A 72,089-nucleotide genomic window follows, 5' to 3' on the forward strand; every position below is an offset into this window, starting at 1 on the left:
GAACTGTTTACCAGAGGTAAGCCACCATCTGTTGCATAAATTGAGGGCCTGCAGGTGTGTCTTGCAAACCCTTAGGCCTGTCAATGGGTTACAAAGGAAGTCCCCAAGAAGGGAGGGGGGCATGATGAGGCCTGTCTGACCTCCCTCCTCCTGGCAGGCAACTTTGCCCTAGAATATTCCTTTGGCCACGAGAGGGGGTCCATTCAGTCAGCCGGTGGGGAGTGAGCATTTTAGTTCACAGTGCTCACACACGACATGATCTTTATCCCCTCTGAAAGTCTTGCCCACCAATGTCCTTAAATTTCAGCAGCCCTTCTCATCCCAGAGGCTATGTTACTTGCCATTTATCCCGGAGAATTAAGAATCAGGTTAGGGGTGAGAAAAGAAGGAACCAGTTGTGATCCCCCTAGAGACCACTTGGGCCTTACTCTATTTCTTTATGTTATATAAGCATACTGTGGACAAAAAAATACGTCTACCAAGTGCAATATTCGGGCCATCCCAGACTTCTGTAAATTTCCACTGAACAAAACTTAACAATTATTTATAAACTCCTGCCCTTGGATCCTAAATGTTACCAATATTTCAGAGTGTCACAGAACTCTTGGCCCTGATGTGACCACTTTTATATGACCCCTTTGCCTTCCTGCTTTTCTTTCTAAACACTGCTTGCTTGCCTGACTGTTTGAAGACCCGCCCCCCAAGGGCCCTTGCATCTTTAACTCCAGATTCTGATTCTTGGCTCTTAAGAGAATAGACATTTCAGCAGCCCACACTTTCTGGTAGGAAAGCTTTTTTTTTTATTCTTTCTTAAACAACAAAATAACTATTTATAAGGGACCCCATTTAGCAACATTCATTTCCAAAGTCATTTTCTTTGTGTAGGCTATAAATAAATTCGCAGAATCGTGTAACTTCATGGTAATAACATGACCTGGAAATTACAAGGTAATTAAACTCAAAGCCTCTAAGTATAGTACTCCAAGAATAATTTGCTTCTCGGTGCCAGGAGTCAAGATTTTTTTGCTGCTAAGCACTAATGCAAAATGAATTAGCACTGAGAGTGCCAAGCTGCCACACTCCAGGAATTATGGGGGGCTGCCTGCGTAGTTCCTGGGTGTGATTGATGTCCACATACAGTGGAAGCAGTGGTGTTGGGAGAATGTCTGGGGATGACCGGTTTACAAAAGTTCACTGTGATTTTAAAGCAACTTCTAAATTGCTGGTGGAAGGCTAGTATAGGCATCTAAGTGGCATATGTGAGTGGCTATTGGCATAAAAGTTAGGGTTCAGGGCCGGGCGCGGTGGCTCACGCCTGTAATCCCAGCTCTCTGGGAGGCTGAGGCGGGCGGATTGCTCAAGGTCAGGAGTTCAAAACCAGCCTGAGCAAGAGCGAGACCCCGTCTCTACTATAAATAGAAAGAAATTAATTGGCCAACTGATATGTATATAAAAAAAATTAGCCGGGCATGGTGGCACATGCCTGTAGTCCCAGCTACTCGGGAGGCTGAGGCAGAAGGATCTCTGGAGCCCAGGAGTTTGAAGTTGCTGTGAGCTAGGCTGACGCCACGGCACTCACTCTAGCCTGGACAACAAAGCGAGACTCTGTCTCAAAAAAAAAAAAAAAAAAAGTTAGGGTTCAGTCAAACCTGGGTGTATTCTAAGGTTTGAAGATGGCGGTTAGTGTAGCTTGAATTTTGGCGGTACTATAGGAAAGGCCTGGAAGAGATTTTTTTCCTAAGGTGAAAAATGGAAATTGTTCAGCCCATAGTTTGGATTGGCCAATTCCCAGTGGGAAGAATGCAAAGCCAAGCGTTTCCTCTAACCAGGGAGGCAAACTCCCTTCCCCAATGGCAGGGAGAGAGAATAGTTAAGGTCACCTTTGGTATTGTCAAGAAGACAATAAAGACTGCTGGAAAGTTGGTGTTTTCCTGGCGAATTATGGCTTAGTTGTTGAAGTGATTGCAATGGTGCTAGCAATGGAGTCAACGTTGCTGTTGCCTCTTTGGGGTCCCAGGATGGCTGCACCAACTAAGGTCACTTCTTATTTCAGGGTGGGCTTCTCAGATCACTTCTTTCTTCTAAGCTCTGGTTACTTTTTCTGCTCTTACTCACCCCCAGAGAGCCGTACCATTCCTTGAAGTCTGTGCACATCTTTTTTTTTTTTTTTTTTTTTTTTTTTGAGACAGAGTCTCACTTTGTCGCCCAGGCTAGAGTGAGTGCCGTGGCGTCAGCCTCGCTCACAGCAACCTCAAACTCCTGGCTCAAGCGATCCTCCTGCCTCAGCCTCCCCAGTAGCTGGGACTACAGGCATTCGCCACCATGCCCGGCTAATTTTTTGTATATGTATTAGTTGGCCAATTAATTTCTATTTATAGTAGAGACGGGGTTTCGCTCTTGCTCAGGCTGGTTTCGAACTCCTGACCTCGAGCAATCCGCCCGCCTCGGCCTCCCAGAGAGCTAGGATTACAGGCGTGAGCCACCGCGCCCGGCCTGTGCACATCTTTTAAATAGCCCGTTCCTTGAACCCTCCTTGGATTATCCTGATCTGAACGAACCATCTGTTTCCCGTTGGGACACTGGCTAAAATTCTTACTAACGTTTTGGAGAATTTTTCAGTTAAATATCTGTCATCGATATCTACTTTTCACTGTTAAAAGGGTATGTGGTCTGTGGGATATGAATGCTTTGTGGTTTTTAAAATGTTTATTTTTTTTTTTCTGCTTTGGAACCCTAGAATGTGGTCCATTCTTATAAATGATTCATGAATGTTGAAAAAGTCATATTCTTGACACGAGGTGCAAAGTTCTATGTAGATTCATTCTATTAAACTTTTTTTTTTTTTAAAAAAAATGAAGCTCATCAACATTCCTAGGAGACATCTTTAAATGTCTAAATTTGAAGCACTCTTAGAATATATAATTTCCCTCGTGAAATGTGGTCATGTGTGATTGAAAAATGTAAGTCAGCCCCCTGTGCCCCTTAGAAGAGAGAGATGGTAAGTTCTGATGAGTAGAAAATGAGGCCAGTGGACAGATGGGTGCTAGAAAGTCCATAAAGTTTGCTTACAAGCTCAGTGATTGGTTCACCTGGGTCAGACCCTAACAACTCCAGGCTTCAGGAAAATCACACGTAGACATGCCATAGATGTTTGTCACACAAGCAACCAGATTTGCAAGTGTCCAATCCACGAATACCAAGTGACCTGTGGCTTGAGTCTAGTTGGCTGAACCAGCTGGGCTAGGCGCAAGACAGCTGTGATCCAGGCTCAGCTGCCCCGGGACAGAAAGCACGGGTGTGGCTGCACACGTGTGGGGCGTGAAGATGACAAGAGGGCCCGGCGTGCGGACCACAAGGCACACCTGTGCAGTGGCTGCAGCAGCCCTTGAGGACAAAAGAGATGTGCTTATATAAACCAGAGAGAGTGGGATAAGGTGAACTCCCAGGGGTCTGCATTTCTAGTTCTTTGTGAGTCTTCACACTTGAAGGTTGTTTCTATAAGGCTAGTATCTAACTAAAGAATCAAGATAGATTAAACTTGTAATTATGTTCAAATAGTTTTTATATATTTTTAATCATTTTGTCTGCTTGATTTATGAGTGACCAAAAGAGATGTTGATAAAGATTTCTCGTCCGGACTGTGTTTGTCAATTTCTGTCTAGTGCCTCTTGTCTCCATCAATATTACTTACCTACCCTGCATCCCATTTCCTGATCTTGGTTTTGCAAGGTGACAGGCACCCTCTCAGTTAATTTACCCCAATGCATTATTGATTGAAAATGAATTAATGTGTTGTCTGAATGCACAGACTGGCATCTAGAAAGCCCCTCTAGTCTCAGTTCTGAAAGATTCCATCTGCAAAGTGCAAGAGACCACTAATGCCTTCTGTGGCCACATTTAATGTGCTCTTGACCTAGTGTGTGTCTTTGCCCATATTTATAGCAGCCTGCATCGATGAGGGTTCCAACGGTGAGTGTGTAATTAGAGGATATTTTGGTGTAACTAACTCCAATCGCATTATCTGCTCCACGAGGGAGGGACAGGAGGCAGGTTGGGAATCCTGGCAAATGTGCATTCAGATCTCTTTTTAAGAAAAGTGTCATTGGTCAGCTGCAAGATGTGTGGCTAACAGACAGCCTTCAGGGGTCACCTCCTTCCAGCTCTTTCCGGGGTAGCACTGGCCAGTAACTGGACAGCACAGTGACACAAGGGCTTCATGTTTTCTGCCCACTTAAGGGCTCCCCTGAAAGGCACTCTGTGCTCTGGAGGCCCCCACTGGATCCGTGCAGGGTCTGGAGGCTCCTCTCCTTCCCCAACTGTACTTCCTCCCTGTCCCTTTCACAGGTATTACTTTCCAATAAACCTTCTGCGCTCCTAACTCAATCATAGCATCCACTCCCTGGAGGATCCAACCGGCCGAAGTTAACCAGAACTGTCCGTTCCAGTCTGATTCTCTTCCTCTCCGCGCTGCCTCTGTAATCCTGCAGCAGGACTAAAGATGTTGTTCCAGCGTTGGAGTCAACTTTTTATTTCAACCTGTGAAGTGACGCGCCCAACAGATTTGTCAACAGGGGCATGACACCATTGAGGTGACTTGGTGGAGCACCATGAGAGTGGGTAAAGGTTGTGGGAATACTAGAAACCAATAGCACTGAGGCACAAGCATTGTATTTCAGATGCCAGATGCTGCGTGTCTCTTAGAAGGTACTGGAAGGAAATGATCCATCCATTCCACTCAGGGGTGCCAATGTGCATCTCCATGAAGAGACACCGTGCAGGTTTGTTTCTTTTTCTTTCTTTCTTTCTTTCTTTCTTTCTTTCTTTCTTTCTTTCTTTCTTTCTTTCTTTCTTTCTTTCTTTCTTTCTTTCTTTCTTTCTTTCTTCCTTCCTTCCTTCCTTCCTTCCTTCCTTCCTTCCTTCCTTCCTTCCTTCCTTCCTTCCTTCCTTCCTTTTTCTTCCTTTCTTCTTTTCTTTCATTTTTTTGAGACAGAGCCTCACTCTGTTGCCCGGGCTAGAGTGAGTGCCGTGGCGTCAGCCTCGCTCACAGCAACCTCCAACTCCTGGCCTCAAGCGATCCTCCTGCCTCAGCCTCCCGAGTAGCTGGGACTACAGGCATGCGCCACCATGCCCGGCTAATTTTTTCTATATATTTTTAGTTGGCCAATTAATTTCTTTCTATTTATAGTAGAGACGGGGGGGGGGGGTGTCTCGCTCTTGCTCAGGCTGGTTTCGAACTCCTGACCTCGAGCGATCCTCCCGCCTCGGCCTCCCAGAGTGCTAGGAAGAAGCAGGTTTCTAATCAGTTTTGATTCCAATTGAACTGATTCTAATCAGTTCTTTGGTGGTTTTTTTTTTGTTGATGTTGTTTTTTGTTTGTTTTTGAAAGTTTGGACTCCATCTATTCCTTTATTGTTGTTATGATTATGAGGGGCAATGAGCAGCAGAGTGGAGTGAGGTTAATTCCCAGGCAAGAAACACCTGGATTGCTAAGACACTTGAAGGAAGAAATGAGGATAACAACAGCAAAATCTGCTTCTAGATGACTTGCATCCTTCGGAGGAATGATGTCATGTGGCCAAATGCATGGAGGGATGTTCTCACCATGCATTTCATTTGAATTGAAGGCTTCTAGAACTTTCGGCTCCCTCCAGTCGTCATGCCTTGCCTTAGCAGGGAATACCCCATGACTACACAGGACCGGCACATACTGGGAGATGGAGTTGGGTGACAGTGCCAGGCTGGTGCTGATGGCTCAGCGGGCCACGTCCCACGTGGCCTGCAAGGCCTCAGAGGGTTTCTGAAAAGTGGATCGGACATGCGACTCCCCACGACCTTTCCCTTTGATGATGCCCAGAGACGCTGCCCAGATTCAAGCCCTTGAGCTATTTTAGTCTCTGTGTCAAGCTAGGGACAGCTGGACTGTGACTGCCCCCTGACTGGGAGAAGGGTACGTGTGCTGGGAGGAGGCGTGGGGGTGATGGCACAGTGGCATTAGGAGACGAAAGAGGGGCGTTCAGGAAGCAGGGCTTCCTTTACCTGGAGGTCTCCATTTAGGTGATCGTGACACTGAGTGATTTGGGACCAGATGCCGTCCCCTCTCTCTGCACGCCCTAGAGGCAAGTCCACATGCCCAGGTAGCAAAGTGCCTGGCAAGGGTCAGCGGGTCATGCTGCTGTCGTTAATCACTGGTGGACGCTGGTTCCCGGGGCTCCCTCAGTCCTGCCCTGGCGTGGTCTATAGCACCTCACAGCAGCAAGGGGTGCACACGCCCCGTTTCTCCCGGTACGTATTTCTCCTCCAAAATGTCAGCCTCGGAGAACCATCCTAGGGAGCAAAGAAACATGTCTCTTAGAGTTTCTTTAAAACAAAAGCATCCTTTATAGGTGTATTTTATTTTAGCATTTTTTTTTATTTCGGCATATTATGGGGGTTCAGATTTTAAGGTTTCAATAAATGCCCATTTCCCCCCTCCCCCAACAAGTCTGAGTCTCCAGCATGCCCATCCCCCAGATGGTGCACATCTCACTCATTATGTATGTCTATACCCGCCCCCGCCCCCCTTCCCCCTGCCCAATACCCTATTACTGTAGTACCTATGTGTCCACTTAGGTGCTGCTCAGTTAATACCAGTTTGCTGGTGAGTATATCTGGTGCTTGTTTTTCCATTCTTGGGATACTCCACTTAGTAGGATGGGTTCCAGCTCTAACCAGGAAAATATAAGATGTGCTAGATCACCGTTGTTCCTTAGAGCTGAATAGTGCTCCATGGTATACATATACCACATGTTATTAACCCATTCTTGGATTGATGGGCACTTGGGCTGTTTCCACAGCCTTGCAATTATGAATTGTGCTGCTATAAACATTCGAGTGCAGGTGTCTTTCTTGTAGAGTGTCATTGGATCTTTCGGGTAGATGCCCAGCAATGGGATTGCTGGATCAAATGGTAGATTCACTTGTATCGCTTTAAGGTATCTCCATATTGCTTTCCACAGAGGTTGAACTAGTTTGCAGTCCCACCAGCAGTGTAGGAGTGTTCCTCTCTCTCCGTATCCACGCCAGCATTTGTTATTTGGAGATTTTTTGATAAAGGCCATTCTCACTGGGGTTAAGTGATATCTCATTGTGGTTTTGATTTGCATTTCCCTGATGATTAGAGATGTTGAGCATTTCTTCATATGTTTGTTGGCCATTCTTCTGTCTTCTTTAGAAAAATTTCTGTTCAAGTCCTTTGCCCAATTTTTAATAGGGTTATTTGATTTTTTTCTTGCTGATTTGATATGTGCAGTGCGCATAGGAATTTGTTCATAGCTTTTTTTTAAACTATAGTCCGGCCCTCCAATGGTGTGAGGGACAGTGAACTGGCCCCCTGTTTAAAAAGTTTGAGGAACCCTGTGTAACTAGTCCTTTTGAGAAGCTGGTTTCTTCCAAACCTGAGAAAACAGGTTTGGTTCATTTGGTCTTGGGATTGCTCCCCACCATGGTTCATTTGTTAAAGGATCTGAGAAGTCCTGTAGTCAAGAACCCTGTGTGGGCCGGGCACGGTGGCTCACGCCTGTAATCCTAGCTCTCTGGGAGGCCGAGGCGGGAGGATTGCTCGAGGTCAGGAGTTCGAAACCAGCCTGAGCAAGAGCGAGACCCCGTCTCTACTATAAATAGAAAGAAATTAATTGGCCAACTAATATATATAGAAAAAATTAGCCGGGCATGGTGGTGCATGCCTGTAGTCCCAGCTACTTGGGAGGCTGAGGCAGAAGGATTGTTTGAACCCAGGAGTTTGAGGCTGCTGTGAGCGAGGCTGACGCCACGGCATTCACTCTAGCCTGGGCGACAAAGCGAGACTCTGTCTCAAAAAAAAAAAAAAAAAAAAGAACCCTGTGTAGCTTTGATGAATGTAGTGTCTCTTACACTTACTCAATGATGGAATCCTTTGTGTGTGTGTGTGTGTCACATTTATTGATAACCCCAATACTTACTGGGGCTGTGAGCTGAGGACATGCAGTAGAGGGCTAAGAGCCTGTGCACGAACACTTGGGATTGAGTCTTAGTTTTGTCGTTAATCGGCTGCGTGACCTTGGACAAGTTTATTTTCCTCTCCATGCTGCTCGTCTGAAAAATGAGAATAATAACAATAATATTGCCTTAGGGTTGCCGTGGGGTTCAAATAAGTTCAAATATTCAAAGCGCTTAAAATACCTGCCACCTAGTAAGCATTCCATGATGTTTCCTATTATTGTTGTGGCTTTCTGTGTTCATCTTCAGAGAACAACTTTGGCCTAATAATAACAGTCAATAAGTGAATATAATTTTACAGTAGACAAATTCTCTCGTATACTCATAACTTAATCGGCAAATGGATCTTAAGAGGTATGTGCTATTGTTGTCATGCCCATATTACAAATTAGGAAGAAAAACTAAGAAATCTGGAATTGATTTCACATAGACAGTGAAGGAGAGGAGCCAGGAACCAAACGTGGATCTTTTGACATCAGCTGTTGTACCTTTTCTATCCAACGTATGTGGTTTTCCTGGGATTCCAAATTAAAATGTGAAAGTTGTTCATTTAGGATAGTTGAGAAGGTCTGTCTTTTGCAAGACGTATAGCTTAACCCACTTTAACTAAACCGGATTATGTACAGAAGTTGGAAATTAAAGGCATTAGAGTGGATGCAGTGTGAAGAAAGCAAATGAGACAAGGACCTCCTGAGTTATAAAGCTCCTGGCCGGTATTGCAGAAGAATAAAGAACACTTACACGGGATATAAATACATTTGCCAGGTCATAAACTAAAAATCAGCACATATGATTGGACCAAGGATCATTATACTTCTTTCACATGCAAGAGATCATTCTAGATGTTGAAATACTGAATTTCTGTGACAGTTCGATAGTTACGGGGGCAATGAATATGAATATTTGAAATCTAGATTTGAGTTTAAAAGAACTGATTGGTTCTTATTTTAGCAAAATTTATGGTCTCCTTTAGCCATGCGGACTCTGACATTCAGAAAAATCAAGCTCCAGGCACTTAAAGTTACCTAGAAAATTCAAACTTTGGGCCCGTAGCTCCTTAGACTGGTGTGGCGCTGTCATTGTTGACTCATCTTTGGGTCTCTGATTGTTGCAGGAATAACCAGATGATCTTTGGAGTATTTTTTTTAGAGGGTGGTTTCAAGGATGCTTTGCCAAACTAGCCAAGATATTTGTGTGACACTTTCTGTTTAAAGGTGGAAGTGATGGAGGGCGGGAGTAGAGCCATAATTCCACCAATGTGCATTTGGCCATTTTGCTATAACTAAGACAATCTCATTAAAGGTTTGATCTCTGTTCAGAAAAGTTAGCAAAATCAAGTAAAATGCCTGGAAGGAGGTGTGGGCAGGAAGAGAGAGGAAAATACTCCCTTCTTCCAGTATCACAGCGGTCTGATGACGTGACACCAGATTGGTCCAGCTCCATAAATGAAGTGACATCTTCCTTTCCTTTAGGTGACCTCCTAGAGTTCAGTGTCCCTCTCCCTTTAGCCCCCCTCCCCACCAAAAAAGTTTGTCTTTCCTTGTGAACTGCTTTGCTTCTTTCGATTAAAAAATAGGATTCCTTTCTCCTTTTTCTTTGCCTGCAAGAGCTCTCAGAGCTAGACTTGGTGCCAAAATCATCGTCGTCATTGCACGTATCTGAAACCTGTTGCAGCTGTCATCATCTTCGAAGACATGAGTGCTTATATTAACTTCTCTTTATATAAATGTGGATATTTGTGTGCTGGTACTTAACATGCCTTTTGTTGCCTCTGAAAATAGTAGAAATGAGAGTGAAAAGAAGGAGGGAAGGAAAGACGAAAAGACATTTAGAGAAAGATTTTCAACCATGAGCATCGAAATATTAAAGATTTTCTTCTCTTTTTTTAGCACTCAATTTAATGAGGTCCCTCCCTACCCCCAAATATTTTATTTAGTGGGACTGTTACTACAATAATTACACTTAAACATGGGCATTGTGAGGAAAATGAAACTGATGTTCAGATGCTAACAAAGGAGAATGGGAAGACTGAACCCAATCAGTACCTGTGACTCTTATGAAAGATTCAGAGCGAACAGTGACCCAAATTAAGATAACCATTTTGCAGAGTGGAGAGACCTTGGCACTTTCATGTCTTGGGAGAGTAGTCAGAAAGACAAAGAGGGCCAGGCTTGGTGGCTCACGCCTGTAATCCCAGCACTCTGGGAGGCCGAGGCAGGTGGATTGCTCGAGGTCAGGAGTTCGAGACCAGCCTGAGCAAAAGCAAGACCCCTGTCTCTACTATAAATAGAGATAAATTAATTAGCCACCTAATATATATAGAAAAAATTAGCCAGGCATGGTGGTGCATGCCTGTAGTCCCAGCTACTCGGGAGGCTGAGGCAGGAGGATCACTTGAGCCCAGGAGTCTGAGGTTGCTGTGAGCTGGGCTGACGCCACGGCACTCACTCTAGCCTGGGCGACAGAGTGAGACTCTGTCTCAAAAAAAAGACAAAGAGAATAGAAGAGTGCATTCAGGGGACAAGACACCTCCCTTCTGTAGGTTGCTGCAGGAGGCACTTTCCTAATTACAACATTCTGAGACATTTCAATGTCACTCCCAGGTGTTTGCATTTCCAGTTGCTGTTTAAATGTTCCTTTTTTTCTCCTGGGCACCAGAAAGGAAATGTCTGGGATACTTGGGGGGACATTTCAGAGGAGAAAGGGGGTCCACCTCCAAGCAGTTTGGAAAGGAAGCAAGTCTGGCCTGGGAGTCCCTCCAAAATTCTCCCTTCCAGCAGCACGGGGCGGTTAACGGCTTAGGAGACTGTCAGCGACAGAAAAGAGCAAAAAGAGAAAATGAGCCACGGACCTGGGCACTCCCCCTCTTCCCAGGAAATGCTGGAACATTCCCTCCTGGTACGTCTTCAGGTATCTCCTTAGTGCCTGTGGGTATTTCGATATGGCTATTTTGTCGTTTGTTGGTTTTTTATCTCAGATCACATCACGGTTTGCAAACTTGCATCTTTCTGAAAAGCAGTAACTATTTATAAGCCTCAAATAGCCATTAAGGGTGTATGCAGGGGCAAGTGGAACTGCTGCTGAATGCATAAAGTAAATTGATTTGCACCTATAATTTACATTTATTTTCTGGGTGTATTTGACACTAATGTTGTCACTGAGCCGCCATGATGAAGATTAATTGTGTAAACATTTTTTGCTGACTTCGTGAGCGGCCGAGTTGATTGTTTTGCTCGATTTTCCAAGCTTGGTGCCTAAATAGTATGATGGGAAACATCTCCTGTTTCTGCCCAGCACCTCCGTAGATTAAATGCCCCACACCAGTCTTACCTAATAAACATCTGGGACAAGGTTTTTAGTGGCCACAGTGTTCTAGCTTACTTGATTGCAAAGGAAAGAGTAGAAGACAACTACTCGGTTCTTGAAATTTTGCAAACATTTGAATTTTGGCAGGATTCCCTACCCTACAAAAAGACTCGTGTTTCTAATGTGGTGTGAATCGTGGCTTCGCACACAGACACGATCAGTTTGTTCAGTTTTCCCTACGTGACCCATATTGGCCTGCCCTCCACCCCCAAAGCCTTGAGCTGGGGGAGTTTAGGCTCTCAGAGGCTCGGTTTTCTCCTCTGTAAAATGGGGGTGATTACAGTGTCTGCCCCACGGGGATCAAAGGACCCCTTGCTTCGGCATTGCTGGAGTGCACGCTAAAAATGCAGTGTAGGGGTCCAACTTGAGTCACACCGAGTCACAGTCACTGGGGTGAAGCGGGGTGAAGCAGGCCATCCATGGCTTGGCAGGGATGGGGGGGTGCTTCTGCTCTCCTTGGGTTTATAAGAATTCCTGGGGGGCTTACAGGCTCCCTACAAGACTACCTAGAAAGCCTCCGGCTGTCAGCGTATCATGGTTAGCTACTTTGCATGAAATCTTCTTCTTAGAAGCGGAGGTGACCTCTCAAAACCAGATGACTTCCGGCGCCCAGCCCGCATCTACTTCCAGATAAAGCCAGTGTTTAGGCCGGGCGCGGTGGCTCACGCCTGTAATCCCAGCACTCTGGGAGGCCGAGGGGGGTGGATCGCTCGAGGTCAGGAGTTCGAAACCAGCCTGAGCAAGAATGAGACTCCCCGTCTCTACTATAAATAGAAAGAAATTAGCTGGACAACTAAAAATGTATAGAAAAAATTAGCCGGGCGTGGTGGCGCATGCCTGTAGTCCCAGCTACTCGGGAGGCTGAGGCAGGAGGATCGCTTGAGCCCAGGAGATTGAGGTTGCTGTGAGCTAGGCTGACGCATGGCACTCACTCTAGCCTGGGCGACAGAGTGAGACAGAAAGAAAGAAAGAAAGAAAGAAAGAAAGAAAGAAAGAAAGAAAGAAAGAAAGAAAGAAAGAAAGAAAGAAAGAAAGAAAGAAAGAAAGAAAGAAAGAGGGAGGGAGGGAGGGAGGGAGGGAGGGAGGGAGGGAGGGAGGGAAGGAAGGAAGGAAGGAAGGAAGGAAGGAAGGAAGGAAGGAAGGAAGGAGAGAAAGAGAGAGGGAAGGAAGGAAGGAAAGAGAGAAAGAGAGAAAGAAGGAAAGAAGGAGGGAGGGAGGGAAGGAAGGAAGAACAAAGAAAGAAGAGAGAGGAAGGAAGGAGGGAAGGAAAGAAGGAAAGAAAGAAGGAAGGAAGGAAGGAAGGAGAAAGAAAGAGAGAGAGAGAGAAAGAAAGAGAGAGAGAGAGAAAGAAAAGAAAGAAAGAAAAAGAAAGAAAGAAAGAAGGAAGGAAGGAAGGAAGGAAGGAAGGAAGGAAGGAAGGAAGGAAGGAAGGAAGGAGAGAAAGAGAGAGGGAAGGAAGGAAGGAAAGAGAGAAAGAGAGAAAGAAGGAAAGAAGGAGGGAGGGAGGGAAGGAAGGAAGAACAAAGAAAGAAGAGAGAGGAAGGAAGGAGGGAAGGAAAGAAGGAAAGAAAGAAGGAAGGAAGGAAGGAAGGAGAAAGAAAGAGAGAGAGAGAGAAAGAAAGAGAGAGAGAGAGAAAGAAAAGAAAGAAAGAAAAAGAAAGAAAGAAAGAAGGAAGGAAGGAAGGAAGGAAGGAAGGAAGGAAGGAAGGAAGGAAGGAAGGAAGGAAGGAAGGAAGGAAAGAAAGAAAGAAAGAAAGAAAGAAAGAAAGAAAGAAAGAAAGAAAGAAAGAAAGAAAGAAAGAAAGAAAGAAAGAAAGAAAGAAAGAAAGAAAGAAAGAAAGAAATTAGCCGGGCATGGTGTCACATGCCTGTAGTCCCAGCTACTCGGGAGGCTGAGGCAGGAGGATCACTTGAGCCCAGGAGTTGGAGGTTGCTGTGAGTGAGGCTGACGCCACGGCGCTCACTCTAGCCTGGGCAACAAAGTGAGACTCTGTCTCAAAAAAATAAATAAAATAAAGCCAGTGTTTCCAGGTCTGCTGGTGACAGCTGTTTTCATTCGAGAAATACAAAACCGAGGCTGAATGGACTCCTGAAGCAAGAAAGCCCAGATTTAGCAAACAAAGCCTTCTAACCTTCGTGGGCTGGGCCTGGAGAAAAATAACCCCTTGTTTTTGCAAGTCCCATATGTGAGCCAAAACAAAGCATAACGTATATTTTCGGAAATTTTCCTGCCTTGCTCATAGTTGAATTAATTCACTTTCCTGGTGTATGTTTGGTGCATTAGAGTCCCGGGAACAGAGGGAGAAGGTGTGGGCACAGTGTAGGAAAACCAGAGGAATATTCCGGTTCCCCAAGCTTGTTGACAGCAGGGAGCAGTTGCACCCACCAACCCAGAAGAGCAAAGGGATGGGGCATTTATGAGGACTGGAAGACAGAGCTGCTCCCTGTCCACGTTGCTGCTCGCAGGGAAAAACGTCCCTGGTCTCATTCTGGAAGTCGGAAGAGGCAAGGACGCACGTTGACGTTGTCCATGCTGGCTAACGTCGGGGCAGGCAGGGAGCAGAATAGAGAAGAAGGGTGGAGTGAGGCCACTACGGGCTTCTTCTCATTCTATTAGCTGCCATTTCTTGGGGGCTATTCGTGGGCATTAAATAACCGCCAGGCACTGTTTATGTACTTCTATATCTTAACATATGTGTTAGATAAATATATAAATATATTAGATAAAACATATTAGAAAAATATATTGGATAAAATATATTAGACAAGTATATTAGATAAAATATATCAGACAAATATATTAGATAAAATATATCAGACAAATATATTAGATAAAATATATCAGACAAATATATTAGATAAAATATATCAGACAAATATATTAGATAAAATATATTATATAAATATATTAGATAAAACATATCAGAAAAATATATTAGATAAAATATATTAGACAAATATATTAGATAAAATATATCAGACAAATATATTAGATAAAATATATCAGACAAATATATTAGATAAAATATATCAGACAAATATATTAGATAAAATATATCAGACAAATATATTAGATAAAATATATCAGACAAATATTTTAGATAAAACATATCAGACAAATATTTTAGATAAAACATATCAGACAAATATATTAGATAAAACATATCAGACAAATATATTAGATAAAATATATCAGACAAATATATTAGATAAAATATATCAGACAAATATATTAGATAAAATATATCAGACAAATATATTGGATAAAATATATCAGACAAATATATTGGATAAAATATATCAGACAAATATATTAGATAAAATATATCAGACAAATATATTAGATAAAATATATTAGACAAATATATTGGATAAATATATTATCTAATTTAACCCTCACAACAGAATGGTGGGGCAGACATGATTATTTCAAGGACAAGAAAATAAAGTCTCAGAGAGGTTAAAGAATCCAGGTCTTCTGGGTTCAAAGGTCATCCCGTAATCAGATCGCTAACGTTGTCTATGGGATTAACAGACCAAAAACCCCACATTTCCACTCAAGTTGGCCAGTAGGTGACGAAGCTGATCCTCTCTCTAGATCTATACTGGTGTCGACGGAAAAAAGCCAAACTCTGTAAAATAATTTTAAAAAGATTTACTCTGAGCCAAATTTGAGGACCATGACCCGGAGCCACTGCCAAGAGGCCTTGGGCAGGTGGACTGGCTGTGGCTGGGTCACAGTTCAGTTTTATACATTTTCAGAGAGACAGGGGCTACAGGCAAAGTCACAAATCAATACATGAGAGGCATACACCTTGGTTTGACCCAAAAAGGTGGGACATCTCGAAGCGGAGGGGCTTCCAGGTTACAGGTGGGTTTAGAGATTCTTTGGCTGGCAATTGGCTGAGAGAGTTAGACTTCATCTAGAAGACCAGAAAGGATCTGCTTACTTTAAGATAAAGGTGTGAGCACTCTGGGAGGTCCAGACAGGAGGACGTTTTAAATTTACAATAGGCGCCTGCTAGGATGCTTTAAGATGCTTTAAATTTAAGAATAGGCACCTGCTAGGATGCTTGAATTAAGATATTTTAAATTTAAGAATAGGCACCTGCTAGGATGCTTGAGTTAAGATATTTTAAATTTATGATAGGCATCTGCTAGGATGCTTGAGTTAAGACAGGGGCTTCCTATCTTTTAGGTGATGTTAAAGCCACACCAGAATCAGGTTGGGAAGTAAACCACCGCTTTATTTGGTTAACAAGAGCCGCTTAGTAGGAATTTACCGTTTGTCAGCCTGACCCAGCTGGCCTCCTTAGGAAAGAGTTTTTAGCAAAAGAAAAAGATCAGAGTTCAGTCCTCAGTGACAACCAGTTGAGGGACTTTTTGTTGTTGTTAGCTCCGTGAAGGAAGGTCCAACCTAGCAGGCGGTGATGCCCTGCTGTCTCAGAGAGTCCACCCGCCTTGGGATGACGCAGGCTTTGTCCCATCCGGACAGGAGCTGCATGGAATAGAATGGAGTGTGTAGGTGAGCAGGTACAGAAGACCACGGGGGCAGCACTGTGCAGAGTTGCCCTTGGGCATTATTGCAGGTGCAATAATGCTTCCTAACAGGATGTCACCCTGCCTGTTCACCTTTAAACTGGAGGCCAGAGCAGGCGTCCTGTCTTTCATTGCCCAGCAGCCTCTCCTGTTTGCAGCCCGTGGCTGTGGCATGTGTGATTCTGATGGGAGACAGAAGGAAGCCTTGGCCTGGGCCGGCAGGTGCATGCTCCAAGGGCAGCAGGTTTACGCGAACATTTGGGCTTGCCTGTGCAGGAGGAGACTTGCACTGTCTTTCTAGCCTGGCCTGGTCCTGAATTGCAGAGATCGGAAGGCTCCTGGGGAACAAAGGCAGGGAAGTGACGTGGGCAGAGTGGCTGCCACAGAGCTCCAGCCTGCAGGCCTGCCAGGGGCCGGCTCTTGGGTTTCCTGGTGTGATTTGTTGGAATGGTTTTCTTTTCTTTCATTCTTTCTTTTTTTTTTTTTTTAATTTTCTTTTTACTTAATATGCTTTAGCAAGTAATCTTTCATTCTTTCTTGATAATTTTTTTTTTTTGAGACAGAGTCTCGCTCTGTTGCCCAGGCTAGAGTGAGTGCCCTGGCGTCAGCCTCGCTCACAGCAACCTCCAACTCCTGGGCTCAAGCGATCCTCCTGCCTCAGCCTCCCGAGAAGCTGGGACTACAGGCATGCTGCGCCACCATGCCCGGCTCATTTTTTCTATGCATTTTTAGTTGGCCAATTAATTCCTTTCTATTTTTCGTAGAGACGAGGGTCTTACTCTTGCTCAGGCTGGTCTCGAACTCCTGACCTTGAGCGATCTTCCCTCCTCGGCCTCCCGGAGAGCTGGGATGACAGGCGTGAGCCACAGTGCCCGGCCTTCTTTTTAGATATTTTATGGAGGACAAATGTATCCTCACTGGTCAGGCACTTCAGTCCCTTAAGTTGGGTTTGTAGCTCCGAGCGGGTCCTCTGTATGGCTGGTTATGGGAACAAATACCCGAAACCGCCCCCTGATCCCCAGCGAGCAGCCCTGGAGCTTTGTGTGTGCTCGGCACACCTGCAGCAGCAGAGCCTGACTTGGCCTTCCTGACCTGTCTGCTGAATGGAAAAAAAACCCGATATGATTTTGTTCTCTCCCTGAACAAGGAGTCTCAGAAAGACTGAGAACATGGACAAGAGAGGCAGAAATAACACTCACTTTACAGAACCAGGGATTCCTTTAAACCAGAACGGCCAAACCTCCAGGGAAATTTTTTTTTTCTTTTTTTTTTTTTTGAGACAGAGTCTCACTGTGTTGCCCAGGCTAGAGTGAGTGCCGTGGCGTCAGCCTCGCTCACAGCAACCTCCAACTCCTGGGCTCAAGCGATCCTCCTGCCTCAGCCTCCCGAGTAGCTGGGACTACAGGCATGCGCCACCACGCCCGGCTAATTTTTTGTATATATATTTTTAGTTGGTCAATTAATTTCTTTCTATTTTTGGTAGAGACGGGGTCTCGCTCAGGCTGGTTTTGAACTCCTGACCTTGAGCAATCCGCCCGCCTCGGCCTCCCAGAGTGCTAGGATTACAGGCGTGATTTTGATGCGCATAATTCCAGCCCAGGTAGACAACAACAATCAGTCACTGTGCTACTTTCTGCTAAGCCCGGACGAGCCTCAGAATCATTCTTTTTTTTTTCTTTTTAGTATTTTATTTTATTTATTTTTTTTTTATTTCGGCATATTATGGGGGTACAGATTTTAAGGTTTCAATTAATCCCCTTTCCCCCCCAACCCCCACAAGTCTGGGTTTCCAGCATGACCATCCCCCAGATGGTGCACATCTCACTCATTGTGTATGTATATACCCGCCCCCCTCCCCCTCCCCCCTGCCCAATACCCTATTACTGTAGTACCTGTGTGTCCACTTAGGTGCTGCTCAGTTAGTACCAGTTTGCTGGTGAGTCCATGTGGTGCTTGTTTTTCCATTCTTGGGAAACTTCACTTAGTAGGATGGGTTCCAGCTCTAACCAGGAAAATATAAGATGTGCTATATCACCGTTGTTTCTTAGAGCTGAATAGTACTCCATGGTGTACATACACCACATTTTATTAATCCATTCTTGGATTGATGGGCACTTGTGCTGTTTCCACAGCCTTGCAATTATGAATTGTGCTGCTATAAACATTCGAGTGCAGGTGTCTTTTTTGTAGAGTATCATTGGATCTTTTGGGTAGATGCCCAGTAATGGGATTGCTGGATCAAATGGTAGATTCACTTGTATCGCTTTAAGGTATCTCCATATTGCTTTCCACAGAGGTTGAACTAGTTTGCAGTCCCACCAGCAGTGTAGGAGTGTTCCTCTCTCTCCGCAACCACGCCAGCATTTATTGTTTGGAGATTTATTGATAAAGGCCATTCTCACCGGGGTTAAGTGATATCTCATTGTGGTTTTGATTTGCATTTCCCTGATGATTAGAGATGATGAGCAGAATCATTCTTAACACTGTTTTTCTGGTAGCTGCTATTGGGAAATAAAATGTGAGTTTAAACAGATTTCCCATTCCTGACTTAAGTGATCACTTTTGAGTAGACAGTATATTAGAAACGATAACAACATAATAGCTAACACGTACTGAGTGTTTATTACGTGCCAGATCTTGTTCTACGTGCTTACTGTGGATTCACTCACATAATGTACAGTGCAAACCACATGAGTGCAGACGTTGGGTTATTGCTGCGTCACTAATGCCTAGAAGAATCTGTGGTACATGGTGCTTAAACATTAGTTACCTAAATGAATTCTAAAAATAACTATTATTGTTCCCATATTCTAGATGAGGAAACTGAGGCCCAGAGAGCTTATATGGCTCTCCTAAGCTAGCAATGGCTGGAGCTATGATTTGTTACTGCGTTAGGATTTTGCTTATACTTTTAACCACTTGACTGTTTCTCATGGCAACTCTTTGATATCTTTTTATTTCTTAATGTCCAGTATGTAGGTTATTCAGTCTCCTGGCTTCTCTTTATTACTCCTCCTTCCATCCTGTTTGATATTTTAGAGAAGTCTCACCTATGAAACAAAAAAGGGAAGAGGAGGAATTGAAATCCAAGCACCTCTGGGCTTTAGCCAGAGACAGGCCGGGTGGGCAGCTGGGGTGGGGCGGTCGCCGGGGACTTACCCTTTGGGGAGCTGCTCTCGGCCTCAGCAGCAATTGCAGCCACGGGGAATGCAAACCAGTGCTGCCCGTTTACCCTGTGTTTTAAAGAGTACTAGGAAAGCTAGATTTCGATATGAAAATAGCACATGGAAATATCAGCATGAAATACATACAAAATGTGGACAAGGAAGACAATTTAAGAAACAGAAACAAAACATTACAAGTCAAATAAAACATCTGCGTGTGCTCAGTCTAGCCCGTGGGTCTGTAGTTAGCAACCTAGAGGACAGAGTGCAGGAATTGAAACAGAAGTAGAAGTGGCTTTGGATAACCGAATCTGTAGTTCCAATGGAAAAAAAAGAAGAAGAAGAAGAAGAAAGAAAAGAACATGCTGGGAGACAGGTTGTAACTATTTGTTAAGATCTTAGAGTAGGGGTTTCTGGGAAATGGAACTGCTGTGATGATAGTATTTCAATACTTGCGCATGGTGGTCCATATTTTTCAACTCCCTTCTATGTAGGCATTTGAATCTTCCTGCAAATCATTTTGATGGTTCAATTACTTGGTCAATATGAAGCAGTAGAATTCAGACTCGACTCTCCCAATTCGCAACCTGGTTTCCTTTGAGCTGCACAAACCCTGAGCAGTAATAAGTGACCATCTATATTTATAATTCTTACAGGCCTATGCTTTTTTTTTTTTTCTTATCACATATAATCAAGGGGTAAAATACTAGGATAAGAGGCAGAGCTCATGCCCAATTACTGATGACTGTCCAGCTAGGAGAGAACCAGGACGTGCATTTGAGGATACACGTGTAATCGCTAGAGCTTGTTATTCCTGGCAGATCCAGCTTGTTGATTTCCATTTGGTCCTCCCCAAATCATCTCTGATTACAAAAACACACGGCTGCCAAAGGCCAAATAAATAATGTAATTGCGACCTAATCATTGTGTACATTCCTAAACCCTCACCTAATGACTAGTAGTTTGGGGTTTGGTATTCCAAGTGCAGCTTGCTGCCAGCCAGAGCTGAAATGTAGCATGTTTTTTTGCAGGCTCCACGAAAGCCATTTTAAATTAAGCGGATTTGAAAAATCATTACACGGAGGGAGATTTTTCTGATGGCCGGGTCTGTGCGGGCCTCCCGGACGTCAGTTCTGTGCAGGCGGGAAGGGCTCTTGCCATTTGCAGGCTCCCTGCCTGGTTGTGTGTCTGACAGCTGTTCTGGGGCGTCTGTCCCCAGCCGCTGGCCTGGCCACTGTCGCAAAGCCAATTAGAGTTGCAGGCAATTAATGTTATTTTCCTCGAGTGCTCCCGGAACTGGGTATAGTGTAGCATGCGGCACTTCAGCACGAAATCTGTGACCTTCAGAATTGCAGGCGCAGGAAGGGCAGACAAGCTGGGCCGTGCATGTGCCGTGTGCCATCACGTTTCCAAGGATATGCAAAAAAAAAAAAAAACAAATTGTAGCTGCTGGGTGCAGCGGTGTCTGCAGAGCACTTTATGTCTTAGGACTCTTCGAAATGAAGATATGTCTGCACACCAAGCCCGGACGAGCCACAGGAGCGTGGTTCGTGCACACAACAGCAGAGCGCTTGCCTAACGTTCAGCCAATTTAACAAAACGTAGGAATGGAAACATTCAGAAGGGGCTCCATAACTGGCAGTGTATACTTGTTTTACAACATTTACAGAAGGATATCAACAAACTGGCAATACGAAGAGAGACCCTGGCTTTTTAAGAAAGGTTGGAAAGAGTGGGTCTGTTTAATCCAGGAAGATTAGACTTTGGGGTAAGGACAGGGGCGTTATCCTACAACAGGTAAAACGAACTCTCCATGAGGAGGTTTATTCCCTGGGGTTCCTTGCAACCTTTGGTTGAGAAGAGGGCCTAGAGCACAGCAGGTGCTTAATAAAAATGTATTGAATGAGTGGGGGGGGGGAAGAATGGGAGCAATAATGCAAGACACTTGAGAAGAGATGAACATATGAAAAGAGCTACTGAATGCAAGGAGTGGCTTTGTGAGGTCTACACCCCACCACCTGCGGGAGCCAGGGCTGCAAGCTGGTGGCCTATAACTGCCACGTATGGGTGGGTACTGTTTGCCCATTCAGTGTTTTCGTAAAGCCACCTGCGGGGGCCAGGGCTGCAAGCTGGTGGCCTGTAACTGTCACATACGAGTGGGCGCTGTTCGCCCATTCAGTGTTTCCTTAAATTTTGGTGTTTAGAAAGCCATTTCAGTTGGGATGATGGCTCTCTCTTTTACACACACACACACACACACACACACACACACACGCATGCACAGTCCTATTCTGCATTTCAGCAATTGACCAGAGCTGCCCGGCGAGAGCATTTGCTCTCTGGTTTTCATCAGAACCCCGCTGCTCCCTGTTGGTTTAAACTGAGCTCCATTCCACTCATTCATCTCGCCCTCCTTGCCCCCCTGAAGGCAGCTGAGCTTCCACTCCTTGGGTTAGGCAGAGGCAGGAGGCAGCCACCTGTCACGGGAGTGGCAGAGGTGGCTCCATGTCTAGGAGAATGGACCAGACAAGCTCTCCAGGCTCGGGGCTTTGAGACGCCTTGCGTCGTGGTGCCTTGCTCACCCGAGTGAAAACAGCCCTGGTCCCTGGTGTCAGCCAGCTCACAGGCATGCCCCTCAACCCAGTCGATCCGTCAGAAGTTGCCGGCCTCAGTCACAACACTCCCAGGGCCAGGTAGCAGGCACTCAGTGTCCTCAGAGTCTCCCCTGTCCCCAAGACGAATAGTCAAGGCGACATCTTCATCCCTCTCGTTGCCCGCTCCCTCCCGGTCACACAGCTGCACATCGGTGGTGCACCCCTCCAGGAGCAAATCGTTGCAGGCTTGCAGGCAATGGGGGCCAGGGGACTCATGGAAGCGGGTTGTCACCGATTAGTGACATCAGCGTGGAGAAGAGCCGGAACTGAGCGAGTTTGCAAGGAGCCGGGATCAGGGGGGCTTGTTCGAATGTAAAGGCTGCCATGGTCATGCCAGATGCTAATCACTTTTCGTGACATTGCCTAGTGGGTGTGCAATATTTGGTTCCAGCCCTCTTTAGCTGTTCCAGGCTGGCTCCCGGGAGAGCTGCAGGGTTCCGGCTCCAGCTGTGCCCCTTCCTCTCTGCGCCCTTTACAGAGCGTGAATTATTCTCACGTGCAGGTCCCTACAATTTAGACGATGACTCACAGGAGAGCAGGGGAGGCAGCCGGAGCAAAACACAAGCCACCTGCTTAGGACTCGCGGTCCAATCACTGGCAGCACGCCTAATCGGGTCGAACGGGCACTAACACGCGGCGTGGACGTGCCTTCACTGTCCTACAGGTGCTGCACAACCATATTGGAAAAGGCCAGATTGTCAGATTGCTCGTCGGAGAGTGGGAGAGAGTGCAAAAAAAAAAAAAAAAATTTTTTTTTAGGGGAATCTAATCTACGTGCACGTAGCAAACGCTGAATAAATTCCAGCAATACCAGAGAGGCCGTCCGCGTGGATCCGCCGTGTGTGGTTCAGCCGGGTTGAGACCCGAGTGTCCATTGTCCCTCAGCCCCCTAAGCAGGTGGCAGGATGGTGTCCCTGGGCCACACGGGTTTGGGTCCCCAAGTCCGTGTCCAGCATGTCCGCCCATCAAGGCAGATGGTGAGCAGGACGATGTTTCGGGACTTTGGAAAATGACACCACTTTAGAGCCCAGCCAGGGAAACGCCTGAGATTGGAAAATAATGTAATAGAAGATTTGATTCGCCACCAAAGACCTTAACTGGGAAGATTGCCACATCGAAATGAGCGGACAGCTTGGCTGACTTCGGTCTTTCGGCTCTGCTTAGTAACCTCCTATCTGTGGGCCGGGTCCTGGACCCCCAGTGGACCCCCAAAGTACCTTTCTACCTCTCCCTTCCCCAAATGCTACGTATCTACAAGCACATACCCCACAAAAGTTCTGGGGTGACACCTGCAAAGTTGCAACGTTAGCCTAAGAGCAAAGGCCTGGGCCAGTGGTCCCCAGAGGGACTGTAGGTGGCTATCGGGATGGACAGCAAGGTACATGAAATGTCATTTCCATTTAATTCGGTTTGCCTTTTCTCCCTGCTGCCAGCTTCTGATTTGGCCTCTTGGAAGCAAAGCAGTTTTTTCTGTGATCCGCCAGGAACTTTCTGGACCAGAATACCTCAGTCCTCGTAGGTTAGCCTCAGTGGGCCGCTAAGTGCTGTCCCCTGTCCATTCAGGTAAACCATCTGCCACTTCTGCCCCCGCCCATATTGCCTGAACTTCTCAGAGAACGTTCCTTCGGCTCGCGGCCTGTGGGCGGCCACTTATTTTAAACACCTGCAAGTTCTCTGTTCCTTACCTCACCACCCCCCTCTTCCCCAGCGAAGGAATCACTGGGCAACCCTAAAATGCTGGAGGGTTAATGGTTCCAGAAGCAGTTACTGGTCTTCAGCCAGTAGCAGATAGGAAGCCAGCAGAAAATCCTCCGGCTTCTTTCTTTGCCTCTCATTGAGACAACTGGATTTCTACGCAGTCTCCCCGTGGTTTTCTAGTGGGGCCGAGCTCTGCCTGTCCACAGTGGGACCCGGCGGCTTCACAACACGTTATTTTTTTCCCCAAATTCTATGGGTACAAATATTGTTAGGGTCACATATCTTGGCCCTGCCCCCCTCCCCATCCCACTATGCCAAAGCTTCAAGCGTGTCCAGTCTCCAAGTGGTGTGCCCTGCACCCACCATGAAAGTGGGTACCCTTCCCCTCCTCCCTCCTTCCACCTGTCCACCTCCCATTCACAAAAAAATTTTTTTTTCTAGACATTTTGGTCACAGTGTGTTTCTTTGCCTCTCCCTAAGAAGGGATAGAGGTAGTCCTTTCCCCGCCCCCCTGCAATGCTCATCACATCCTTAAGATGTGGGTCTCCCCCCAAACACCCAGATCCCTGTTGAACACTACAATTATTTGAACACCATAGTTTTAGGCTGTCAGTCCCCAATTTGATGGCGAGTAGATGCGTAGCCCATTTTTCAGGTCTTGCGTTGTCTCGCTTTGCATTACACGCTTAAGCTTGACAACACTTTTTTTTATTTGCACGGTTTCCTTTCTGGCTCACTTACCGACGCCCCTAGCAGTGTTTCCTGGGCCTTTGCAAGTGAACTGTCTACACTAGACTGTCCCCTCTCTGCATCTGCTTTGGGAGAATCCAGACTACGAGAGTCGGCTTCCATGAAGCAGGGAGGCCGTGGGGTTAGATGGTGAGGTCGTGCAGCAAGGCCTCACCCAGGTCTGGCAGGGCCAGGAAGCATTGGTTCTCCCCGGGAAGCGTACAAAAAGCAAAGAAAACTACAGAAAAAAAAACGTGGTGGATGAACATTCGAACGGAGGAGGTTGGCGTTGGTTAAAACGCACGGATGTCCAACATTTTTATTCTTGGTTAATAATCTGTTTTCCACAGAGAATAGTGAGTCCCAAAGAGGACAGAGGTTGTGATGGTTTTTGTTTACCTGCGTGGCCCATAAGGTAGACAGGCCATACTATTAAGCAGATCTCTTATGATGGTGCAATCTCGAGTTGGATGCTTTCTGAGCACTAACTCGTTCATTGGAGCCAAAGAGCTCCAGCCCTTTGGGTGGCCCAGCCCCACTGGTCAGTGGTGCCCATGCAGTGTTGGAAGGAAGAGGCCTGGTGGTCCTTGTCCTGTTGTGATGGGTGAACGGAGAATGGCAGGTCGCAAAAAGGGGGAACCTGCCTCTGCCCTGGGAACCAGTGAAGGGGACTTTTTTTCTTTGGGGACAGAGTCTCCCTCTGTCACCCAGGCTAGAGTGAGTGCCGTGGCGTCAGCCTAGCTCACAGCAACCTCAAACTCCTGGGCTCAAGCAATCCTCCTGCCTCAGCCTCCCGAGTAGCTGGGACTACAGGCACGCGCCACCATGCCCGGCTAGTTTTTTTCTGTTTTTAGTAGAGACGGGGGTCTCGCTCTTGCTCAGGCTGGTCTCGAACTCCTGAGCTCAAAGGATCCTCCCGCCTCGGCCTCCTAGAATGCTAGGATTACAGGCGTGAGCCACCGCGCCCTGCCCCAGGGAAGGGTAGTTTTTGCCTAGGTCTTGAATATTAATAGAAATTCAACAGTTAGAAAAGGGGAATGGGCGGGGGGGGGGAGGTTGATGACTAGTTATTTATTCAACAAATGTGCACTTTAGTGCTGTTATATTGGAGATTCACAAGGCTGCAGGACAGAGAGACAGAGTCACCGAGGCTGTCATTATCAAAAGGAGTTTTATTGTCTAGCTCGAGCTAGGGCCCGAGCCCCCAGAGTGCCAGGGCAGTGCCTCTTCTCTGGGCAGGGACCCTCTTTAGTGTGTTAGTCCCCTTTTTATAACTCAGTTGTTTACACACTGGTCATGCATCTGCCCCCACAGTGATTCTTACTTTATCTTGGCCCCTGATAGGCTCCAACCTGTTCTGGGTCTTAGCTGGGAGACTCTGGTTTCCACATTCTTTGCCTTTTTCTTCTGCATCCCATGATGTACTCGTAGTGCCTTGCGGTTAGCAAACAAGCAAGCAGCAAACAGAAGCTGGAAGGTGTCTGCTGTCCTTGTAGCCCAGTGTCTTACAGTGCCAGCTCTGCGGCAGGGGTTCTGCCAGGCGTGAAGAAGTTCTGAGCTAGCCCCATCCTGTTCACGGAGGCCTGAGCCGTGCCCCGTGGGGAGGGGACTTCTGTCCCTCGTTGCTGATGGCCACTCTTGCTGGGCACAGAGGGAGCACTTGCCCTTGCTCCCTCGTGCCTGGGTCCCTCGGACTCTCATCTCCCGAGTTTGCTGGTCTACAGTCCTCTGTTTTACAGTTTTCCCATCCGTGAGCCAGTGAGGCTCCTGTCTTCTGACCGGACCTGAGCATAGCCCAGAATTAGGAAAACAGCCCCGCTTCACCTGGCTTCCAGCAGCCATGCACGTTGGGTGGCTCCTCCAAAGTGGTGGGAAGGAATAAAAACGAGGAAAGATTTGTCTCACATTTGGAACCTCTGGGCTAATGTCACAGCCCCGGGTCATGCAAGGAGCCCGTGACCCAGCGACCTTTCCCGGGGCTTTGCAGCTGTCACGCTCAGCGACAGTGACAGTTAAATACTGATGCTGCCATCCCAGAGGGCTGGTGTCATTTCCCTCCCAGCTCAGGTCTGCTTCAAGGTGGAGTGGCTCGTTGGGGGCGGATAGAAGCAGCTCCAAAGCAGGATCTGACCCCCTGGGATCTGTAGATAGAGAAAGCTGTTCACGACAGAGTTAGCAAGGTGGTGCCTCCTGGCCCTGGCCTCTGTCTTCGAGCCGGTGTGGTGCGCAGGACCGGCGCGGGGTGTCTGGGCCTTTTAAAGGTGTGCGCCCTCCCCCTCCTGCCTGTCTGCCAAGGATGCAACGCCCGAACCGTGGTTGAGCACGCAGAATCCCGGAGCCCGCTGCCAGGCTCGGATCCTGGCTTAGGCACGATCCCGACCAAATCACTTGGCATGCCTCAGTTTTCCTCATCTGTAAAATGGGCGCGCTGATGCTGCCTATGGTGTGAAGTTATGAGGATTAAATGAGCTAATATATATATATATATATATATATATATATATATATACACAATACTTAGGTGAGTGCCTGGTTCATATTATGGCCTGTAAGTGTTCACTGCTGTGACGATAGTGATCGTGATGAAGGAGAAATACACACACACACACACACACACACGCGCACACGCACACACACATATATGCAAGGAGAATAACAACACATGCAATATAAACGTATTAAATATTATGCTCCATGTATTTACCTGCCACATCTCATTCAGTCCTCTACTATAAATATTATTTCTATTTTGCAGATGAGGAAGCTGAAGTTTACACTAGTTAAGCCCCAGATCACCGTTAGCTCAGCATGTTCAGCATGTCTGCCTGGTACCATGCAGTCTAAGTGTTTCCATTCCACAGATTCTCTTCCCATCCCTGCTTACATCTCCAGCCTTAGCCCACACCAAGCCCTTCCGAGTTCTCCGTGCCTGGGCTCCAGTGGCCCTGCTTTAGTTCCCTGTGCTCACCGTGCTCATTCCAACCACAGGACCTTGGTACGTGCTGATGCCTGGGAAGTTCCTTCCCCACCTCTTTCCTTAATTGCTGCCTTATCAAATTATTTCCCAGCAAGGCCGCCGTTCCTTCCTAGTCCAAGTGGAGCTGGGTCCACTTGGCGGAAGGCATGCCATTTCCCAAATCCTAGGAGTTGACTTGGGGACCTGTGAGTCCATAGGACTTCGGACCCTGGAGCCAGAGCTTTTTGCTTATTCACCACTAAGGTTCCAAATGCCCTGGCGGTGACTCTACCTCCCTGCCTAAGTCACATCCCCTGTTAGGAGGCCTCATTGCACCATGGCGTTTGGAACCTTGACCACTGTTGTAATTTTCCCAACTTTTCATTACTAAGATTTTTAAACATATAGAAAAAATTGACAGACTAACACCAGGTATACACTTACATTTACTACCTAGGTTGAACAATCGTTGGCGTTTACAACTTGCTTTATATCTCTGCCTATTTATCTTTCTTCTAAATTCTACCAAAGTAGAACACTATACAGAAACATGCACAGCTTATGAGCATGTGTATAGCCCAATGGCTGTTCACAGAGTGAATGCACCTGTCTCCTCTGGCTGCACCCTCTGCTCAGGAAGGGAACCTGCAGGGCAGAGGGACATGCGTGTCCAGTACCCATGCCACCTCTAGGTACCTGGACTTACAGGTTTTCTGCCCAAATAGCCGTAAGCCCACTGCCAGGCCCTGCTCGGCCCCCTCCTCCGGGTCTGCTTTGCAAGACCACCTAACCCTAGGCCAGGCTGGTGGCCTCATGGTTGCCCTTCCGTGGGCATGAGCACAGAGCTTGGACTTAGGGGCCAGAGCACCCATGCTTATTTATGCACGGTCCCCCGGGACGCAGCCCCGGCTGGGGACCTTCAATGACACTTCTGTCCCAGACCCCACAAAAGTGAGAGGTAGGACCGCTCCTTGGACGTTCAGCATTTAGGGGATGCCATATTGCACCTCCCTCCTTCCTTCCTTCATCCTATTATTTCTTTCATTCACTCAGTAAATATTTCCTTAACATTACGTGTGCCAGACTCTGGGACCTAGATATTAATACGTTATGCAATGCACGATCAGCATGAAGCTCTAAAGCCAGGGCCCTCAAACTTTTTAAACAGGGGGCCAGTTCACTGTCCCTCAGAGCATTGGAGGGCCAGACTATAGTTTTAAAAAAAAACTATGAACGAATTCCTGTGCACACTGCACGTATCTTATTTTGAAGTCAAAAAAACAAACCGGGCAAAAAACACCCGCATGTGGCCCTCGGGCCGTAGTTTGAGGACTCCTGGTGTAAAGCATTATAGACAGCTGAGATTCGAATCCAGATGCTCCGACTTCAGCCCCATGGCCGGCCACCGTGCTACATTGCAGAACACTGAACCATACATAGACAGTGGAAAACATGGGGAAAATAATGCATTGTTTTATACCCTGCACTTGCATTTCTGCTTGCCTGCATCCTTACCACAAACTAACTGTTAATCAGTAAAATGACGAGGCATTCCCCCATGGCAGTGCTATGTGGACACACAGAGAAAGAACCACAGGAGATCAGAAGTCAGTGAGGGCTGGCAGAGGGTGAAGGGAGGCTTAGGGGGGCTGAAAGGATGGGATTTTACTGGAGTTTGAAAGGACTTAGTGACATGCACCAGCAGAGAAAGGCAGGGCGTGAACTTGACAGAGAGCAGCATTGCTGCCTGCAGTTGGCCCAGCACCCACTGCCCGGCGGCCCTTCCCAAGCCTGACCTAACTAAGCTCAGACAAAATCCACATCAGCCTGTATTTCCTGTCTCAAGGATAATTTCGGAGCCCTCCCTGCCCCCTTCTCCTCTTCTTGTTTGGCCTCTGTAAGCTCCGAGTAAAGCATCGCTTCCAATGTTTCCTTAAGGGGGTAGTTAGAAAGAAACATTGCCATTCCTTAGGCAACCTCTGGCTCCTGCCACGAGCCCTGTAAACCCTATACCACCCGGTGCGTGCACAAAGCATGCCAAGATTCGCAGCCTTCTCTGTACCCCTTTTGAATGAAAACCTCGCCACTCTGTGGGTGTGTGGGGGGTGGTTCTTCAGCTGGTCACCTTTCCTCCAGCTATGATCCTCGAAAGGGACACCAAACACGGGGGCATCCTCGGAGTTACTGTCCCCAGCTCCAGCTGTGAGTCAACCGTGTATGTATCAAGGCCCATGTAAATGGGCCAGAGGACCCCACAGCCTACATTTCTTGTCCAGTCCTGCTTCTTGCTGGAAAAAGAACTCCCTGAGATCGAAGAATTGGGTGAGAAACAAAATAACTGAAAACTGCACCACATTTCAGCCACCCTTGCTCACTTCTAGAAAGTAGGGCTAGAATAAACTTCTTGTTGGACATATACTTTAAAGGTTTTCCTACCTGTGTTATTTTTCTCCACGCCCCAGCGGCAGATGTTGTGTGTGTCCCCACTCATGTGCCATGTACACCACTTCTCTGCACACCTCCGGGACTTCCAATTCCCTGTACTGCTTTCCTTTCCCTGCGGGTTTTCTCTGGCTGCCAGAGCGTTGCTGGGTGTAAATGCACCTGCCCTCCTACCGGCCCTCAACCAGTTTCTGAACACAGCGGTGTATAAATACCCGAGCTTCTGAGCCCCTTGGGTGGGCTCACTGTTAGACATGTGGTCTACACTGACTCCCAGAGTTCCCCAGAGGGATTCAGGGCTTCCTTCTCTTCCCCGATTCACTTTTTCCCCTCCCCTCCTGGTGCTCCCTGAAATCATCCTCCGAGTAAAATTACTTACACTCCCATCCTTGTCTCAGACTCTAGTTCTGAAGACCCCAAACCCGGGACCTTGTCTCGCCTTTTTTACTACAAAGAACAAGGCACCCCAATTCCGAAAAGATTCTTTTAAGACCTTCAGTGGGAGACAAAGCAATGAAACTGTTTTCTCTTGAGCACATTTTGGGGGGCATTCTGCTTGCTTTAAATCACAACTAATTGCCCGTGAATTTGTGTAGATTGTGTGCTAGACAAGGCTCTTTTAGTTTGAAATAATACAGACCTACTTAAAGTAGATTAAGTCTTTGGAAAAAGAGGGGTGAGGGATTTTACCATAAGTGCACTGAGGTACTTACTTAGGAGGCCAGAAATGCAGGAATTGGAACTAGAAAGTGGACAGCCATCTTTCTCTTTGGGGGGCTGCCCATTCTCTTATTAATACTTCATTTTGTACGTTTGCTTCTTCTCTTCCTGTAAGCTGGTTGTCCCCCACCTGTTTGTACAGATGGGCAAACGCAGTTAATGTGATAACCTTTGAATTTTCCTATTTTTTTGTTCTATCAGGCAGTGAATTCAAAATTTCAGGAAGAGAGCTCTCTGGCCCACTGTGCATCAGAAGTTATCTCTGATCAAATCAGAAGTGCCCATGGGTGGGGGGGGGGCTGGTTAACACCCACTGACTGGGGTGTCTGCCTTTGGGGAGCTCAGAGAAGGGGTGAGGCCTGGGGACACCCCCTTTGGGCAGAGCCCTATTTGGACATTTGAAAAGCGCTGCCTACTTCTAGAAGGGCAAGTTTCCACCTGTAGAAGGCTAAAGCAGGACCCACACCTTTCACCTCTCACAAAAATCAACTCACGCTGGATAACAGGCTTAAACCTAAGCTATGAAACTGTTAGAACTCTAGAGGAAAAAGTTGGAAACACTCTCCTAGACATCAGCCTAGGCACAGAGTTTAGGAAGAAGCCCCCAAAGGCAATCGCAGCAGCAACAAAAATAAATAAATGGGACATGATGAAACCACAAAGCTTCTGCACAGCCAAAGAAATAGTCATGAAAGTAAACAGACAACCTACAGAATGGGAGAAAATTTTTGCATCCTACGCATCCGATAAGGGACTGATAACTAGAATATACTTAGAACTCACGAAAATCAGCAAGAAAAAAAATCAAATAACCCCATTAAAAAGTGGGCAAAGGACTTGAACAGAAACTTTTCTCAAGAAGACAGAAGAATGGCCAACAAACATATGAAAAAATGCTCAACATCTCTAATCATCAGGGAAATGAAATCAAAACCACAATGAGATATCACTTAACTCCAGTGAGAATGGCCTTTATCAAAAAGTCTCCCAAGAATGGAAAAACAAGCACCAGATATATTCTCCAGCAAACTGGTATTAACTGAGCAGCACCTAAGTGGACACATAGGTACTACAGTAATAGGGTACTGGGCAGGCGGGAGGGGGGAGGGGGGCGGGTATAGACATACATAATGAGTGAGATGTGCACCATCTGGGGGATGGTCATGATGGAGACTCAGACTTTTGGGGGGAGGGGGGGAAATGGGCATTTATTGAAACCTTAAAATCTGTACCCCCATAATATGCCAAAAAAAAAAAAAAGTCTCCAAACAATAAATACTGCCGTGGATGCGGAGAGAGAGGAACACTCCTACACTGCTGGTGGGACTGCAAACTAGTGCAACCTCTGTGGAAAGCAATATGGAGATACCTTAAAGCGATACAAGTGAATCTACCATTGGATCCAGCAATCCCATTGCTGGGCATCTACCCAAAAGACCCAATGACACTCTACAAAAAAGACACCTGCACTCGAATGTTTATAGCAGCACAATTCATAATCACAAGGCGGTGGAAACAGCCCAAGTGTCCATCAATCCAAGAATGGATTAATAAAATATGGTATATGTATACCATGGAGTACTATTCAGCTCTAAGAAACAATGGTGATATAGCACATCTTATATTTTCCTGGTTAGAGCTGGAACCCATACTACTAAGTGAAGTTTCCCAAGAATGGAAAAACAAGCACCACATGTACTCACCAGCAAACTGGTATTAACTGAGCAGCACCTAAGTGGACACATAGGTACTACAGTGATAGGGTATTGGGCAGGTGGGAGGGGGAGGGGGGCGGGTATAGACATACATAATGAGTGAGATGTGCACCATCTGGGGGATGGGCATGCTGGAGACTCAGACTTGTGGGGGGAGGGGGGGAAATGGGCATTTATTGAAACCTTAAAACCTGTACCCCCATAATATGCCGAAATAAAAAGAAAAAGAAAAAAAAAAAAAGGGCAAGTTTCTGCATGTAACTCACAATGCAAAAACGCCCCTGCTCACTAATACCATGCCAAGGCCACTCAACTAACCAGTGGTCTTCAGAGCCGCAAAGCTGGGGGTGGGCGAGTTTCTAAAGGGCTTTGACCTAGGGGAAGGGCAAAAATGTGGGTTTTATCCTTTTCCCGACATCGGCCTTCCAACACTGTTCCATTTCCAAAAATAATGCTTCTACCACGAGGGCAGGAAGGCTGTCCCACTTTGGGTGACCTGGGAAGTTATACCTCCAGGAGGGATTATTTTTTACTTCAGGCAGATCTGGGTTAGAGTGACAGCTCTACCTCTTTCCTGTTTAACCTCTGAAAACCTTAGATTCCTCCTCTATAAAACGGGGATATTAATATTGATGAACTATTAATTGAGAACCTGCCTGGCACAGTGGCAGGGGCATAGTAAGGGCACAATAAATTTTAACTGTTGTTGTTGTTGTTGTTGTTAGTCCACTAACTATGTGTCATTTCTCACTGAGATGTAACCAAGAGGGCAGTGAAAAAAAAAAAAAAAAAAACCAGATAGGAGCCAGGGAAGTAGTTAAAATCATGAGTTTTAGAGTCTTTCAGCCTCTGAATCAAATTCTAGTTCCAACGCTTAGTAGCGGTGTGTCAACTCTCCGCCTCGATTTCATAATCTGTGAAATGGGGATAGATCATCACAATCACTAGCTTCTTATGGTTATGGTTAGGAGTAGATATAAAGGAGATATATAGGCCGGGCGCGGTGGCTCACGCCTGTCATCCTAGCACTCTGGGGGGCCGAGGAGGGCTGATCGCTCGAGGTCAGGAGTTCGAAACCAGCCTGAGCAAGAGCGAGACCCCGTCTCTACTATAAATAGAAAGAAATTAATTGGCCAACTAATATATATAGAAAAAATTAGCCGGGCGTGGTGGCGCATGCCTGTAGTCCCAGCTACTCGGGAGGCTGAGGCAGGAGGATCGCTTGAGCCCAGGAGTTGGAGGTTGCTGTGAGCGAGGCTGACGCCATGGCACTCACTCTAGCCCGGGCAACAAAGTGAGCCTCTGTCTCAAAAAATAAATAAATAAAAATAAAATAAAATAAAGGAGAGATATAAAGAGCTCATGACAGTGCCTGGCTCACGGAGCGAGCACTCAATACCTGAGAGGCCGGGACTAATGTTAGTGTGATTAGTGTTCACAGCGGTGGGAAGTGTTCTGCTTGGAATTCTGCTCTGGAAGCTACAGGTGAGATGGGGTGAGAGGGTGGTCTTTTATTTTTTTTTTTTTTTTTTTTTTTTTTTTATTTTTTTTTGCCAGGGTCCAAGCCCCAGAGCACCAACACAGTGGCCACTCTCACAGGCAAGGACCGAGGGTGGTCTTTTAAAAAATGCATGTAAATGCCCATGATTCACACATGCTATGTCACTAGCCCTGCCTCATTTTAAAAGATATCTGGCTAGCATGCAGTTAATATCCCAGTTATTAGTGGTGAAGCTCAGTGTCAAAAATCATATTTCTTCCTGAAGGCAAAAATAAACCTGCTCTGCATATGAGGCCACTGGGCATGGGCCAGATTTGCTAGTTCAATATGAAATAGTCCAGACCAACAGATTCATGAATATGTATTTCATCCAGAGTTTGCTGGTAAAATAGAGTATGAAAAAGAACTCCTTTAGGTCTATTTTTTTGTGCATTGGCTAAGCACAGCTTTAAATCCTGGCTCGTCTGCCTTTTGAATTGAATTCACGTTTGTCTCTGTGATTCTGATAAACTGTTGCTTTTAGTTATAAGCTGTTAACGTTTATTGCCATCGTCACATACTCAGCCAGGACCTTGGATCGGGTCAGTGCCCAGTGACCGGGCCATCAGCCCTCCAGGTGGTTCTGATAACACACTTTGGCCGGAGAGCCCCAGTGGCGACAGACACAGGCTACCCGTTGGATTCCACCCTGGTTTTAGATTTGTCCTTCATGGACTGCCGTGGCATTCGAATGCAAGGCCCTTAGAACAGTGTAAAAGGCAGTGCAAGACAAGCACTTAGAAGACGCCTGTCCCACTCAAAAAGTATCTGATCTAGTGACGATAACAATGACCCCACTGCACAGGTGAGAACATTGAAGGAAAGAGGATGAGTGTGGAGTGAAGGTTCCACTGACTGAAGCAAGGACCCCAAAGTCCCCATTGGCGTTCTGCAGATGGGCCAGGCTGAGTCCGGGACGATTGAGGCTGGGGGCCCTACCTCCAAATAGGATCGACTAAATACAGCTTTTAAGTGATGTTTTCTAAGTGATTCAACGGAATAAAAACTACTGTTGGTCTGAGCACCCTCCAAAAGATGAGTCCTGCTGCAAACAAACGTTGGTTCTTCCAAGCTCACCCTCCCCATCAGCCCGTGCTCAGCAAACACCTCTCAAGAGTGACAGGCCATCGGGCAGGCTGAGCGCAGTAGGGGGTCCATGTGCTCGGCTCACCCCAGCAATATAGCTTTCGGGGTTTTCTCTATAAGCTGTGAGAAATCCTAGAAAAACAGGGAAGGGGCCCCAAACGCAGGTCAGTGTGGAAGGAGAAAGGTAATCTGCTTCGTAGGGCTGTCTCGAGAATGGACTGAGACAATGTATGCAGGGTGTTCCCAAGTCCCCCGGCTGCTGGTGAGCAAGCCACGAACGGAAGTGCAGTCCAGATCAGCTTGTCTAACTTGGGCATCTCGGCAGACAGAGGTGAGCCACGGTCAACTCAGGTGCGTGGAGGTATTAAAACTGCCAGCCCGCCCCCTCGATGGTGGGATTTCTCAGATTTGGGTGGATATCGATGGATTTAATGAAACAAAACAAAGTGGCCCAAGGGTTGCAAGCAAAAGCAGCACCTTTCAATCTTTTTGGGTAACTAAAATCTGCATGCGGTGCGAAGTCTATGGTGGGGTTCTGCCCTTCACAGTTTGGGGAAGGAGTTTTGCCCGAGAGCCGCCCTGCCCTAGGCAAGCAAATGTCCGGTTTTAACAGACTGGGTGTCCCTGGCCCCCGTGGCAAAGGCCTTTCTGCAAACGTGCTAGCTGATGCATAACCTTTCTTGCCGGTCATTTTCTGGTCTGAAAAGCGAAGATGATGGTAATGACGCCTTTTCATAGGGTCATTGGGGCTAAAGAAACAATGCAAACGAGAGACTTCTCACAGTGCCTCGCTCATGGCCAACACTCAGTAAAAGGTGACCATGGTTGTTATTTTAATTGGTATTGTTATTTCCGCCACTGATGCTGTGTGATCATTTCTGTTTCTCGTGCAGATGAGTTAATCTGGGGATAAGGGAATCTGTGGTTTGGGGCTATGGTAAGAAATGATCTAGGTGGGCACCCCGTTGAGGTTCTCAGATGAACAGACACCTCGTAGTAAGTGGTTATAAACCATAGCTCACACTAGCTTTTTATTGTTACCATTGCCTTTTTATGTTTGCCCAGGAAGTGAGAACTGGCTCTGTTCCCAGTTTGGAAGACAACGATCAGATGGAAAGCTCTCATAGAACATAAAGTTTTTCAGGGCATAGACTTAACGTTGTCTTCTAGCCCGGTTTGATGGATTGTTTTAAAGGGGCTGTTATCGTCTCGCTGCCAGAAAAAAAAAAAAAAAAAAAGTCATTCCAAGTGTGCTAAGAAAAGGCTATTTGGGGCAGGTCAGAGCACTAACAACTTTCAGCCCCCCCCCCCCGAAAGAAGGTCTGTGTGCACCCACCCCTAATCAGTCCGGGAGCAGCATGAATCACCTCCAACTTGGCTATTATGTCATCATCGGGCATTGGGATGACAGATAATCTGGGGCCATCTCATGGATTCTAAGGAGACAGTTTTCTTGCTTGCGTCAACTCAAACCGAAGTCCTTAGGAGCGGTGCTGGGAATTTATGCCCTGCCTCTTGAAATCCCACCCATAATGTTTTTGATGCAGTAAACGGAGAGTCAGAGGAAGGTAGTTTCTGCTTCCTGACATGACGGCGGTGGATGAAAAGGTGGTCGATTCTGAAATGGTGTCACTGTTTCCGACTCTCTCTGGAGCTACGTGCAGGAGGGAAGAACTTTATCTGCCGGAGAATCTATACTTTTACGGGTAGGTGATGGAGATAACCAAGGAGTGAGGGGCTGAGTAGCTGCTGGTCCTTCCAGGCCATAGAGGGTGACACTGCCAGATTCCAAGCGTGATCGTGTGGCGTTCGCTCAGTCCAGCTAATCCTCTGAGCAGGTAGGGAGTGAAAAGTTATTCAAGGGTGGTGCTATGTGGCCTTTATGAATTATCCATCGTGCACAAACGTGCACAAGCCAGAGCACCCAAGCGGAATCCTTTTAGCTAGAGGCAGGTCACCGAGAAGCTTCGAGGTAGGTCTCCACGATGGTTTTTAATGATCCGATCCATCCCCAGTCATCAGTCCGGGCTCCGACTCGGTTATTAGTTGCCATCCATTCTGGTTCCCACAGGGATGGCCCATCTTACAGTTTTTTTTGTGTTTTTTTTCCATCTTGAAGCTTTCAAAATGCTGCACTCCTGGAAATGAGAATTTGAAGGGTGGCCGATTTCTTGTTTTAGGGGCTCTGAGCAGCGCCGTGGGGACTCCTGGATGCCAGTGGTTCCCGGAGGTACGGACTCCAGGGATGAGACAGTGAAAGCATGCAACGTCCAACATTGTTCACGGAGAGGACAGCGGTGGGGAGAGACAGCAGGAGGGAAGAAGTGTTTTTGGAAGCCAGTAGATGCCACCCTGAGATACCTAAGGTGTTAATGTCATGAGCTGCTCTCCACAGCCCAAGACTTTGGGTTTTAGTGACAGAAAAATTAGAGTGTAATGAGGAACACACAGGACTAGGACTCAACCTGTGTGGACCTAGGACGCTGTCAGTCACTGGGCACTCCAAAATCAGTGGCCGAAAGAAGTTAGATTGCATAGAATTGAAGCGAAATGATTCATTTGACCCCGCACTTACTATCAGCTGATTGGGGACAATTCTAGTGTCTGAAATGTGCTGAGTAAATAGTGTCAGATAGGAGTTTTCAGCATTGTCACATTTAACCCGAAGCCACACAACGAGGGAAGCACGATAGTATTTCCGTTTTGCAAGTGCGGAAACTGGGAGGCTCAGAAGAGGCTAAGCAATTCTTTTAGGGTCAAATAGCCAGGATGTGATAGGACTATAGTTTGAACCCAAACAAGTGATTTATTTTGCTAGTCCTTCTTTTGGTAAAAAAACCATGCTGCACTGTCTAGCACAAGTCCCCTAACTTGCCAAAGAGTAACCATAATCCATGCTTTGCCCACCTCACATGGGTACTTCAGGGTCCTCTAAGTGCTGTCAAAATGAAGAGCGTGTTTAATAAATCCTTTCTCAACCAAAAAAAAAAAAAAAAAATGAAGAGCGTTATTATTATCTGCTAAGACCGGTCTAGCATTGTAATTAAAGAGGATAGGCCTCAGGGGATGGGTAGCTGGCCACGGATTCAAGTATTTTTTTTGCTACTTCTGAGCTATGTCACCTTGGGCAAATGACTTAACTTCCCTGAGCCACAGTTGCCCCGTCTGTATTGAGACTTAAGTGAGATGGATGATGCCTCTGATATGCTAAGCACAGTGCTTTGGACGTGGGGAACATTCAGGAAAGAGTACCTTGTGTTGGTGTTGGACAACTTAGTTCTCTCCGGGGACTGGCTAGGCTCTGGCTTAAAATCCAGTAGCAAGAGGTTCCCACGCTGTTCCCTGTGCAAACTGATGGACCCTGGTCGCTCTGACGACAGTCTGAAGCAGTGGGGACAGCCGGCCGGGTGCAGGAGGCCTCCTAGACCATCTTGATGGCCAATCCGGCAGGAGCCAGGATTGTTTAGCTTCTGATCAGCTTTGACAGCCATGCTTCAATTTCACATCCAAATCACTGGCCCATGAGCTGTAGGACTGTCTTTCTTTTCCTAAGTAAAGCCGGTTGCCTCTTTTCTTGCTGGAAGAAATTTTGTGTCTCCTCCCACACACTATATTTTAAGGGAGTGCTGCTTATATGCTTTATTAGAAAAAAAAATACCTTTTGTTTTCATGTTGCATCTTGTTTATTATTCCCTTGTGATTTTTTTTTTTATTCAAATCAGAAGTGAAGTTTATGATGTCTCAAACAAGAAGTAGTACAGTTAAGCAAAGTATGCGGCTAAACTGTGGCCACAGTTCTACCCTCTCTTTTATGTTTATTTACTTATTCATTGTTTTTTAAATTTTATTATTTCAGAATATTACGGGGGTCCTTGTGATTAAAAATCTGATTTATAGTTAAAAAGAGAAGCTGGAGTTTTCAGCCTCTGTGACATAATTAAGGAATGTCTTCCTTCTAGACAGTCATTCCAAATAGAGAGTTTTGCTCATTTGTTCGATGAACTGTCTAGTGGGCACCTACTCCATGCCACATGTTTGGTGTGTTGAGTGTGACATGGGCCCTGGCCTGAAGGCATTTTTTTTTTTTTTTAGACAGAGTCTCGCTTTGTTGCCCAGGCTAGAGTGAGTGCCGTGGCGTCAGCCTCGCTCACAGCAACCTCAAACTCCTGGGCTCAAGCGATCCTCCTGCCTCAGCCTCCCGAGTAGCTGGGACTACAGGCATGTGCCACCATGCCCGGCTAATTTTTTCTATATATATATTAGTTGGCCAATTAATTTCTTTCTATTTATAGTAGAGACGGGGTCTCGCTCTTGCTCAGGCTGGTTTTGAACTCCTGACCTCGAGCAATCCTCCCGCCTCGGCCTCCCAGAGTGCTAGGATTACAGGCGTGAGCCACCGCGCCCGGCCCTGAAGGCATTTTTTAAATCTTGTTGGAGAGGCAGATCTTAGCAAGATAGTTGGCCTGAGTTTTTTGTTTTTCGTGGGTTTTTTTGGTCTATGTGTCCCTGTCTTCCTAGATTGGAACGTCCACGAAGCTGCCATGTGAGTTTTCTAGGGTCATGCTACTTCCTGATGAATCGGTCCAGTGGCTTCTTATTGACTACTAAAAAAGAGAAAAAGGCTAATTTAGTGGCATGCTACATGAGACCCTGCACCATCTGGTCCCTCCTACTCTACCAGGCTTAATACTTATCCCCTCCTTCCCTGGACCCTCTCATGGTCGGTGTGAACAGGGGGTACAAGTCCCCAGCAAGACAGGATATGCCTGTCATGTTCTCCATGACCACCGGGTACGGGTGCTCTTAGGCTTTGTAGCCCTAATCTGCCTGTCTGCCCTCAATCATCATCCATTTCCTACCATCTGGTTACCTTCCCACGAATCCTCCATGCTATAAATCCTGGCCATTAGGGACATTTGCTCTTTGAACCCTCCCCCCTGGTCTGTAACGTCTTCTCTCCCTCGATAATCTTTTTTTTTTTTTTTTTTTTGAGACAGAGTCTCACTCTGTTGCCCAGGCTAGAGTGAGTGCTGTGGCGTCAGCCTCGCTCACAGCAACCTCAAACTCCTGGGCTCAAGCGATCCTCCTGCCTCAGCCTCCCGAGTAGCTGGGACTACAGGCGTGCGCCACCATGCCCGGCTAATTTTTTCTATATATGTATTAGTTGGCCAATTAATTTCTTTCTATTTATAGTAGAGACGGGGGTCTCGCTCTTGCTCAGGCTGGTTTCGAACTCCTGACCTCGAGCAATCCGCCCGCCTCGGCCTCCCAGAGTGCCAGGATGACAGGCGTGAGCCACCGCGCCCGGCCTATAATCATTTTTTTATTGCATACTTGCATGCACATGTACCTTCCCGACTGCATCCCATGCTAGGTATACAGTAAGAGCTGAATGAATGGATGAACGAATGGGCCAAATAAAATACAAAACTCATAGTCTCAATGCACAGAGGAATGGCCCTCATGCTCTGACAGTGATGCTAATGGTAAAAGAACCTGACACTGTCCCAGGACTCAAAGCTCACTGATGTGTGATTTGATTCAGATGAGGTCAGGCATTTAAAGTGGACGAGCTGGGGCTTGGGGCTCAAGAATCTGTGCTCCCAATCTGCAGAGCTTCGGGTCCTCATCACCTGGCGTTGATTCTGGAAAGCTAGGGTGTGGTACAAAAACCAAAATCTGCTGCCCACAGTGAAGGGAAGAATCGATCTGAGTATTTAAGCATTTGGTGACGTTTTCGAATTCTCATGACTGTGAAGTGCAAAGCACTGAAGGAGCCCTAAGCGTGGTGTTAGAAAACATGCCTTCAAATTTTCTTTTTTCTTCTATCCACGTGTTTGATGTTGCACAAATTTGTGTGTGTGTGTGTGTGTGTGTGCATTGTTTAGCTTCTCTGGCCCTCCATTTAGTTTTCTATTTCTGCAAAATGTGGGGAATTAGACCAAGTTATTCTTATCCAATATTCCTTTCAGCTTCCTTGTAAATATATTACATGAATGTCCGTGTGCACATATGAGCGTGTTCGCTCAGTGTGAGCACATGCTCCACGCCTGTGGGACTGGCACTTGTATCTACTGACAGCCTGTGATTTAAATCTACCCGAAAGCCGAGTTTGGAAGGTTAAGAGAGAATTACCCTTTCTGCTCACTTAGGCAAATACATATTTAATTGCTAATGTATACTGCAACAAGAAATGCCCGAATTGGGTGATTTTTTTTTAAAGTAAAAAGAACACAGGACGTCAGTTTGACCTTTGCAAGTCCCCCTTAATCATTCCTTTGATCAGAATTTTCCCAGAGGGACTCTGTCAACTTCGGGGAATGTCTTCTTCGGCTCGTACCTGCTCCCGTGCTCATGGTGCCTGCAGCCTGTCAGAGGCTCAGCTTTGGAGAGCATGCTTAAATTCTTTAATTATTAATTATTCCTGTGCCAGCCTGCCCTTCCCCAACCCTGCTTTTTTTTTCTCCTTAAAGCTGTATCTTTCTCTTCTTTTGGTTCTTTGGGGGAGAGGACATTGAGATGTACCAAATCAGAGCTTGCCAACTGCTAACAAATTAAGTGACTTCTAGTTTCTGGGCCACCCTGCATTTCAGTGAGTGCAGGGAAGACAAAATTATTAAGAAACGGCCTTTTGTGTCTTCACAAAGAATGGCAGTAGACTCACGTATAAGCTTCCCACCCTAGACTGTGTTATCTCTGCAGGATGTTGTAATTTTGCCTTTTCTCCAGAAACCAGGGCATGTGTTTTGGTTATTTATCATAAAGCGTCTCAACCGCAAAAGAGGTGTCTCTGATTTAAGCCAATGTTGAGTAACTTATCTATCAAATTGCTAACCTTGCGTTGGTGCTAATGTTGTGATTAGCTGCTTCTGTGTATGCATCCGTGCCCCAGAGGAGAGTGGTCCAAGATACAGAGTTGAATGAACGTGGCGGTTTAGAGTCACATGGAGCATCTGGGGCATGCAGTAGACCATGGTGTGATTGTGTGGTTCTTTGAAAGTTTCAGCCAAATGCAAAATCAGCAAATGGCAGGTTATATCAGCCTGGGGGCGGGGGGGGGGGGGGGAGGACTTCTTGTTTTCTAATTCTTTAGCCCATTTTTGATAAGGAATAAGAAATTGGAAAAAATGCTCTGATCAGTTGCAAAATTAGATGAAAAGCCTAGGAATTGAATTAATTTCTTCTGGTTAAGGAAACAACTCCTTATGGAAAAGAAAAATCATAGACCACCATGTTATGTCTTACCAGCACTGTTTTTTTCCTACCAGATTTATCCAGGCAGCAAGTAAATTTTTGAACCGTTGATGAGGGTAAAAAAACAAAGTAGAGAACAGTGCGATGATTGTTTGGCGTGAACCACTGGTTACACTTTGCTTATCTTGCCATGCCAGTTCCCACCGCTGCTGTTCATGATTCTTCCTTAATAATGACTTTACTTGCCTAAATTATCTGGACAGGTGCTTACCTACTCCAGTTTGTTTCATCTGTAGACTTGAACTCTTTCTTTAAAAAAAAAAATATAGGCCGGGCGCAGTGGCTCACGCCTGTCATCCCAGCACTCTGGGAGGCCGAGGCGGGAGGATCGCTCGAGGTCAGGAGTTTGAAACCAGCCTGAGCAAGAGCGAGACTCCGTCTCTACTATAAATAGAAAGAAATTAATTGGCCAACTAATATATATATATAAAAAATTAGCCGGGCATGGTGGCGCATGCCTGTAGTCCCAGCTACTCGGGAGGCTGAGGCAGGAGGATTGCTTGAGCCCAGGAGTTGGAGGTTGCTGTGAGCGAGGCTGATGCCATGGCATTCACTCTAGCCTGGGCAACACAGTGAGACTCTGTCTCAAAAAAAAAAAAATATATATATATATATATAATAAATATACTCACAAAACTTCGTATAATATACTTTCTTTATCTTTAATGATTTTCAATTGGAAATGTGCTAGTGCCCCATAACCTTAAGAGTGTTGGGTTAAATATCATTTTAAAAACTCTTTTTCTATATAATATCAGGGTTTGTTTTTTTTTTCACATAGATTATCTAAATCTTGGACTGCTCGTTTGGAATTCTCATTTCATTGACATTCTGTGTAAGTGTCTTAAATTCATTTTGAGAATTTAAAGTCACGAGATGGAACTATCCTTGAACAGTGTAAAACTCAAATAAATCACTGTGTATTTGTTGTCAGTCATGCAAATGACTTCCCTTCCCTGCAAGCCTCTTCCAGTCGTTGGGGTAGATGGTCCGTTTATCCATCCACCTATACCTTACAGCAAGTAATTACTGAGAGAATGGCCATACAATGAAGGCAATTTGCTGGATTCTGAGGGTACAGCTTTAAAGGATTGTCCCTGCCTTCTAAGAGCATAGAGATGAGACATTGCCATTAACAACCTGCAGTGATGTTTGTTAAGTGGTAAGTGACTCTCGACAAGAGCAAATACTTCAGGAATTTATCAGAGGGAATAATCACTTTGGGATGGGGTCATTTATGAAGATCTCTTGGAAGGAGCATTTGAGTTGGAATTGAAAGATGCTTAGTTAGGCTTTAAACTGAAGGAATGTTGAACTTCTTAAAATTAAATGATATGAGGCAACCAATCCATATTAACCCTTTGCACTCGGATGTTGAGTGTGACTCGACGTGGTTAGCAAAAATTATAGAGATTAAAATGACTCTTTGAATGTATCAATAATTTGAAATATAAAAGCATCCAAATAAATAAGTTTGTATGAAAAGAAACTCCAGTTTTTTATTCCACTGCCGTGCTCTGTAAAATCTGGGGTATTTAAAAAATTGAATCCCGGCCGGGCGCGGTGGCTCACGCCTGTCATCCTAGCTCTCTGGGAGGCCGAGACAGGAGGATTGCTCAAGGTCAGGAGTTCGAAACCAGCCTGAGCAAGAGCGAGACCCCGTCTCTACTATAAATAGAAAGAAATTAATTGGCCAACTAATATATATAGAAAAAATTAGCCGGGCATGGTGGCGCATGCCTGTAGTCCCAGCTACTCGGGAGGCTGAGACAGGAGGATCGCTTGAGCCCAGGAGTTTGAGGTTGCTGTGAGTGAGGCTGATGCCACGGCACTCACTCTAGCCTGGGCAACAAAGCGAGACTCTGTCTCAAAAAAAAAATAAATAAATAAATAAAAAAATAAAAATAAAAAATTGAATCCCAAGTAGAATAAAGGAATCGAGGAAAAAAGCAAGCAAGTGCAAAAGGGTTAATGAAATAGAATGAGCACTGCAGCTCAATTCTTCTGTCATATAGGTTTAAATTTACACATTATGAATACGAAATGGTTATTTCATTTGTCTCAGCCAAAATTTGGAATTTCAACCAAGTGTATCAACGGATTTCAGCACACAAACACAGAAATCAAGCACAACCTAAGAAAGAACAATGGTGGAGACAGAGGGAATCTGAACTTGAAGATAATATGTTTAAAAGCTGTAAATCTGCACTGAATTTTTTATAAGGTTAAAATATTTAACATGTTGAGACTTAAAAAGTTTAAGTGATTTCACTTTTTTGACTAATTTGGCTCAACAGCCAATATTCAGTTAATTCAGTCCAACAGTTAAAATATGAGTGTATGTCAACACAGACTAAAGAGCCTCACCAAAAGCACTACATGTTTTTCTTTCTGGGAGATTATTATCTTTTAATTAATTGAGACCACAAATTTTATGTGTTTTTCTCTTCACAAATGATAAGTAACGATGTTAAAAATAAACCTATTTAAGAGCTGTCCTCCTCCAAATTCACCAGCGTGAATTTTCAAACGTTCCCAATTTCAATCAGAAAAACAACCTTAATTTGATTTCGTCTGGCCTAAATTAGTGTACGTGCACCCTTGTTCCTCATCGTCATTTGGGGTGTTTTGGTTTCCTTCTTCTTTTGGAGGGAATGGCAGAACAGATGCACTATTATTCCACAGCTAATGGAGTAGACTTGATTAAGAAATCTCGCTTTCTCTCTCAACATCAAAAACATGCATATCCCACAAATCTCATGCCCAAAAACAAGTTCTCGATGTCTCCCCTCGGTGGATTAGCTGGGTTTGACAAGCCTCGGTCCCTGGGCCAGGTCAGACCCTCTGTTTTCAGGAATAAAATAGCCAGCCGGTGCAAAGCACAACCACACTCTTTGCTTTGTGTGTGGTGCACGACAGTCCTCGTGCAACCGTGACAGAGCTGAATGGTTGTGATGGACACGACACGGTCACGAAGCCTGAGCTGTTTGTTCACCACCCTGCTTTCTACGGGAAGACTTTTCTGACTCTGGATGAGTTGATAACATGTCATCAGTGTGGCCACTGGTCACCAAGCGGTATTGTTGCCTTATGTTGTTACACTCCAGATTTCCAAAGCACCCTCAGGGGCATTTCATTTGAACCCCCTCTCAAGATGGCATCTGCAGGAAAGTTGCTTAAGATATAGTATCTGCTTTCCGTTACTGTATAAAGCTACAAATGAGGAGGCTGAGGCTGCAATCGCTGCTTCCCAAGACTAGGTGACACCAAAGTAGAGCTCAAGTGTCCTCACTCAGGTCAGGATTCCCAAACTATGCCCCACTGAGCCATCCATGGCTTTAAGAAAGGGAGCAAGAGAAAAAGCTTCCATAATCAAAAAATTATTTTTCCCCTTGAAACTTCCCATAAATATTAATAGATTTCAGGGTTCGGAGAAATTCTGCAATGAAGAAACCCATTTTAACTATTTTCCCCCTACTTTTTCCAATATCATTTTAGCACAGACAGACTCCTTTCCCCCTCCGATGCCAAATCCACGTCTTAACATCCATGGAACAGTGTCTCATGGGGCACCAGTTTGGGAAACCCTCCAGTGTACTGTTTTTCATTAAAATATGTATATTCCCCGCAACATGCAAGTGTGTGCTTTTCCTAAAGTACATAAGGAGTGCATTAATTAGAAAATTGGATAAGCAGAGGAGAATAGAGAACACAGAAAAGTACTGCCCCCTGGTAGTACCTATTGCTTTTTAGTGTAAATTTGTTTCAGAATTTTCCATGTGAAAATATGCCTTTTTTTTACAGAAATAGAATTTTAGTATGCACATTGCTGTTTAGCCTACGTTTTTCACATGTGTAGACTCCTCACAGAGCCAGATAGCTCAATAACTTCATACACAGTCCCTCCCAAAAGGGGACTCGACAGCCCTAGGATCTCGTGGGCCTTGTCCTACTCCTGTGTCCCTTCCCAGGTGGTGGCCTCGGGTGGCCTGGTCAGGAGATGGCTTAACGACCACAGTTGGAACACTTTCTGGGGGCCAGCCCTAGGCTAGGCGAAGGAAGTCAAGGGCAAGAAAGGCTCCCGGTATGGAGAGGGAGCTAGGCAAATAAGTAGGTGTTATAATGCAGACATACCGTGTTTCCCCGAAAATAAGATCTCCCCATAAAATCAGCCCTAGCAGGATGTCTAAGCATGTGCACAATAGAAGCCCCACCCCGAAAATAAGCCCTAGTGGTGGGCGTGGCTATGAAAATAAGCCCTAGTGGTGGGCGTGGCCATGGAAATAAGCCCTAGTGGTGGGCGTGGCTATGAAAATAAGCCCTGGTGCTGGGCGTGGCTATGAAAATAAGCCCTAGTGGTGGGCGTGGCTATGAAAATAAGCCCTGGTGCTGGGCGTGGCTATGAAAATAAGCCCTAGTGCTGGGCGTGGCTGTGAAAATCAGCCCTAGTGATGGGCGTGGCCATGAAAATCAGCCCTAGTGCTGGGCATGGCTATGAAAATAAGCCCCAGTGGTGGGCGTGGCTACGAAAATAAGCCCTAGTGGTGGGCGTGGCTACGAAAATAAGCGTTAGTGGTGGGTGTGGCTATGAAAATCAGCCGTAGTGATGGGCGTGGCTACACAGCGCATCTGCACAACCCATGCATGTATCGCGGAGCGGGAAAGAACACGAGCAGCCCTTCTCATCTGCCCCGTGACAGCTCTATGGCTCCACATGAGAGATTGGGGCCGATGGTTCTAGAGGAAATAGAGTCGCAAGACATTCAGGATGGGATTCGGGGTTTGGAGAGTGAGGATGATGTTCCAGAAGAAGACGACTTCACTCTATTTGAATCAATGTAATTGGTTGTACCGTCCTTAAAAAAAATAACACATGCCCTGAAAATAAGCCCTAGGGTGTCTTCTTGAGATAAAATAAATACAAGACCCTGTCTTATTTTGGGGGAAACACGGTACTATGAGAGAAATTATGGACAGAGTTTAGATTGCTCAGAAAGGGTGATCGAGTGGCTGTGCAGTTTCACAAGCAAATCACATTTGTTGAAAAGAACAGCCTGGTGCCCTTGGACTAGTTGCTTTTCCTCATATTAGCAGTAATAACACTCCCTCATAAGCAGCGTTTTTGGCACCAGGGTCTGGTTTACAGAAGACAGTTTTCCCCAGAAGGGGGTCCGGGGCGTGCAGCTCAGGGGGTGACGTGAGCCGGAGCTTTGCTTGCTTCCCTGCCACTCACTTCCTGCTGTGTGGCCCCAGGTTCTAAGTTTCACGGAAAGACAATTTTTTCATGCACTAGGAGTGTTTTTTTGGGGGGGTGGTGGAGCCCAGGCAGTGATGCACAGTGGGTTCCCAGCAGGCCAGGGGGGGTGGGGGTTGCAGTTTTAAAGGATTATTAAATGGGGTGTCTGTAAGGTACTCCCCACAGTTTCTGACACACGGGACGTGCTTGAGGAAGAACAGCTATCATTATCAGTGGAATGGAATGGAATCTAGGCATGCCCTCCTTTGATCAATTTAGTAGTTCTGTCAAAATCAGGAGTGTGGTTGGTTGGGGATGACCTTGTTCTTGGCAAATACCTCTTGGTCCCTAGTGATCCCCGCATTACTTTGTCAGAAGGCTTATTTAATAATGTATACTAGCATTTTGTTTGCCCTTCCAAAGATGAGACATTTGCACATCTCTGATCTCCAGACGTGTCTTTGCTGGTTGGTACAGCCAACGTACATTAGTCAAGTATTTACATTCCTGATACAATCTTCCCAAGACACCCTCAGAACTTTTGGTTAGTTCATACATAAATAAATAACTCTTAGGTCACTTTGTTTTTTTTTTGTTTTGTTTTTTTTGAAGCATTCCAGCAACTCCTTGTCGGTTGAGATATAACATCACCATTTTAAAAGATGCTTAAGATCTCGGATTCTAATTGAAGTGAACTCTTTCTTCATATGCAAAAAAAATAGTGAACTGACTGGCTCAGAAAAATATAAAAATCAATGAGAAAGATTTAAGGAAGCAATTAATGAGATAATGTCTAGAATGCAGTTTGAGCCCCTGGGAGAAATGTTTTTTTTTTTTTTTTACATCACAAAGCATTTTTACCATTATGTTTGTTCATGAGCCATAAATACAACTGAGTTCTTTTGTAACTTCAGTGCCTGGAGCTAGGGAAAAAAGAAGAGTCAATATTTTGTCTTTATGTCTCAGGGAATTGTTTGCTCATATCCATTTGAATATTTATTTACAAGTACTGATAGAGTACAAACCCTTTTTAAAAAGGCATTTGACTAATCTTAGGTTAAAGAAAAGTAGATACAGCAGTCACCTTCATTTTTACCCCTGAAACTCAGAAGTTTTCTTTTTGTTCTAAAATTGGACTGTAATATTTTAGGTTGGCTTTAAGTCATTTCAGAAAGATTCTGAAGAGTTCTTTATTTGTACCTTCACCTATTTCTTTATCGACTTTGTAATTTATTTAACAGACACTAGATTCCTTCACATCATCCATCCCCTATGTAGGGCACTGTCTCCAAGTTACAGATAGAGTCAGAAAAACTAAAATAGAGACACTTCGAAATTCAAAATGATCTTAGCTGGTTGTCATTATTCTTCATTTTCCTACCATGGAGACCATAAGGAATTTTACAATAGCGCTGGTTCAAACTATGGAAAATTTCAGTCTTTTCGTCTCTTCAAACAAATAGAAATAATTGAAAGATTTAAGTCATTTAATCCTGAGAACCCATGTTGTAGCGCTGTGCTCCTCAAATTTTAAGAAGCATAACAGTCATCTGGAGATCTCATTAAAAAGCAAATTGTGATTCAGTATGTTAAGTAGGTGGGGCCTGGAATTCTGCATTTTTAACAAACTCTGGGTGACACCAAAGCTTTTGATTCATAGACCAAAGTCTGAAATGCAAGGCTGTAGAACGTTTTGAAATTTTAAGATGAAAGACATCATTATTTGAATTGAGTTACATACACACTTGGAATATATAACAGTGTACATAATATACAAAAGTTTAGGTCAGAAGTTAGAACATATTCAAAAGCAAGTTTTCAATGTCTGGAAATTATAGCAGATTTATTTGTCAAATTATGCCTTTGAAAATGTAATGCATCTATGGAGTTTCTGTAGACACTGGAAAGAGATTGATACTGCAGAAATGCAGTATGAAGATTGCAATCCACCATGCAGTTCTTGGAGCACATCGTGTACTTATTTTTTTTTTTTTTTTTTTTGAGACAGAGTCTCGCTTGTTGCCCAGGCTAGAGTGAGTGCCGTGGCGTCAGCCTAGCTCACAGCAACCTCCAACTCCTGGGCTCAAGCGATCCTCCTGCCTCAGCCTCCCCAGTAGCTGGGACTACAGGCATGCGTCACCACGCCCGGCTAATTTTATATATATATTAGCTGGCCAATTAATTTCTTTCTATTTATAGTAGAGACGGGGTCTCGCTCTTGCTCAGGCTGGTTTCGAACTCCTGACCTCAAGCAATCCGCCCGCCTCAGCCTCCCAGAGTGCTAGGATTACAGGCGTGAGCCACCGCGCCCGGCTATATTTTTGTAGTAAAAATAACTGCTGATCATGCAAATATTTATAGAAAAATCTTTACCAAATTTTTTCTTTTCTTTTTTTTTTTTTTTTTTTTTTTGAGACAGAGTCTCGCTTTGTTGCCCAGGCTAGAGTGAGTGCCGTGGCGTCAGCCTCGCTCACAGCAACCTCAAACTCCTGGGCTCAAGCGATCCTCCTGCCTCAGCCTCCTCCCGAGTAGCTGGGACTACAGGCATGCACCACCATGCCTGGCTCTTTTTTTCTATATATTTTTAGTTGGCCAATTAATTTCTTTCTATTTATAGTAGAGACGGGGTCTCGCTCTTGCTCAGGCTGGTTTTGAACTCCTGACCTCGAGTGATCCGCCCTCCTCGGCCTCCCAGAGTGCTAGGATGACAGGCGTGAGCCACCGCGCCCGGCCCCTTTTCTTTTTTTTAAAGATATCAATTCCTCCTTTGAACTGACTTTTCGCTCAATTTGTTTTTCAGCTTGTTTAAAATTCTGTAGATACCATGTCCTTAGATTGGTTAAGGGGGAAAAAAAATCAGAAAATGTGGCCAACATTTACTGAATAGCCACTATGCGTTGGGAGCTATAAAAGACATTGGAGTTAGATACAAAGGTAAGCAGAGCAGGGCCTAGTGCTCAGTAGGCAAATTATCCAGTGGGACAAAAAAAAAAAAATGAGCATACTGCAAACTGTAATTCTATCAGAACTACAAAAGAAGGATGTACTAGTTTATTAGGACTGCTAGAACAAAATGCCACAGACTGGGTGGCTTAAACCACAGAAATTTAATTTTTTTATGGTTTTGAAGGCTGGAAGTTCAACATCAAGGTGTTGGCAGGTTTGGTTTCTCCTGAGGCCCTTTTTCTGGCTCTCAGCCCTCCCTGTGGCTTCCCCCTGTGCCTGTGCACAACCTTGGTGTCTCTTCATGTGTCCCAAATTTCCTCTTTTTATGCGGACACTAGTCAGATCGGATTAGGCCTTATCTGAAGGGCCTCATTTTAACTTAATCTTACTCTCTTTAAAAGCCCCGTTTCCAAATACAGTGACTTTCTGAGCTACTGGGAGTTAGGGCTTCAAACATATGAGTTTGGGGGGGACACAATTCAACGCATATCGGGGGACAGAATGTTTCGGGGCCGGTGGGCAGAAAGCAATAAATGACAAAGGGGGCCAGGGCAGTCAGGTAGGCTGCTGGGATGCTCAGCATTTGAGCTGAGCCTCAAAACGGGAGTCAGATTTGGATTGCATAGGTGAAAATTCAAGCAAAGAGCATGCTCAAAAGCCTGAAGCATTATTTTAATAATTTGCCTAAGGAGTTAGTCAGAAAACTCGGAGAAGAAAAAAGAACACTTGGTTAAAAGGCATCGGCTGCACGATCATTGTTACAGTTTTGGTGAATTTTCTCTTAGTTTTCCTACATAATCAAGTTCCACATATAATCCATGTGTAGACAAATTCGCAACCTGCTCATTTTTCTTTGGATTATATCTTTAAGCATCCTACACACTATATAGCTTTTGAACATTTTGTCTTAGGCATTCTTCACATTTTAGCTGATGTATCAGAGTTTGTCTGTCTCCTTTTGTTGACAATTCAGCCAGCTGTAGTTTTATAAAATGTTGTGAAGCTTTTGCTGTGTTGGGATATATTTTACCGTGTTTTGGTAATTTTCCACGGTGTACTGCCCCAGCAAGTGGTATCGGTGGGCTGTATTTTTTAGAGATGTCCCATGTTTGTTAAATGGTCAGATAAAATAAACAGATTACTTTCCGAGAAGACTGAACCAATTCTCATGTTAGCAGCTGTGAGTGACTGTATCTCTCTTATATGCAGATGTCACTTGTATGGTGTGCTGGAATGCTCCAAAATAGCCCACTGATGTCCCATATTCTGTACCTGACGTCACTTCTTTTGTCCCATTAGTGGCACTACGACCATCTGAAATTGTCTTATTTGATGTGTAAGCTTGCATGGCGTGTGTCTCTCCCCTTCTAGACTATGCTCTGCCAACCGGAAACCATCTTGTCTGTGTTGCCTACTGCCTGGAACGGTGTAGACACGCATGGGTGGGATAGTGAATGAGTAAATCCAGTCTGCCAGTGTCTTAAAAAAAAAAAAAATGTGCTTGCTTCTTGTACTTTGCTTTTAAAAAATTATTGCCTTCATTAGTAATTTATTATTACTTGTCCATTCCCTTTGGTGAGCTATTTCTTTAAGCCGGTGCAAGGGCAGGTTTGGCCCATGAGCAAGTAATAGAACACGAACAGGCTAGCCTTGACATGTGGACTTGGGGACCTTCCTGAATACACCGTGCCTGTGTATGTTGAAGTTACCCATCTCGTCCAAAGAGGCCAGGGAGAAGAAGGGCACGGATGGGTGCATTGGAGATGAATATAAGGACTGAGCATTACAATGAGCTTGCAGACATGTAATAAAATGACCAGACACCTCCTCCAGGGCAGGAAGGGCAGGCAGGTTTGTTTCCCAGGGTCCGTTTGGCAATGCCCAAAGACATTCTCGCTGGGGACGGGAGGGTTTGAGGCCATCTGTCGGGCCAGGGACCAGGGACAGAGCCCACGGCACGGAGCCCCTGGTCTGCAGTGGGGCGCGGGCATCACTGTGGTTTAAAGGCTTTGCAGGTAGCTCAGATCACGTGCAGCCATGGTTGAGGACCGCTGGCATTTTGGAGCAATGGTTCTCAAATGAATGTTAGCTGGAGGATCCTAGCAAAATACTGTGGGAGCATTTAACAAAATATAGATTCTTATTCCCTGATTGCCACCCACCATCCCCAACCTATCTATCAGTCAGTCTGAAGAGGGACAGGGGACTCTGGCATTGAGAAGCTCCCCAGCTGCCCCTGCTGAGCTGCTGGAGTTGGAACCCCAGGTGAGAGTCTGAGTGAGTCTAGCTTGGGTGGGAGGCAGACCGTTTTTTCCAGCACATGTGCTTTCAAGGAGAGTTCTAACTGATCCTGCTAAGCACCTTCCCCCCGGAGACTTAAAGCCCCGGAGCTGTGCGACAGCTATAGAGAGACCCGTAGGTACCAGAAGGGGGAAGAATGTTCCCAGCAGGCAGGCCTGCTTGCCCGGGGGTGGCATTGCAGTCTCGAGGCAGGAGGAAGCGAGGCCCCATTTGTGAGGGTCACAAAACCGGTCTGCAAAAACTCACTTAGCTTTGCCATTAAGCAGCGGGACCCCGGGTTCCCTTTCGTCGCCTGTGCCCGATACAATGGAACCCAGAGCCTCCAAGAGTGGGTGAATTACGAGACCCCCCCTGGCTGATGGCAACTTATCCCCGGTTGCTTGAAATAGAGTCGCAGCCCAGGGTCTACTCTTTTGCATGGCCTTTGCCCCCCACTGCGGCTCTCCCCTCTTCTGGCCCTGGTGTAGACTGTGTTTACAGTCTACACAGTCTTTCAAACAGGACTTCAGGTTTCCAGACTCCCCGGGGTCCTCAGTGTGCCGTGTTTGGCACATTCTCTGGGTCATCAAAGTGCAGGAGATGGTTCATAATTTACAAGCAAAGGTGCCTTCGTTTGCCCTCCCAGTCACCAGAGGCGGGCGGGTCTCAGCCTTCGCCCGGGCTAGGGTGAAGGAGTGATGCTCTGATACGATGTTCGTTGTGGTTTATTGATCCTATTAACATTATCTCTTAGGGAAAATCAATGCTTCAGTCTTGCAGGAGATGTATAAATAAAGTGGTAAAAAATAAATAAATCAAGGCCAATCATTTCCTGGTGGAAAAAGGAGAGGTGGATTAAGGCAATTTGTGATCAGCAGCAGAGAGGTATTTGTGAGCTCATGAAGGTTTAGAAGGGTTGAAAACTGGGCCTCTGTCTGATGGCTCATCGGTGCTGGCTGGCTGTTCGGCTTGCTTGGGGGCCATCCTTCCCCCAAATGTTTGATTTCTCAGTCGTTAATGGCGTTGCGTGTAGACTTTGTGCTCTGACCTGCTTGGAACCAACGTGGTCTGCTCAATTTTACCATCAGTTTTATCTTATCCAATAAAGCTCCGTCCCAACTGACCTAACTGTTGAATGGAGCCACTACTTATCATAATGAAGATAATACTACTAAATTATCACTGGCATCTCCTCCAGGTCTACTTATTTATTCGGCGACATTTTTTTTTTTTTAATACCTACCTTGTATCTGGTACTTTTATAGACCCTGGGAGAAAATAGTCTCCAAGACAGAAGAAGCATTTCCTGCCTTCCTAGAACCTGCCAATTAGGTGGGGGAACAGACAGCAAATAAACACAGGTACTGTGACATCAAATAATGATGGATGCAGCGAAGAAAGGAGCACAGCGGAGTACAGCAGGCGCTGTGATGTCACTGGGTGACAGGACAGCAAGCGAATGTAGCAGTTGATATGCCGGAGGTCAGAGAGAGTCTCTGAGACAGCTTCTCGGCAGAGACCTCGATCAAGGAAAGAGCCACTTCTACAACAAAAGGCTCTATGACATTCCGGTAGTGACATTCCCAATAATGGTGTCATTTGGGAGGCTCCCAGGCATTCTGGGAAAAAAAAAACCCTGGGCTTTAGGAGCAGGAATGCTGGAGATCTGGGCCTGGCTGCTCTTCCAAGGAGTTACGTGACTTGGGGAAGTTATTTTCCCTCTCTCTGTGCAACCTTGTTTCTCCAGAAGGGAAAAGGAAATAACAGTCACCTGTCATTGATCGGCAGAAATATGTTCTTAGAAATGTGTTGTCAGGTGATTCTTGTCATGCTACCAACATAATAGAGGGTGCTTATGTAACCCTAGGTGGTATAATCTCCTCCTCAGCTAGGCTGTGTGGCATATAGCCTATTGCCCCTGGGCTACACACCTGCAGAGCATGTAGCCTAAAACACTCAAACACTATACTGAGCACTATAGCAATTGTAACACAATGGTTTTTGTGTATCTAAATATATTCTAAACACAGAAAAGGCACAAGACAAATATGATGTCAAAGATAAAAAATGGGCCGGGCGCGGTGGCTCACGCCTGTCATCCTAGCTCTCTGGGAGGCCAAAGCGGGAGGATCACTCGAGGCCAGGAGTTCGAAACCAGCCCGAGCAAGAGCGAGACCCCGTCTCTACTATAAATAGAAAGAAATTAATTGGCCAACTAATATATATATAGACAAAATTAGCCGGGCATGGTGGCGCGTGCCTGTAGTCCCAGCTACTTGGGAGGCTGAGGCAGGAGGATCGCTTGAGCCCAGGAGTTGGAGGTTGCTGTGAGCGAGGCTGACGCCGCGCCACTCACTCTAGCCTAGGCAACAAAGCGAGACTCTGTCTCAAAAAAAAAAAAAAAAAAAAAAGATAAAAAATGGTACACCTGTATCCCTATACGCCGACCGGGAGTGGAGCGTGCAGGACTGGAAGTTGCTCTGGGCGAGTCAGCGAGTGAGTGCTGGGTTATTCTGAAGGCCCAGGACACTGCCGTGCACTGGTGTAGACTTTACAAACGCCGCACACTTGGGCTGCCCTCGATTTACTTAAAAATGTTTCTTTCTTCAATGACAAATTAACCTTAGCTCACTGTAACTTTTTTACTCTCTAAGCTTTTTAATCTTTTTAAACGTTTTGGCCCTTGCAAAAGCATTTAGCTTAAAACACAAGCACGGTGTATAGCTGCACAAAAATATTTTCTGTCTTTATTATCCTTATTCTATAAGATTTTTCTATTTAAATTCTTTTTTTTTTTTTTACTTTTTAAACTTTTTTTTTTACTTTTTTATTTTTACTTTTTAAACTTTTTTTTTTTACTTTTTAAACTTTTTTTTTTACTTTTTTTTCTTTACTTTTTAAACTTTTTTTTTTACTTTTTAAACTTTTTTTTTACTTTTTTATTTTTACTTTTTAAACTTTTTTTTTTACTTTTTAAACTTTTTTTTTTTTTTTACTTTTTAAACTAGGCCCGCACAGGGTCAAGATCATCAATCTCACCGTCCTGCATCTGCACGTCTTGTCCCACCCAAAAGTCTTCAGGGGCAATAACGTGCATGGAGCTGTCACCTCCCCCCCACCCCTCCATCCTCTCCCCCCCTCGTGATAACAGCACCTTCTTCTGGAACACTCCCTGAAGGGCCTGCCTGAGGCTGTTCTACAGTTCCCATTTTTTTTTTTTTCAACAAGTAGAAGGAGCACACGCTAACCTGGTGATCAAAATGTAGTCTAGTAAACGCATGAACTGGTAGCGTAGAAATGTATGACCGCCGTCAAGTATCGTGTGCCGTGCACGGTGGCAGGTGCCAGTCTGTGACGCAGCTGCAGCGCAGCGGGTTTGTTTGTGACGGGTCATCACGAACAGGTGAGGAGCACAGTAGCTGCCACAGCTTGGCGGCAGCTAGGGCGTCGCTAGGTGATAAGACTGTTTCAGCTCCACTGTAATCGCATGCTGGTCTGTCGCTGACCACGGTGCTGCTGCGCGGCACGTGGCTGTATTCCCACGCCCCTTACGGGGTGCTTTGGAGACTTGAGGGAAAGTTGGACGTTGCAAACTCGAAACACAGGAGGCCCGTGGCAAACGCTAGTTCCCTCCTGCAATGCGGAAGACACAGGGAGAGGGGCTGGCAGACACTCGCATGAGCACACGTCTGCAGAAGGGATACTGTGCCTTGGGTCAGGCAGTGTGCGTCAGAGCACCTACTGTGTGCTGGGCACTGGGCAGCCTGCAAGGCAGGCACAGGGTGTGATGTGTGATCCCATGCAACTCTTTGCAGAATGTGACCTGGGATAGCATTGTTGGGAATACAAACCCTGGAGCAGTGCTGTGTGGGTGCCGATGCCCAGCCTTCCTACTTTGTAGAAATTTGACCTTGGAAAAATTTAACCTCTTGATGCCTCCATTTCCCCATCTGTAAAATGGGATAGTACCTACGTCGTAAGCGGTGTTGAGGTAATAAAATGAGTTACTACGTGAAAAACATTTATAACAAGATCTTTTTTTTTTTTTTTTTTTTGAGACAGAGTCTCACTCTGTTGCCCAGGCTAGAGTGAGTGCCGTGGCGTCAGCCTCGCTCACAGCAACCTCAAACTCCTGGGCTCAAGCGATCCTCCTGCCTCAACCTCCTCCAGAGTAGCTGGGACTACAGGCACACGCCACCATGCCCGGCTAATTTTTTCTATATATATATATATTAGTTGGCCAATTAATTTCTTTCTATTTATAGCAGAGACGGGGGTCTCGCTCTTGCTCAGGCTGGTTTTGAACTCCTGACCTCGAGCAATCCTCCCGCCTCGGCCTCCCAGAGTGCTAGGATGACAGGTGTGAGCCACCGCGCGCGGCCTAGAACAAGCTCTTGCTTGTTCAAGATTAAAAAATAAATGGAATTCCATGAGAAAGGTTCTGCTCTGCACAGGGAGTGTGCTAATCTTCCAGCTCGTGTCAGGCACTGTTGGGTGCTCTACCTGTAGCACCTCGTTTAATCATCTCAAAAGTCTGTTTTATAGACGGGGACACTGAAAAATGTGTCAAAAAATGTGAAACATTTTGCCACATAGCAACATACACGGTTAGTGAAGGGACTGGAATTTTAAACTAAGTTGGCCCTGAAGCTTTCACTCGTTCTGTGTTCTCCCTGAAAATGTTACCGAAGGCTGCAGAGATGAGCAAGAGAGGGTCCCCGTCCTGAGAGGGTATAGAGTGGAGAGGTGGAGCTACCAAAGGGTTAAATGGCTTGCACAAGATTTCATAGCTCACAATGAACCCGAATTCAAAGACTCCACCTCTAAGTCCAAATGCTTCTCTATACAGAAAGAGCAAAATAATCCCTGATGCGTTAGGGTGATCAGAAAACACGTTTCTCCCCTGGGAAACACGAAAGGCGTTCTCTAAGACTGGCAAACCAGAGAGAAATCTTTCTTTAAGTACGCTTTTTATTTTGGAATCATTTTAGGCCTACAGAAAAAGGGGTGAGGATATTGCAGAGGCTTCCCCCCAGCTTTTGTCATCTCCCCTATGGCGGCAACTTCTTATATAACCAAGGTACTAAATTGAATTTAGGGAATTCCCTTTTAAACTTAAGAAAGTCCGACCTACGTCCCTATTTGCAAGTCTCGTATTCTGACGGTGGGGTGAGAAGACACAGCATCTCATTTAATGGTCCCCCCGTCTGTTCAGAAGGGAGGGGCGGGTGCTTCTGAGCTTTTGCAGGGCACTGTCCTTAGCTCTCTTTCTCAGACTTAAGCGAAAACGATCGGCCAGTTCCATGGTGTAATCTCTAAGTTTTTTCATAACAGCACAAGAGTCAATAAATTTTGGTAGGGAAAAATCTGCCAAGGTTTCGTCTTCTTTCTTTATTGACTTGATACGCAAAGACAGAAGGAATTTATGTCTGTGTATTAATTCATCGACAGATCTGACTTTCATTTTAAATGTGCTCCTCTTAAAACTACTCCGTCCCCTGTGTGTGCGTGTGTGTGCATGTGTGTGTGCGTGTGTGCGTGTGTGTGCGTGTGTGCATGAATGTGTGTGCATGAATGTGTGTGCATGCATGTGTGTGTGCGTGTGTGCATGTGTGCATGTGTGTGCGTGTGCGCGCGTGTGTGCATGTGTGCGTGTGCGCGTGCGTGCACACGTGTGTGCACATTTGTGCATGTGTGTGCATGTGTGCGTGTGTGCGCGTGTGTGCACACGTGTGTGTGCGTTTGTGCGTGTGTGTGCACGCATGTGCGCGCGTGTACGTGTGCACGCGTGTGCGCGTGTGTGCGTGTGTGCACACGTGCATTGTGCACGCGTGCATGTGTGCGTGTGCGTGCGTGTGTGTGCGTGTGTGTGTCCCAAAGTGGGGGTTGTTCTACAGATGGTTAAGCAACACAGAAGAGGGCAAATGAAAGAGGTCTTTATGAGTTTCACATTCATTTTTATTACATAATTTCGTCTGAAACGCTGGTTACACTGATACATAACGGGACCCTAATGTGTGTGTTTGCATTCGTGCGGCAGTGTCTTAGTCTGTTTCTAGCCAGAGGTCTCCCTGCGCTTGGCGGCGTGAGAAAGATCGCTGTCACCCGGGTGAATGTTCTGTGAGATCCCGCCTGTGTACCAGGCAGGAATGGGTTCGTGTCCCCGCACCTACATGGTGCCATTCCTCTTTAGCATCTCGTGTATTTGTGTCAACAAAATTAATTATGACCCCTTTGGAAGAATAAGTAAAACATAAAATGACTTTTATTCCTGCCTAAGCTTCTAGGTGTTTTCTTTGCAGTAAGAAGCTCAGGGGAGAGGTTATCACTTGATAATTTGCACAGTTTTCCCTGACTCAGTTATTTTTTACTATACTATTAGGTCTTCAGGTGCTGCTTCTGTAGCTATGTAGTCAGGGTTTACCTGTGAGACTCGGACCGTTCTCGTGCAATGGGAATTTGGCAGGATTCCTATCTGAACTGGTAAATATCATTTAAGTAGACTCTTATTACAATTTGGAAGACGCTGTTTTGAGAAGTAAAAACAAAGGTGAGGGAACCAGCGAAATTTGAAATTGTCAACCAAACCACAATTACGTGATGATTTCACTTCCCTTTAATTAATTTCTCATTTATTACAGTTCATACATACTCTTGAGCCCAGCATTGATATCTCTGAGTGTACAATCTGAGAAATTCCACCTTTGAGGATTGTTTCTCTTTATTATTCAGCTAAACCTGCACCTAAATTGCTCCCTGATACATTCCTAACAATCTCCTACCTCTTCAACTTTATTCCTGCACTCCCAGGGCATCTAATAATGCTCTTCCTTCTGTCTATAAAGTTCTTTTCATTCTTCAAGGGTCCCTCCAGATATTTTTCTTAACACCCTCCACTCATCCATCCTTAAGAAGTATTCATGATACAGACCATGCATCCTCAATAGGGGAAATATTATTCCCAAGGGAGCAAAATTTGGTTCGGGTGTGGGGCAGGGTATTCATGCTCATTTTACATGTAAGGTACAGATACACATGCAATGCATAAACATAGATATGGTAGAGTCGGTCGTCCCTTGATATCCATGGGGGATTGGTTCTAGTCCCCTGCAGATACCAAAATTTGCAGAAACTCAAATCCCTGATATAAAATGACGTAGCAATTGCATATAACCTGCACACAACCTCCCACCTTCTTTAAATCAGGGGTCCTCAAACTTTTTAAACAGGGGGCCAGTTCACTGTCCCTCAGACCCTTGGAGGGGGCCGGACTATATTTAAAAAAAAAAAAAAAACTATGAAAAAATTCCTATGCGCACTGCACATATCTTATTTTGAAGTAAAAAAGCAAAAGGGGCAAAACCACCCACATGTGGCCCGCGGACCGTAGTTTGAGGACCCCTGCTTTAAATCATCTCTAGATTACTTATAATACTTAACACAATGTAATGCTACATAAGATAGTTGCTATGCTGTATACGGAATGATGACAAGAAAAAAAAAGTCTAAACATGCTCAGTATAGGCACAGTTTTAGCATTCAAATAGTTTTGATCCATGATTGATTGACTCCATGCAGAACCCATGAATCTAAGGGGCTGATTGTATATCTGTCTATTAAAAATTTTTAGGGGAGGCAATTAGGAAAAAATGTCTAAAAAGGCTCCTTAGGAGGACCATAATGAGAAAACGTTATTGAGAAACACTGATTTAGATTACTTCTTGGGTTTCTTTGTTTCCAGGAAGAGGACTCCTCTCTTTACAAGCTTAGGGTCCTGAGGTAGCTAAAAACAAGAGAAGCAGATAAAAGATAATACCGACCCCACTGTGGGAATCAGGCAGTGCCTTGTCCTGCAATCTCCCCACCATGCCAGAAGGAAGTGTTTTTGATGTTTTCTCCTCCAGGGGCTTTGTCTGCCCTTTTGTACTTTTCTGATTTGCAAAAACCATCAGCAAGTTTGTCACTGTGTTTCAAGATTTCAAGTTACCAAATGTTATGCGTTTATATGCCTGGACCTATCAGACAACTTAAAAAAAATAGAAATGCCCTGTAACAATTGTGGGGAGTAACTGAAGGAATAACTAAAAATAATAGAAGAATTGTTGTGTCAATGCCCAAGCCATAAGGAGAAATGGAAGAGACCCTGTTGGGCTACCAAGAGTCACCCCTTCCCCACTATTCCTGACCCACGTTCCTTAAAGAATGGAAAAGATGAAACACTTTGCCAGCCACTGTTTCAGTCAGGGGTGGCCATGTGCACATTGCTGGTGATTAAGGGTGGTAGTTCTGGAAAAGTGTTGGCTTTCTTATTAGAAAGGCAACTGCACTTGCCTCTTCTCCTTTTCATTCTGCTTTTGAATGCACATGCCAGGATCTGGCAGCCACTTTGCAAACATGGATGGGGCAGCAAACCCAAGGATAAAAACCCAACCTGCTCTAGGTGGCTGAGGGAGTCTACAAAAGACATCGTTGAACAGCTGAACCAGTGCCAGGGGCTGCCCATCTGTCCCACGGCAGAACACATGTCTGTACTGCCCGAGCCGCTCTTTGTTGAGTTTGCTGTTACCGGAAGCTATTAAATAAATGCATCCCTAACTGATATAGGAGGTAATGTCAGCAGATGAAGAAGGAGCCACGTCGACATTTTTTTGCTCTGCCTTGCATGTCTAAGTGAACATTAATCCTCCAGGTGATTTCAATACCATCGGGCCTCTGCAGCCTTGGCTCATTAATATTCCCTGACAAGGAGCATACCCCACCTTGCTTGTGGTCACTCTGTGTCTTACATTTCAAACTAGATCGGAAGCTCTTGGAAAGTGGGAGAAGCAGAGGATATACATACAGTTTCTGATCATCTCTCTGATAATAATGTCCTTGATGTGGAATGTGGGTGTCCCCAGGCCTGTGAGGTTACAACCCTGTGCCCCCCTTCTCGTCCAGTAGGAAGAAGAGCAAACTGTCCCTCCTCCCTCCACACTCCCTACATCCCATGCTCACCTCTCAACCAAACGAGACCTTGAAAAGACGGTTCAGCGCAGAACGCAGGCAAACATTGGCAATATCCTACAGTTTAACTCCTTCCAATCTCAGTTCAACCCCTGGCCACTTACTCCTGCAGTGTTTTGCCTTTGCATTATAAAAAGTCCTACCAAAAACCTGATTTTTCTCTCACCTTCTACGGAAGAGCAATATATTATACTGCCACTAACAGAAAAATTGCTGGCTGTTTTAAAATAGTATTTTGTCCCCACTTGTGTAAATAAACCTTTCAGAATTATTGAGATTTAGCTTCAGTTCCAAGGCCTTAAATACGTATCAAACAAATATATCTTTATTATTAATATAATTTATTCAATGGGTTCACAGGGTGAGGAGATTGGGTAGACTTTTAAATCATCTTCTTTTTGTCACAAAAAATTTAGAAACTAAAGAAAGTAAGGAAGAAAATAAAAATTAATTCTGAGTAGTATTACCTAGAGAGAATGTTTGAGTGTGATATTGTGGGTTTTGCACACACACACACACACACATATATATATATATATATGTATATATATGAATGTATTTGTATATATATGATTTCAGTTTAGTAACCACATTTTTATTTAATTGTTGCTAACATTTTCCTATTTCATTAAGTATTCTGTGACAGTATCTTTTTCAATGATGGCATAAGATTTTGTTATATGGAAACATAATTTATGTTAAAAAAACTCAATTGTTAGACCTTAAATTTTCTCCTCTTTTCATCAACATAAATATTGCTACAAGGAATGCTTTTGTAGATAAATCTTTGGGCATGTTTTACAGTCATTTTAAATACATTTTCTAGACTTTCATAGCAAAGCGAAATCTGGAATGAATCAGAATAAAGTATTTTATTCTGTACGTAACTCCCATATCGGGTAAATGTTATTCTATCCAAGGTTGTGCCACTATTTACTGAGACCATCAATCCAATTTGTTCCACATGTCAATACTGCTCTGTTCTTGAGTTTCTGAACGTTCAGATCCCTTTAGGTAAAACCTGTGTTTGTTCAATTAGCTCTAGTAATCACTTAGCATGTCCCCAACCGAGAGTCCATGTTGCCAAATGGCACGCCAACTAGGTTTCTGGTAAAGTTTCCTGATTTGGTACATTTAAATGATAGGAACTTCATTTTCCAGGCAATTTGACCACCAAGATTATCAGTGTATGAATAGATGCATTTCTGTGTTAATGTTGTCTTATGTTTATTAGGCAGTAATGGGCTTTTTATCATTGGTTTATAACTCATTTCGTATTCATCGAGTTATTAAGGGGAGTGAGAATGCTGGATTTGGCAGCAAAAACAGTGAAAATGTTACGTGTAGCAGATCCAAAGAGTTAAAGTCTTAGTTAAGCCAATTTCGATAAATAATACTACTGGTTTTGTTCAATCTAGAACTCAAAAATCACATTTATGCTTTTAATTTTTCTTTGTAACTATAATAAAAATCCATTGCAATCGTGGAAAAATGGAAAATGCAGAAAAAAAAATGTAAGGCAGAAAATAAAAATGAAACGCAATCCTAAGTCCCAAGGAGATAACCGATAATACAGTAAATGTCCTTCAAGTTGTTCTTCTGTGTCTACCTAAAGCATATGTGCTCCCTCTACTTGTCATTATATTGTAACCACTGCTCCATTTGATTAAAAATTGTTCAAAAACATCGTCATAATAGCTGTGTAATATCCCAGCGATAAATATGCCAAAATTTAATCCATTTTTCTATTGAAAGATGTTTAGACTTTTTTAAAAAAAAATATTTCACTACCAAAAATAATTCTGAAATGAACATCATGGAACTTCCTTGTTAAAATATTGAACTAATTTCACAGGGTAGGTTTCCTGAAGCGAAATTACCAGTAATTCAGGGAACATGAGCTTTTATTAGGTTCCTGTAATAGACAGCCAAACTGCCTTCTAGAAAGAAGTAATTCACACTTTTGTCACTAGGATCAGAGAGTACCTGTCTCACGACACTCATGTCAACTTTTTTTTTTCTTAATTTTGACTAATATAATAAGCAAAACATTTTTATTAGCATTGCTAATAAGGACTTCCGTAGGTTTATTGACTATTTGTGTTTCTTCTGTGAAATATAAAGTCATGTGCTTCTGAGAAAATTGGCTGGATTAGTCACAGGGGAGGGGAGAGTACTGAAAAAAAATGCTTACTTGAGGATCTTGGAGATTAACTTTAGCATAAATTATGCACATACTCTACTGCACGAACAACTCTAATACCATTCATTCCACATGGATAAAAAAAAAATAAAATTCTAAATATTAAAAGAGAGAAAGCCAAACAGTTCTGAGGGAAAATATGGATAATTCTTTCAGTAAATCCTGAAAAGGAGAACACCTTAGTAATCAAAACTCAGAAGCTATAAAGAAAGAAGTGGGGAAATTTTGCTACAAGGAATGCTTTTGGAGATAAATCTTTGCGCATGTTTTACAGTCATTTTAAATAAATTTTCTAGACTTTCATAGCAAAGCGAAATCTGGAATGAATCAGAATAAAGTATTTTATTCTGTACGTAAGTCCCATATCAGATTCAAGATTCTATCACAAGTGAAAATATATCTCTGATTGCACAGACCACATCATCATGGTTTTTGCAGAATCCAAATGCAAATGTTTTCTTGTCGCAGCCGACTGAGCATGCGCACCGAGTACCCAGGCTGCAGTGGCAGTGGGGCTCCCAGACCTCTGCTCTTGCTCTGTGACATTCTTCTGTGCCAAACTCTTTGTATCGTGATGCTCTGCATGCATGGCTTCTGCTACGGTCTGGTGTCACCCCAAATTAATACACTGAAATCCTAACTGTTGGGGCAATGATGTTGGGAGATAGGGTCTTTCGTGGGGTGATTATTTCACGAGAGCGGGGCCCTCAGGAATGGGATTAGTGCCCTTATAAAGCAGGCCCCAGGGAGGTAGGTCATTTGCTCCTTCCAGCAGGTGAGGATGCAGCAAGAAGGCCCCACCAACGAGAGAGAGAGGCCCCCACTGGACACCAAATTTGCTAGCATCTTAATCTTGAACGTGTTGGCCTCCGGAACTGTAAGAAATAAATGTTCGTTGTTTCTAAGCCACCCAGACTATGGCATTCTGTTATAGCAGCCTGAGCAGACTCAGCCTCCAATTTCAATTCCATGCAATGCATGGCTTCAGCCAAGCCACCCCATCCATATTCTAGAAGCAAGAAGGAGGCGAGGAGGGGACAAAGGGCATGCTCTGGCCACTTGTATGGAAGATTCCAGAATGATGCCCCATGAAATTTCCCTGTGGAAATTTATTGGACAGAAGTATCACACCAAGCCACACCCAGCTGTGAACTCATCTAGAATGGGCTCAGCCCATCTTTCCCTTGGGAGAACAATAATATGGGTAGTAGGAAGATGACTAGCAGGCTCTGTCTCCCGCCCTGTGCATAATGAGCGATGATTTGTCAGTACCCATGCCTTTGTATTTCCTGATAGGGAGCACTAAGGTATTTTATGATCTCTGAATTTCACCAGTATCGTAGCCAATTCTACTGATCGCAAGCAGAATTATCAATGATAATTTATTTCATCTAATATTCTAGAAATAATAGAAGAAAATTAAAAATGCCGTGAACTTTGCTGCTTGCATCTCTTCTGTGTCCGGTTTTCAAGCAGAAAACCGCTGGTAATTGAGGAGAACACCTCTGGGTGCCCCCACATGCCGTGTTGGCTTCTGAGCAGCACCGTGTGTCATGCAAGGTGTCCCCCCCGACATACATGCAGGGTTCCAGGGACCTGATGCAGAGCCGTCCACTCCCCTGCACCCACACGGAGTTCTTCCTGGCCCAGCTGTGAGAACTAGCATAGGGAACTACAAAAAAAAAAAAAATCACTGCAATTCGGTTATTTATTTATTTTTTTCCTGAAAAAAAATCGGTGAACACTTCTCTCTCCACATCCTTGTGAGTCTCCTGGAAGCAGCTTTTGCAGCTTTTGTTCACAGACCGGGTTGATTGTTGCTGTCACTCCTGGTGGTCTTCATTTCATTGTCGTTGCTTACCGGCCATCAGAACGTGGCCGTGCCAACTGAGGGCTTTACCGGTTGACCCAGCAAGAACCTGTGATAATGTCTCTTCCCATCATCTGCCCCCTTGATGGGCTCAAGGAAGGAAACAGCCCCTGTGATAACGAGAACGCAGAGCCACTGTTGCAGTTGTGGATTGGTTCATTGGATCCCTTATGCAGTTCTTGACCATCGGAATCGAAGAGTGCGTGGACTCAGGCCTTTGGCTTTCTTTCGTGTGTAGGGGTCCAAATCCACCTCCTGATTATTAATTAGGGACAATGAGACTAAAATTTATATTGCAAAATTTTTTTCTCCCTCTTAATGGCTTTTCCTAATGACATAGCCTTTCCTCTTCTGACCAAATGGGGAAACAAAAAAAAAAAAATCAGCTTGAGTTTGGGTTTGGTTTGCTTTTGCAGATCATCCTGTAATAATATTAGATGGAAGTATAAAGAATCCCAAGCTCTAAAAACTCTACTTGAGATGGCCTCATGGTTGCATTTTAAGCTCACTGATCTTAGTGTCTCCTAGATGCTGGATTCACTCGCCGACATATTGATATTATTTGGCTCTTCTTGTAAATGGCACTCAGATATCTAAGTGCCTAGTCATGGCTCAGATTTCTCCCTTGCAAGTGGAGTTCTCCTACGTTATAAATAGCTAATGACTCTCCAAACTCCGCTGGCTCACAGGCCAAATAATTTAATGAAGACTCAGATTCCTTTGCGTAGCTTCGTTGATGTAAATGAGCAGTGCGTATTGATTTTTCACAGCTTAAAAAAAAAATCTTGTTTTATTCATCTTGTGCAAGAAAAGTCTGTTGAGGAATTATTAAGGACGTAATAATTGCTTTAAGATCTATAACCTAATTAAAAAAGTAAATTCTTTATTACATCTTTATTTTAATTAGATGTGCAGAAAGACAATAATTTTTACAAGAAGCCCTGTATAAAATAAAAATTACCTCATTTAGAAATGCCCCAGAGAACCTGCAGGGGTGCTACCCCCAGGCTGTTGAGAACAAAAAGCAGAGGGATTCTACTTCCAGTCAAAACGGGGACGCCATTTGACTGATATTAGCAATGTTAAGTAGACTATTTTACAAGTTTGGTGGTTATACATTTCACCTATACCAGGCAACTTCTGCTTCTACTTAAGACAATTTTTTTTTTAAGAGACAGGATCTCTCTCTGTCACGCAGGCTGGAGTGCAGTGGCTCGATCACAGCTCACTGCAGCCTCAAATTCCAGGGCTCAACCGATCCTCCCACCTCAGCCTCCCGGGTAGCTAGGATTATAGGTGCAAGCCACCATGCCTGGCCGACTTTTTTTATTTTTTTTGTAGAAATGGGGTGTCCCTATGTTGCTCAGGATGGTCTTGAACTCCTGGCCTCAAGTGACCCTCCCACCTTGGCCTCCCAAAGCACTGGGATTATAGGCGTGAGCCACTGTGCCTGGGCCTAAAAAAAAAAAATTTTTTTTTTTTAATTTCTTTAAAGTAAGGATATTTTTTTAAACGTTAAAAAGCTCAATGGAAGCCAAGAAGGACAATGAGCTTATCGTCATGGCAGTTACTTTTTACATCAACTTGAGTTCGTTTGTTTTTGTAGTTGTACTTTGCTCTGTTTCTTCAGTTTGCAGGTTAATGCTTCTTAGCAATTTGTCCTGCATTGCGTATATCACAAAGCCAAAATCAATAACAACTTTCTGTCTATCCTGTCTTTCTTTTCCACCTGTTTTTCTGTCTTTAATGGGTATGCATGATTAACTGAGGCGATGGGTGCTTCCCAGGGGGGTGTGATCACTCACTTAAAGGACGGTGGGTGAGTTAACATTCGAGTGTGGACCTTGTGCTAGGCATTGTGTTGGGACCTTTCATGCTTTTTAAATTTAATCCTCACAACAACCCAAACCAGCCAAGTACGAGTTCCATCTTATAGAGAAAGGAACCGAAGGTTAGCAAACTGCCACACACCATTCGGATAACCTAAACCAAGGATCAGAAAACTACAAGCAATGGGGCATATCCCACTGGCCACTGGATTTTTATAAATAAAGTTTTATTGGGACACAGACACACACACACACATCTGCTAGGTGTCTATGGCTGCTTTCACGTTGCAATGGCAGGGTTGAGTAAGTAGTACGGTGAGAGACACCCTGACCCGCAGAACCGGAAATAGTTACCTTCAGAGAAAAGTGTTAAGTCAAGAACCCCAGGTCTGCTTACTCAATTGCACCTCCTCTCATTCATTTCTGATCCCATGTTTTGTTTAAAATTATCCATCCCCCCCTTTTTTCTAGCATGCCCTTCAGACTTCATCTGTTTCTTTTCTCCTTCCTTTATTTTGACACTCTCAATATAAGGGCCTTTGTCCTTTGAGCTGCATCTCATCTCTTTTCTTAATAGGCTGAAATAAAGTCTCTCTGGCCGATTTCTCTCTTAGCTGTCATTATTTATTTAACTCTAATCATGTTATTTCATTCAATGCAGCATCCTGGACCTCCGCTAGTCAAGGATTATTATAGCAAAGTATTATTTTATCTTGCTCCTCTCGTTACCTGAATTTCTTTCCCTTTAATTTTCCCACAGAACGTTGGCTGCCTGACTCCCGGGAAAGAGTCATGGGCATTTACAATTTAGAAAGTCCACCGTTACAACATAATACAAACCAGATCAAAGGGGCACCAAGCCCAGGCAGAGATCCTGTACTTTCCTGCGTGTTGGTAAAAGGGGGAGCAAGGCATTGACACCCTAAAGCATATTAGCCAATGCATAGTAGGATGCCAAATAGATGCTCTTTGTTCACAGTCCCTGCTTGGAATGCAGCAGAAGTTGCCCGGCTCCCTGTTTAGCTTCAGTAAGTTCAGCTGTGTAGACTATTCTCCAAAAGAAGGGACCGAATCAGCCCTCCACGAATAGACCCTGAGGGGTCTCTGTCTGAGACAAAGACCAGAGACACTTCTGATTAGTCAAAAAGGGATTCAAGGTAGTGAAAGCTGGAAACAATCTAAAATGTTCAAGCAAAAACCAGATTGAAATCATATTCCCAATGCTTTTTCAATGACGGTTAAGGGTGTTCAGGTCTTTAAAAAGGAAATTAAAAATAGAATATCCATACTACACAGAACACTATGCAGTATCTATGATACTGCAGAAGAAAATTGATGATAGGGAAACTTAGCAGGTTCTTAAGTGTGTAGGTCCAATTTTGTTAAAAATTTAAATTTTAATATATACATTAAAAATGTATAGGGAAAAGCACTGGGCAATACATAGCAATGTATTGCCAATACATATACCTGTAATCCCACCTATAATATTGATGCACTATTCACCTTGGTTACCTTTGGGTGCTGGGGTTATGACTGAATTTTGGGGTTTTTTTTTTATGTTTTTCTATATTTTTCCAATAAGTATGTATTACTTTAATAATCATGTTTCTTTTCATGAAATAAAAAGGATACAACCAGGAACGCCTTGGGTAAGCAGAAAGGAAATGGGATGTTCCCTCTCTTAAGTGAACTGGAAGAGTGTTAATAAATTTGTGTCGTTCCCACCCTTGGGGTTGGAAACCCTTTTAGAAGCAGATTGCCTTAGCTAGCTGTGTCAAGGAAAGAGGTTCTAGTTGTTTCCTTCTGCGGGTCAAGGAAGCTGGAATAAGCATTTACTGTTACTAGTCATTGGAGTACTCACTTCGAAGGTCTTTTGGGGTTCCCAAGATCATCTGCAGACCCCGTTCTTTCTTCTTTGCAAGACTTGGTTAAGGCTGTTCCCTCATTCAGGATGGTCTTGCTCACTACTGTCTTCTTGGACCAGCTGACAAGGTGCCTCTTGCCTGGATCACCCGCAATCCTTTCCCCATTCCCACTTCCCACTAATCCATGATGCCATTTCTATAACCCTTGCTGGGGTTGTCTCTCTCTCTCTCTCTCTCTCTTTTCCCTACTGCATTGAAAGCAAAAACCAGATTGAAATCATATTCCCAATGCTTAGAATATCTGAATCACCTTTTATAGCCAGATAGCTCCACTCGGCAGAATTTGATTTCCTTCTAGCCTTCTAGCTCCGTTGTTAGGTACCATTGCCACCCTCTTCCTCCTCGGTCAGAGTTCTCAGTCGTGATCCAGATGCATGGCTGGTGACGGAGGCGCGGTGGGCCAAGAATACGTTTATGCTTCTAACCTGTCACCCATGTTAATAATTTTAAAGCAACGTGTCGATGCAACGTTTGTAAAGACCGCAATGAAAAGTTGCTAGAGAAAACAACAGGAACCACGCCATTGAAACGTTAGTCTCTGGCTGCAAGACAAAAGTATGATCAAGTGATGGTGCCATTTTAGAGGTGTCCTCCTGCACAAAGTGGACAGTTGGCATGTCCCACCCCATGCCCCCACCCTCACTCCTCCTGGCTGTTTTGAGGGGCTCCCCCTCCCCCCCCATCCCTACATGAATAGGCCCTCCCAAAAGTTAACCAGCCTGGCCCTATTATTAATACCTACTTTCCTCTCTGCCGATCTGACAATTTGAGGGTTTTGTTGGTATGCTCCTTGTGACTTAGTAAAAAGCTAGTCTCTCTCGCTAGGGAATAAATTTTAACACACACCTATGAAACCAAAATTATCTATATTTCTCAACTCTTCTATATCCTGACTTTTTTTGGTCCGCTTGATCTGCTGAAGATTGAACAAAGTGTGTTAAAAAGCTCCAGCAAGTAACTTTTAGGGTAAATGAAGTATTTTAAACTAGATAAGGCCTTTATTTCGAGAAGGAATGAGAGGAGGAAGATGGGATGGGGCCCTTTGGATATCTCATTAATCCTACAACACAGAAAGGCTGGCTCTCTTTTCTGCTCACACCTAATCTCCTCCCAGGTGTTAAGGTGTGTGAGAAGAGATGGAAGAGGAGAGAGAAGGAGAGGGAGGGGAGAAATTGCTGATGAAGAAAGTCAATATTGACCCGTTTGTGGAATACCTGCTATTCTTGGGCTTTTCAAAGGAAAGCTAATATCTTATGCCTAATCAGCACTAACACTTTTCCACTATGGGTGAAAAATATTAATTTCTAGACTGTTAATCAGCCAGGCTGATGCTATACTAAATTGTTATGATTTTCTGCTCTCTGATGAGGTAATATTACCCATTAGATTTGTTTTCTATCCCTGACTATACACCAACCTGGATCTTGTATCCCAAATTGAAGTGAAATCAGAACAGAAGCCCAAAAAAAAATCAGATAGCCATCTTGAGGGGCGCTATGTGCTCTCTGTTTCCATAAGTCCTTCTCGTTTAATTTGCATGAGTATTTTGGGAGAACAGGCAGGAATATTCTAGTATTCCCTTCACAGAGAGTAGGAGATTACATTTCCATGGTAGGAGATTACATTCCATGGTGGGTCCGTATATTTTACCATTGGTACCTGCAGCTCCAGGTATTGCATCCAATTTCCAGGTGGAAAGTAGGAAGGCAAGGGGAAAGGGCACATTTCAAAAGCATGTTTTGCGGGAGCCCTCTGCAGCAACTGGTCACATCTCAGTGGCCAAAACTAATTATGCAGCCAGTCCCATTGCAGAGTGGTTACAGGGTAGGCTGGTGGCTCCATCTGCCCCCAACGGAGACACTCAGCCCATAATGAAGCCTCCTACAGGTAGAAGGAAATGAAAGGGGGAGGCCAGAGAAGGAGGCTGAGGCCAAATGACTCTCCCCATAGAGATCCAGGTGCTGGCCTCCCTCTGGCAAACTTAAAAAGAGAATTGGGACTCGCTTTCAGAAATGGCTGCTAAGGAGCTCCAGCACATGCTTATAATCGAATAATTGGAGCTTTGAAGACCACGAAGTACTTCTTATGTCCATATACATAAAGCACATGTATTTGTATATTAATATAAATTTCTAATATCTCCTTCACATAAGCATTCAAGCCTATGCACTCCTCTATAGGGAATACCTGATGTGGTATTTTAAAAAAATGACCCAAGAGTAAATTTGTTGATTGCATGAGATATTTATTTAAAATAATTTAGGAAATTTTTTTATTTAAAAACTGATTTTTTTGACGAAAATAAATGTGATTTAATCTAAAAAAAACCTTTTGCACAGCAAAAGAAATAAGCAACAGAGTAAATAGACAACCTACAGGATGGGAAAAAATATTCACAAATTGTACATTTGACAAAGGACTAATATCCAGAATCTATAAGAAACTCAAACAAATATTCAAGAAAAAGACCCAAATAATCCCATTAAAAAGTGGGCGAAAGACATGATGAGACATTTTTCAAAAGAAGATAGACAAATGGCCAACAAACATAGCAAAAATACTCAACATCACTAATCATCAAGGAAATGCAAATTAAAACCACAATGGAATACCACCTTATCTCTGTCAGAATAGTCATGTCAAAAGTCAAAAAAAAACAATGGATGTTGGCGTAGATGCAGTGAAAAGGGAACGTTTATACGCTGTTGATGGGAATGTAAATTAGAACAACCTCTATGGAAAACAGTATGGAGATTTCTCAAAGAACTAAAAATAGGTCTACCATTCGATCCAGCAGTTCCATTACTGGGTATCTACCCAAGAGGAAGGAAGTCACTATATCAAAATGACACTTGCATTTTTATGTTCATCACAGCACAATTCACAATGGCAAAGATACGGAGTCGACCCGAAAA

This window comes from Microcebus murinus, chromosome 30 (assembly GCF_040939455.1).
Source record: "Microcebus murinus isolate Inina chromosome 30, M.murinus_Inina_mat1.0, whole genome shotgun sequence".
Classification (NCBI taxonomy): domain Eukaryota; kingdom Metazoa; phylum Chordata; class Mammalia; order Primates; family Cheirogaleidae; genus Microcebus; species Microcebus murinus.